The 72,089-nt window shown below is 37.8% G+C and overlaps 3 protein-coding genes across 4 annotated transcripts in view; 1 reads left to right on the forward strand and 2 right to left on the reverse strand.

The window, feature by feature from the left end:
• The window catches only part of fbp1b (fructose-1,6-bisphosphatase 1b), a 2,480-nt gene extending 733 nt beyond the window's left edge, over positions 1–1,747 (reverse strand). The window contains exons 1-5 of the mRNA XM_057322014.1: positions 1,578–1,747; positions 890–1,052; positions 656–748; positions 419–559; positions 201–338 (exon numbers count right to left, since the gene is read on the reverse strand). Coding sequence (XP_057177997.1) covers positions 201–338; positions 419–559; positions 656–748; positions 890–1,052; positions 1,578–1,747 — 705 coding nt within the window. The remainder of the gene's footprint in view (positions 1–200; positions 339–418; positions 560–655; positions 749–889; positions 1,053–1,577) is intronic.
• A 9,632-nt stretch (positions 1,748–11,379) lies between these two features.
• Positions 11,380–44,077, forward strand: ttc33 (tetratricopeptide repeat domain 33). Of its 2 annotated transcripts, XM_057354752.1 has the most exons (5): positions 11,380–11,472; positions 12,139–12,354; positions 23,325–23,406; positions 38,144–38,275; positions 41,744–44,072. In XM_057354752.1, exons 2-5 carry the CDS (start codon positions 12,140–12,142, stop codon positions 42,110–42,112), a joined length of 798 nt encoding a protein of 265 aa, XP_057210735.1. In that variant the 5' UTR covers positions 11,380–11,472; position 12,139; the 3' UTR covers positions 42,113–44,072. The 2 variants fall into 2 exon arrangements, with proteins under 2 accessions (XP_057210735.1, XP_057210744.1); XM_057354761.1 differs by lacking the exon at positions 38,144–38,275 and having other exon boundaries at positions 41,744–44,077.
• Positions 44,078–44,281: 204 nt separating this feature from the next.
• Positions 44,282–48,703, reverse strand: ptger4b (prostaglandin E receptor 4 (subtype EP4) b). The gene is made up of 2 exons (XM_057354743.1): positions 47,628–48,703; positions 44,282–46,373 (listed from the first exon to the last, which is right to left on the reverse strand). The coding sequence occupies exons 1-2, from the start codon at positions 48,414–48,416 to the stop codon at positions 45,777–45,779; spliced, it is 1,386 nt and encodes a 461-aa protein (XP_057210726.1). The 5' UTR covers positions 48,417–48,703; the 3' UTR covers positions 44,282–45,776.
• Positions 48,704–72,089: the final 23,386 nt, after the last annotated feature.

Here is a 72,089-nt window from a genome sequence, read left to right on the forward strand (position 1 = left end):
TTTTAGCACAGATTAAACTACTTCCTTCTAAAATGCAGAGATAACTACAAGTATTTTATTGCTGAGGTTATATACTTTCATATCTGTTATTGTATTTATTCAAGCATTAAAGCAAACACGTTTAATCCTATAGGCCCAAGCACACAATACTGTAGCTTATGTCTGTACTTCAGTGATATATGTTTATCTTAGTCTTTTACCTCTGGAAATTTCTTCTTTTGGAGATATTCCGTGACATCTGGATAAAAATACTGTGCATAGCCTTCATTCAGACTGTAGATCTTTCCCTTCTTTTTAATCTTCACATCTCTATCCACAAGCATAAACTCACCGATAGCCTAATAAGAGGAAGAGAAGAATACATTTTTTTTTGAGATACTAAAATGATTATAGGATATGAATGACTAGTATGACTTACAGGATCAAGCATAAAGCAGTTGACTCCTTGACCAGTGGAAAGAACCAGCATGGTAGCACTGCCATAAAGAGCATACCCTGCTGCCACTATGTTTCTGCCACTCTGCAGAGCATCCTTCTCTGACGGCTCATCATCAGTTTCCTGGAGATTACATATAAACAAACCTACACATTAGTCTTTTGATGAATGTAAAGAGATGAGATTTGCATGTACAGCAATGAATCCTAAAGACTGTACCTTTTTGTAGATTGCAAATATCGTTCCAATTGAAGCTAAGCAGTCAATGTTTGAGGAACCATCCAGAGGGTCAAAGCAAACCACATATTTGCCCTGGGAGAAAACAATTTACAGTAATGTATTGGTTTACAGTAAATACTGTATAACAGATCAAATGTGACAAGACAAAACAGATTTCAAAGACGCTGTTAAACGCTCTTTCTAGTGGAAAAACACACACACATACACGCTTACCCTTTTCTCTGGTTCTACAATAATGGCTTTTTCATCTTCCTCAGACACCAAAACACAGGAAGTGAAAGAGGACTTGATCATGTTTATAACCAGATCATTGGACAGGATGTCCAATTTTTTCACCTGGTCACCTGTTACATTTGTGCTTCCCGCAATTCCATATCTGAAGAAATTAAAGAGAGATTTTTAGGAGTGATTGTGACTGAAATGAAAGAGCTAAATCAATTCAAACTCGAGGTGATCGCCAGTTTGCTTTTATAACCATTCCTTTTACAACCTGACCTCTTAGGAAAGAGCCCAGCTAAGATATTGTACACTTTTCGCTGATTGAGAGAAAACTTTGCCCCCTATTTCAACAACAGACAAGGGTCTTGTTGCATCAATCTGCAAAGCTTGTTTGCATAGGAGTTGCAATGAGCAGCTAATAAATAAATACTGTCTCAAACAAAAGTTCAAGGCAATTTATTATTTCCAGTCAGATACAACATAGTGACTATGGTGTTTGCACATTAGATTTTTTCACAGCTTGATTTGATATAAATTATTATAGCACACAGTGTATACAATCTTTAAAAACAATAATCTAAAAAGATATACATAAAATAATAAGACACATCCTTCATAACCCTGTATGATGTCACACTTTCTTTAAAATTTGATTTGTCAATACACATATCCAGATACTTACAGATTGGCAATACCAGCTTTTCTGACAGCAGAGGAAATGGCTTTGATCGCTGTGCACATGGAGTTGAGGAGGGTTGTAAGTTCCCCTGTACCTTTGGCTTTTCTGCCCTCTTCCAAAACAAACCTGGTGAGGGTCACCACATTTGTATCAAATGCTCCCCTATCCGACATGATGACTGACTGTTGGAGCTTGCAACCTTCTCTGAGTTCCTGCAGTTTCGTGCCCGAGACAATGTGTTTGAATGTAGTGTAGATATTTGACTGGGTTCAAAGGGGGGAGTGAGATCAGTTTGGCCAATTGCAAGGTAGGGGTTGAAGGGAGGAGTGGATTTTTGCACATCTGGTGAATGGAGATCAGAGGCTGGACAAAGTCCGTAGAGTTTATCATAGTATTGCCCCTAAGAGTGAAAGAATAGTCAGTCATAACAGAGCTGATTGTATCACTTTATTTGTGATCGACTGTTAGACTTGTTGGAGTCTGATTTGATGTCTTGAACATATTACATCATTACGTTATTTATGTTGCATTATGCATACACAACAGAACAAAAATATGTTGTACTAGCATGCAACAGTGTATCTTGGTCTCACATTTTTTGCCATGCAAAAATATACAGAACACAGAATATTTGCAACATGCATTCGTCAATAAACGGTCAACACACATACAGTAGTTGTTATGGCTGACTAATGATTGATTGAAGGCAGTTCACAACAGTCAGCAGAAACTCTTTCTGTGCACGGTCTGTCCGTGATCAATGTGCGATCCAAAGGTCAAGGTTCGGGTTTACTTCAAGAGAATCAAAGGGGTATGACGTGCTTAATTCTGCTCAGGTACATTGAGTGGGTCAGTAGGGTTCTTACGCAAGTTTAAACCAAATCATGCAAGAGTGAATGTCTTTATAATTATTATTTTGTATTTTTATGTAATGTGTTTTTATGGTTAGAAATGGTAATGTAAAAAAAATGTTTATAATTATAATACAAATTATACAATACAACAACATGCAAAGCACCAATAAAAGCAATGAATATTGTGGTTAATAAATAATAATAAAGTAACTTGAAATAATGAATTATGCTGGATAAAAATCATGCAATTATCGGGGTCTAAGCAGGTTTGCTAAAATGGGGTACAGGGCCTGACCTGGACAATTTTAAAGAACAGATCCTGTGGATAATGTGGATTTAGCTGCTAACATACGAATAAAACTTTTTGTGAGATATTATGTCAAAACTTGTTTGGAGTGTTTGCCTCAATGTAAAACTACAGCCAATATCCCTTGAACTGAATCACAGATCACTTAATCTGGTTCACCCATATGACAAATGAAGCTTGTCTCAGGTTTACTGTTTCAATGACACTAAGCAACAATAGTGATGGGTGCTTTCAAAACACTAGTTATGTCCCAAATCGGGCACTTATGCACTATTCTAAGCCATTTCGTAGTATAAATAGTGTCAGTAGTGCGTTCACATCGAAAATTCTCAAAAAAGAAGTGCACTTTAAGTACCCGGATGAAGCACTTTTTCAACCGAAAATATCAAGTGTGGAACTGTGAACACTTCACGCACTCAACGGTGGCATTTTCACTAACGTGGCGGTAGGGAGGCGGGGCTATCAGACGCTGCTCGAGCAAAACTCTGATGTCTAAAGTATGCTGGGCAAGATAGATGAAAAACATTAAATGTACAATGTACAAGTTGATTTTTATTCACATGCATTGTGCCGTGTGATTGATGTCATTTGCGCTCCTCTGGGAGACCGATATACTTCGGGTTAGTATAAAACCATTTAGTATTCCATTTGGGACGATACTGCCCTTCTTAAATCCATACACATTACAACCATACATGGCTGAGCGCATAGTTTAAGTGCATAGTGTATAGTATGTCATTTGGGACACAGCTACTGCTTTATGAAGCTTCAAAACCTTAATGAATCTTTTGTTTCGAGTCAGTATGGGATGAATTTCATCTCAAAATGATTAACAAATGCATGCACAGTCATCCGTGAACGTGATACAAGTTACACTTGTATTTTACTATTCACAAACAAATGCCTTATGATCTGAATCTGTGAAATTTAGATTTTTATAAAAATGAGGAGATTTGTACAAATAGAGACAGATTTGTGAATACAATGTTTCATTTTGTGTTCATGTATAATCATTTTGCACATACCAATGAGAAGTTGTGCATTTGTGTATCCTGCAACGCGTGTCCATTCATCCTGTTCTGTACATTTGCATTTTTAGACGTTCTTTTCGCAGTTTTCATCATTACACAACCATGTACAAAAAACTATCAATGAATAAACCGACGTCTATGACCCTCAAACAAATGTCGTTAATTTGTCTGCAAAATTCAGAATTAAATGAATCTGCACGGATTTGTACAAGCATAGATATATTTGTGAACCCAGATGTTATCTTTCGTATTAATATATCATAATTTGTGCATGTCAATAACAATATGCGCATTTGTGGATCCTGCGACGCACGTTCATTCATCCTGTTCGGTTCATTTGGATTTTGAGACTTTGTTTTTGCGGTTGTGCATTGGACAATCCACACACAAACAACTTCAGATCCTCGCACAACCGTGCATAAACTACAGCCTACCACTAGATGGCAGTCTCACGGAGCGATGCAGAGGTTGGCGGCAGAGGTTGCGCTAGACTTTTTCATTGTCCGTCATTTTGACGGACAGGCTCGTAAAAAATCCATCATAATCTACTTTTACCCGTCACTATTGGTGCAAGGTGATGTTACGTGCTAATTAGCATGTTTGTGACATCATCACTATGAACATGCGTTTACTCTCTGAACTTACTGAACTGAATACCCAATAAAGTTGAAGTCGTTTACATATTTAATATTTCTGTTGTCAGACATAAAATAATAATTACAGAAAAATGTTTATAATATGTCCAGTCAGTAACAACGACAGGTGCTTGTGAATGCTGTGTTATTATAACTATGTAGATTTATAAAACAGATATGAATCAATTAGAAATCTATGGTCAGTTATAATCTTAAAATTCCCAATTAATTACCTGACATGAAATCACAAACAAGACTGAGTAGGCAAATATATATATAATTTTGCTTTTAGACACATAATATCTAAGATAAGTGGAGTGAAGTTTTTGAGGTGTATGATTTGATCAGCAACTCAGTTATCATAACACCACCTCATCACTGTTGAAAGACATGCACTCCCAACACCCTGATGTATTTTGGGCATACATCTGATGGAGGTGATGTTCATAGACAACGTTTGAAGTGCTTCACACTGACTCTTCTGGACATCTTATCTCAATAGCTCCGCCCACAAAACTAGCCCAATGGCCAATCAAACTAGCCCAACAAATAGCCCAAAGACCACAACTCAAAATATGCAGCTCATAAAATACATATTTTACAGTTACTGTTATGCATTAGACCAGGGCTATTCAATTAGTTTGTCACGGGGGCCAGTTCATGAAAAGCATCCCAAAAGAGGGGCGGAGAGGTATGGCTTGCAATATGAGGGATGACATAACAACAATAAAAAATCTGTTTTATTTTTTCCCAAATTCCGTTATTTCTGTTTTTATTTTTCTGGATTCTGTGTTTTATGTTCTTTATGCAATAGTTATATATTTGCTCACATGACACTATATAAACTATATAAAAAACCTGCAGTGTATACGTTGAACCATACAGGTAAAAAAAAACTTTTGTTTTTAAGTCTAGATAAATGTAAGTATATCTTTTAAAATAAGTGCTATTTTTTTATAATTTTACTAGCACACGTAAATAATATACTCAATGGTTGAATTATAAACAAAAATCAAGAGGGATGGTGTGTTAAAATGTGTGTGTGTTATAACTTGTTCAAGTTAACCGGACTTTTATTTTGAAGGGAAGCCGCAAAGGATGTTTGACAGTCGCTTTTCTCACATGAAACAGTTCATGTGCACGCGTTAGCTCCACGAGCACACGCAAAACAATTGCAGATGACATATTTAATCACTATCTGAATATTTTTTAAGTTATGCATGCACAATTTGAATTTTGTTAGCTATTCAGTGCTACTTTTTGGTTAAGAAATAATACATTTGCCAGATTCTGTGCCATTCCGCGTTATACAGCAAAATCGGTTTCATGCCTGGATTCAATCATAGGGCCCTAAATATGGGAGCCCGTATGTTGTATTTTTACATTTTTGCCCTATAAGACACCCAATGTTTTTTTCCTACATTTAAACATGCTGATGTTGTATTTTAAACTGCACAACAACAACATCGGTGCATTGTAAGACGCCCAAGCAGGCTTTTTTACATTGAAACATTGCCTCTGTACTTTTGAAATGGTGGTATTCGTGCTAGCAAAATGTCAGAAATGAAGCTAATAAAAAGTTCTCATCCGTTATCGTCCTGTTCACCACGTCTCACAGGAGATACTGCTATTTTGCAAGTCGCGGCGTCGCGCCAGTCGTCTAAGTTCACGTGACTCCTACTCTGTGCTGCTGCAGCTCATCGTGCTGAATGGAACAGACGCGTGTCACTTCATAACTGTAGTGTGTCAGTTGTAGACCGGTGTTGTGCCTATTTTCGACCCCCCGGCTGGAGACTACCCCCCTTCGCGTGCACGCGGAGACTAACGTCGTGTCTCCTGTAGATGGCAGTTAAAAACCTTCACTCGGACGAAAACTTGCGCAATTTCCTGTAGATGGCAGTAAATCATAAATGCGATTCCTGGTTCTCGAACCAAATCGTAAATGAGACTAGCAATGTTCGTGGCTTCTGTTTAGGTGACGCGTGTTAGGCTTTACTATGGCAAGCCGAATTAGCTTTTGCTCAACAACAATAGCTTTAAACAAGAATAGCTTTAGTATTTTGTAATTGAAAAATACTAAAGGGTTTATTTTTACCCACACGCCTGGATTCTACCCCCCTGTTTCTTCTGTGTGAATACACAAAGAGTCGCTCACATGGATCTGATGAACCTACACAAGCAATGCTGTATGTAAAATGTGACACATTATTCTAGAAACATGGGCAGCTTTAGTATTTTGGGGGGGGTATTATTTGAGCAGGTTCATTTTAACCCACATGCCTGGATTCTACCCCCCTGTTTCTTCTGTGTGAATACACAAAGAGTCGCTCACATGGATCTGATGAACCTACACAAGTAATGCTGTAATGTAAAATGTGACACATTATTCTAGAAACATGGCAGCTTTAGTATTTTGGGGGGGGTATTATTTGAGCAGGTTCATTTTACCCACACGCCTGGATTCTACCCCCCTGTTTCTTCTGTGTGAATACACAAAGAGTCGCTCACATGGATCTGATGAACCTACACAAGTAATGCTGTATGTAAAATGTGACACATTATTCTAGAAACATGGACAGCTTTAGTATTTTGGGGGGGGTATTATTTGAGCAGGTTCATTTTTACCCACACGCCTGGATTCTACCCCCCTGTTTCTTCTGTGTAATACACAAAGATATATCATACCACATATACTACACACACACACATCACATCACATATATATATATATATATATATATATATATATATACAGGTGCTGGTCATATAATTAGAATATCATCAAAAAGTTGATTTATTTCACTAATTCCATTCAAAAAGTGAAACTTGTATATTATATTCATTCATTACACACAGACTGATATATTTCAAATGTTTATTTCTTTTAATTTGATGATTATAACTGACAACTAATGAAAATCCCAAATTCAGTATCTCAGAAAATTAGAATATTACTTAAGACCAATACAAAGAAAGGATTTTTAGAAATCTTGGCCAACTGAAAAGTATGAGCATGTACAGCACTCAATACTTAGTTGGGGCTCCTTTTGCCTGAATTACTGCAGCAATGCGGCGTGGCATGGAGTCGATCAGTCTGTGGCACTGCTCAGGTGTTATGAGAGCCCAGGTTGCTCTGATAGTGGCCTTCAGCTCTTCTGCATTGTTGGGTCTGGCATATCGCATCTTCCTCTTCACAATACCCCATAGATTTTCTATGGGGTTAAGGTCAGGCGAGTTTGCTGGCCAATTAAGAACAGGGATACCATGGTCCTTAAACCAGGTACTGGTAGCTTTGGCACTGTGTGCAGGTGCCAAGTCCTGTTGGAAAATGAAATCTGCATCTCCATAAAGTTGGTCAGCAGCAGGAAGCATGAAGTGCTCTAAAACTTCCTGGTATACGGCTGCGTTGACCTTGGACCTCAGAAAACACAGTGGACCAACACCAGCAGATGACATGGCACCCCAAACCATCACTGACTGTGGAAACTTTACACTGGACCTCAAGCAACGTGGATTCTGTGCCTCTCCTCTCTTCCTCCAGACTCTGGGACCCTGATTTCCAAAGGAAATGCAAAATTTACTTTCATCAGAGAACATAACTTTGGACCACTCAGCAGCAGTCCAGTCCTTTTTGTCTTTAGCCCAGGCGAGACGCTTCTGACGCTGTCTGTTGTTCAAGAGTGGCTTGACACAAGGAATGCGACAGCTGAAACCCATGTCTTGCATACGTCTGTGCGTAGTGGTTCTTGAAGCACTGACTCCAGCTGCAGTCCACTCTTTGTGAATCTCCCCCACATTTTTGAATGGGTTTTGTTTCACAATCCTCTCCAGGGTGCGGTTATCCCTATTGCTTGTACACTTTTTTCTACCACATCTTTTCCTTCCCTTCGCCTCTCTATTAATGTGCTTGGACACAGAGCTCTGTGAACAGCCAGCCTCTTTTGCAATGACCTTTTGTGTCTTGCCCTCCTTGTGCAAGGTGTCAATGGTCGTCTTTTGGACAACTGTCAAGTCAGCAGTCTTCCCCATGATTGTGTAGCCTACAGAACTAGACTGAGAGACCATTTAAAGGCCTTTGCAGGTGTTTTGAGTTAATTAGCTGATTAGAGTGTGGCACCAGGTGTCTTCAATATTGAACCTTTTCACAATATTCTAATTTTCTGAGATACTGAATTTGGGGTTTTCATTAGTTGTCAGTTATAATCATCAAAATAAAAGAAATAAACATTTGAAATATATCAGTCTGTGTGTAATGAATGAATATAATATACAAGTTTCACTTTTTGAATGGAATTAGTGAAATAAATCAACTTTTTGATGATATTCTAATTATATGACCAGCACCTGTATATATATATATATATATATATATATATATATATGTGTGTGGTGTATACTACATACTATATGTAATATATATATACACAATTTATATGTCAAAGCATGTTAACATTTATGTAAGTCGTTTATATTTAATATTTATAGATTAAGCAAAATCGGCATTCTCTCTGTGAATAAGTCAGCGGCGACAGTGGCAAGGAACCAAAACTCCACTTAAGATGTATATATGTCTGTATAAGATGGAGAAAAAATCTTGGGAGAGGCCAGACTCAACGGGAGAGCCAATTTTCCTCTGGCATATTAAAATAGCACTGCTGCAATTACAGAGAGAATATTACAGGAAACTGTAAGATTATACGGATAATAGCTGATAGTAACTGAAAGTAAAATGTGGGAAAGAAAAAAACTGTCCAATTTAGTCTGGTTCTGGATGACTGTAGGTTGTGGCTGTAGTTATACAGCAGGTGATTGCCCATCATCACGAGCATCTCAGTGAACTGGGAAGAGCATCAAAGGCTCGATACCGGTGTCCTTGGAACTCGAGGAATGGCACATAAAAAACAAAACACTGATATTACCGTAGAGGCCCTCACAGAAAGTATAAGAATGTTACACAGTATGATGGAGGTGGGTGTGCTTGGGTCTGACAAGCTAACTAAAGCTGTCCATGTTTCTAGAATAGTAAGTCAAATTTTACATACAGCATTACTTGTGTAGGTTCATCAGATCCATGTGAGCGACTCTTTGTGTATTCACACAGAAGAAACAGGGGGGTAGAATCCAGGCGTGTGGGTAAAAATGAACCTGCTCAAATAATACCCCCCCAAAATACTAAAGCTGTCCATGTTTCTAGAATAATAAGTCACATTTTACATACAGCATTACTTGTGTAGGTTCATCAGATCCATGTGAGCGACTCTTTGTGTATTCACACAGAAGAAACAGGGGGGTAGAATTCAGGCATGTCGGTAAAAATGAACCTGCTCAAATAATTACCCCCCCAAAATACTAAAGCTGTGCATGTTTCTAGAATAATGTGTCACATTTTACATACGTAAGAAACGGGGGGGGTAGAATCCAGGCGTGTGGGTAAAAATAAACCCTTTAGTATTTTTCAATTACAAAATACTAAAGCTATTCTTGTTTAAAGCTATTGTTGTTGAGCAAAAGCTAATTCGGCTTGCCATAGTAAAGCCTAACACGCGTCACCTAAACAGAAGCCACGAACTTTGCTAGTCTCATTTACGATTTGGTTCGAGAACCAGGAATCGCATTTATGATTTCTTACTGCCATCTACAGGAAATTGCGCAAGTTTTCGTCCGAGTGAAGGTTTTTAACTGCCATCTACAGGAGACACGACGTTAGTCTCCGCGTGCACGCGAAGGGGGGTAGTCTCCAGCCGGGGGGTCGAAAATAGGCACAACACCGGCATTAGACACTTCAATCAATGAAAATACTTGTATAGCAGTAAACATTGACATACATAGTGTATATTTACATAAAGAAAATGATATTACCTCGAGATTTAAAGCTAATGAACAAATTCCTGTGGTTGTGCTTTTTTAAAGAACTATTTAAATTGAACTATTTAGAGATTTATTGTCCGATTCAGTTTTATTATTGTTAGAAGAATAAACATTTGGTAGAGTAAATTAGTTCAATACACGCATTTAGGTCAACTACAATGTATGAATGTGTAAAATTTCAACATGTGGAATAAAATAACAACACGCAGAATCATTTTAAAATTAGCCCAATTCCCGAGGAGTTGGCAACCCTGGTCCTGTACTTCCGATTTAGAGGGCGTCCTTACCTCACTGGTTATTTATAATGCCATCGATTAACAATACAAATTCAAGAAGAATTAAAAGACAATGTAATACAATTGCCTGAATGGTATATAGTTAAAACAATTATGGAAAGGAAATATACAACGGAATTAAAGATGTTTACAGATGAATCCAGAGAATGGGAATACAGGAGCTGCAGTTATATTCCTCAATACGACATTAAAATAAAAAAGGACAACAGATCATCTTTCTGTGTATACAGTAGAACCATGGTTGCAATAATGATAGGATTAAAGTGGATAGAAGAAGGAAAACAATGTTTCAATTGCATCAGTATGTCAGCATTATCAAGTATTAAAACAGGGAAATCATATAAGCTTGATGTATTAAATGAAATATATCAAATTATAAAGATATTACATAATATAGGTTTGAAGGTATCCTTCATTTGGGTTCCTGCACATGTAGGGGTGAAGGATCATGAAGTAGTATATAAATCCAATAATTGGATCCACACTACAGTCAAAAAAAGTGTACAGTAGTATATATACCAAGAGGCGAAACTCAATATAACGTTCCGTTGCAACACCAGCTCTCTGCGTTTCCGCCATTTTGGGGTGAAAGCGACTCGGCTTTTTGCTGTCGCGAATGCAATATCAGCTGTTTTGTTAAAAAAATAAAAACATTAAAGCAGTAATTCAATCTGAATGATGAAAATACATGATGACAAAAGCCTTGGCTCGCTAGAAACCATGTCAGTTATCAAGCACTTTCACCCCAAAATGGCGGCCACGCTGCTTCCCAAAAAGCACCAGAGTTTCATGTTACAGTTCAGAAGGTGGCGGTAATGCACCTATAAGCTGGTTTGCCAACCGCCAGTAAAACTCAAGCAGAAGAAGAAGTAGAGGGCGTCCTGTACAAGAGACAAAACAAAACATTGTGAGTAGCGAACAGTGACGATACAAACGTAACATTTTGCATGTGTGCTGTGGTGAAATACTTTGTTTTTAATCAGATGCACCTTTTCCCGAATCATATGTTAAATGTATGTTTCCAGTCTTGCGCAAAACCGTAAACAAGTGGCTGTCCAAACGGACCCATGTGATTTCAAAACAGGATTGTAACGTTAGACTGTTGTAAATCTATCAGACTAACAGTCGAGGAACCAAAAACAGCTCAGACCTAATGACAAATCAAAGAACATTACCACAACTGAATAATATATTGCACTTAGCCAGTATAGATGAAAAAAAAAAACCGAAAATGTGAATGTTGTGATATTAAACTGAACATTCACCTTTGTAAGATACTTTGTGGTCATAGGTTTACGTATGCCTTGCAGAATCTGGAAAATGTTGATCATTTAAGAAAATTAGGAATTTTATTTTTACTTCAGTAATGCCCCAAATAAGCTATTTTACATATCAAGAGTTTATCATGTAGTCCACAAAACAGAATGTAACTGAATGCGAGAAAATGACCCTGTTCAAAAGTTTACATTCCTAATACTGTTTTTTTTCTGTTTAACCAGTTAAATTACTTGTTTATGTTTTGTGGAGTAGTTGTTAGATATAGATTTGAGTCTCTTGTTTGTCCTTTTGTCAGGATGGCAACATTCGGCTGGAAACGTAAGGTGGGAGAGAGAGTTTCCAAGGTGACGGTGCAGCAGTTTGAGCAGGCTGATGATGATAATAAGGTGGAGAAGGAGGGAGTTGATTGGCTGCATGTTATCAAGCGGCGGCGAGAGGTGCTGTTGGAGGATTGCTCTGCTAAAAGCAAGAGACTAAAAGATGAGGGCACGTTACTTGCCGAGCAAGGAAGGTAAAGGGTTGTGTGCTTGTTAAATCTTTAAGACGACCTCACCCAAAAATGAAAATTCTGTCATCATTTACTCACCCTTAGTTTGTTCCAAACCTGTATAAATTTCATCGTTTTTCTGAACACACAGGAAGACATTTGGAATAATGTCAGATCTCACCCACCATTTACTGCCATAGTAGGAGTTAATGGGGGGTGAGATTTGACAATCTTTAAGATATCTTTCTGTGTTCAGAGGAACAAAGAAATGTATGCCGGTTTGGAACAATCTGAGGGTGAGTAAATGATGACCGAATTTTCATTTTTGGGTGAAGTATCCCTATAAGAAATAAATATATTCCAACATTTGTGACAGTGTGAAAGAGAGCAAAACATTTGGATTGTTTATTGGTCATTTTAGTGTTGCGAATAGCAAGAAACAAGTTGAGAAAATCATAAATTATAGATTATTTTCTAAAAGCATTATTTGGCAGTTTAGAGAAAGGCCTGTTGTAGATCAATTGGTTTCCGTGACGATAATCTGGCCTCAAAAAAAGGCTTGAATTGTTCATGTTCTTTCAGATTATTTTCACATCTGTTGAGGAAAATTGAAGTGAAATAATTTACTATATTCACACTGCTTTTTGCACACATTGCTTTGTGTGCTGGTCCAAAATACAAGTAATTTTGTACACACACACACACACACACACACACACACACACACACACACACACACACACACACACACACACACACAGGCTTTGGTTGACTATCCCCGTGGGGACAGTCCATAGGCGTAATGTTTTTATACTGTACAAACTGTATATTCTATCCCCTATCCCTAACCCCCTATCCCTAAACCTAAAGATCATAGAACACTTTGCATTTTTAGATTTGTAAAAAATATTGTTCTGTACAATTTATTAGCTTTTTTGCCCCTGGGGACCTCAATTTTGGTCCTCACGGTGACACGAGTCCCCATGTGTTGGTGTGTATTCAGGTTTAGGTCCCCACCGGGATATACAAACATGAACACACACACACACACACACACACACACACACACACGCAGGCTTTGGTTGACTATCCCCGTGGGGACAGTCCATAGGCGTAATGTTTTTATACTGTACAAACTGTATATTCTATCCCCTAACCCTATCCCTAAACCTAAAGATCATAGAACACTTTTTGCATTTTTAGATTTGTAAAAAATATTGTTCTGTACAATTTATTAGCTTTTTTGCCCCTGGGGACCTCAATTTTGGTCCCCACGGTGACACGAGTCCCCATGTGTTGGTGTGTATTCAGGTTTAGGTCCCCACCGGGATATACAAACATGAACACACACACACACTAGTGGTATATTGATATCCTGGTTTTGGCAGGCCGTGGTTAAAGCCTGCTATGTTATTCAGACATGCTTGTTTTGAAATGTCAAGTTGTATAATAAGATGTCATACATATAGGGCTGTGGAAAAGGCTTAATTGAGACTTTTTTTCTCTCTTCTTACCACTTTTACAGTAAATCTGATGTTGTTACGGATTTGTCAGTAAAATTTTGATTCAAATGCCAGATTGAATCATTCCAGTAAAACGTCCATTCTCTTACGGTCATTCATCTGTTAACTGTTATTTAAACAGGTCAGTGCTGTGGTCAGTATCATGACAAAAAAAATACTGTCAATGACAAAAACAGTTTTCAAGAGGAATCAGCCAAGATAGGAGGTTCATCTATGATAACATTATTATTTTCATCCAGCAGATGGGGCTGTGGGTTAGCTATATACTCAAGGCCATACTGTATTTATGCTTTGTGTACTGGAGATGTTGCATGTTTCTACATGTTTGGAGTAATAATGCACATCCACATATTTACATTGTTCATATACTCTTTACCGACCCTGAACCTAACCCATGTTAAATACATGTAGTTATCAGTATTTTGTTGTGTTTGTAAGTGCACATACTGCTTTCATTAAGCTTAGCTTCAGTTTACTGGAAGATGCTTTAGAGACAAACAGCAGCTATTACTATCCTTTACCTACAAAGCCTTAACAAGTCCATGAGGGATCAAGGAAGTGTGTCACTATTCACTTTCCCAACTGTTCGTTCCTTTATGCCCTCTCAACATTTCCCTGTCCTTTCTTTCTCCTGTCTTCTATCTTTTTCTTTCATTCCCTTAAGACCTCTGGTCTGAAAGGCTTTTTAATGGCACGATTAAGCTGCGCTTTGGATCAAATTGTACGATAGCGAGCAGCAGGCCACTTCTATTTTTAAAGAGAATACTGCAGCATTGTATTTTAATATTTGCCGCACCTGTTTTGCAGGGGAAATAAGATCATTGCTTTTTTGCTTTTAAAGGAAAGATAGACAATGTGAAGGTCAGACAATGTTTGCTAATAATGTGAAGTCTCAGAGGTTTTGAATAGCAGCCGGTCATTTGTATTACGTTGAATTTATTTAGTGCTGGTAAAGTAAATGAGCCACTGACTTGAGTGTTTATGTATAATTGAACCCTGCGGTACTCACCTGCTTACTGGGCAAGTACACATTAAGTAGACTTTAATTGTCTCAAAAATAAAACTTTTGTCTATTCACCCACGCATATGTTGTTCAAAGCCTTTCTATGACTCTTCAGTTGAAAACAAAAGAAGATATTTTGAGAAAATGTCTCAGTGGTGTCTATAAAAGTCAATGGGGGCCAATGTTGTTTGGTTACCAACATTCTTCAAAATATCTTCTTTTGTGTTCTGCAGAAGAAAGAAAGTCACACAGGGTTGGAATGACATGAGGGTGAGTAAATGATGTAAGAATTTTCATTTTGTGTGAAGTATTCCTTTAAGTACTGTACTTAAGACATACTGTAAAATAAAGTACAACCAGAAAACTGAATTCAGACCAGAAAAGCTAAATGCTTGTAATAATATCATGATCTCCAAAACAGGACTTAGCATTTATTAAGGAAAATGTTTATATTCCCCTAGTTGATTTTTTTCCTAACAATGACTTTGACTTTCATTAAGAAAGCTCTATACAGCAACTAGAGGCCTAAATGTAAGTTCAGTCTGGTTCAGAGAAGCCGATCATTTTAGCACTCAAATGGGACTTTCAGTGTGAGATGTGTTTTAGCAGGTCTGTGATAGTTCAACAGACCGCCATGAATCGAGGCTGAAACATAGGTAATGCATTCCAGCTTATGCTTTAATTACTATATTATCTTAGCCGTATGTAATTATGTCATTGTTTAATTTGAACTTTCTGTTCCTGGAGGTTGGCTGTGGTTTCCGTATATTAACCAGCATAGCAGGTGTGTCTGTGTAAATATTAGCCTCATGCCTGTCTCTTTGAAATGAGAGTGTGTTAAAGATTGCTAATAGCAAGAGACAGATGGAGGAAAAAAGCATTCTTGGTATTTCCCAAAGTCGACTCAACTTTCTCATCATTTTACCAAAAACCACTCTGCTTAACGGGAACAATAAGTCTGCTTGTTTTTTCCCCAGTGTCTAAAGAAAGGCTATAAATGTCATAGCCAGCTTTGCTTTCAGTCGATATATTGAATAGCGTCAATTTACTGGAAGATGCTTCAGAGACAGGGATTAAAGACAAGCCGCAGTTAATACTACCCTTAACCTGTAAAGCCTTGACAAGTCCGTGAGAGGTCACGGATGTGTGTCACCGTTCACTTTTACAACTTTTCAGTTCCTTTGGGTCTTCTCAATAACTTTCTCTCTCTCTTGCTTTCCCCCATGTCTTTCACTTCCCATAATAGCTCCGGTCTGAAATGCTTTTTATTGGCGTGATTAAGCAGCACTTTGGCTACAACTGTGTAACAGCGAGCAGCAGGCCAGCATTGTATTTAATATTCTCTGCACCTGTTTTGCAGGGGAAATCAAGAGGCCAGACAATAATGTTTGCTAATAATGTGAAGTCTCAGAGACTTTGAATAGCAGCTGGTCATCGGTAGCATATTGAATTTATTTAGTGCTGGTTAAGCCAAGTAAATGACATACCGACTTGAGTGTTTGTGTATTTACTCTTGTGGTTCTCACCTGCAAACATTTTGTCCCTTTTTTGGATATGGATTAAGCCAGGACTGCCTGTTATTGATGGTTTTTGGTTCATGCGGTCATTTGGAACTCTTGTACGTGTTTCTGTAGGACCCTTGTTGACTAAACACACCAAGTAATAGTGCAATGAGTTTGATTTTTAGAACCACATGTACTGATAATGTACTGTACTGTATTCTAAAGTCACTTGAGATGAAGTTTTCTGCCCAGTGCATAAAAAGCATAAAATAAATTAGATTGGGAATATTGTAGAATTCTTTTTTTGTACCACTATGATTCATTTTTATTTTATTGCAATTACATTTTTTGACTCAATGTATAATGTGAATTAATAAATTAAGGTGGTTTGTGGATTGATTTTATTCTTTAGCTTCTCTTTCAGTGGCCTATTTAACAAATGAGAGCAAATGTAGCACTCTATTACCAGCCAGGGCTAAAATAGGAGGCCGGTCGGAGTTCTCTAGACTCCAGACCTCAGTGCAGACATACAGTACATGATCATTCTTTGAGAATATGAGGTTAGTTTAGTTCCCAAAAGATCAGTTAATGTACATTTTTATTGTAGAAATGTAATGTATGTGATATGTCACCCCAGTGTCAACCTCATTGCTCATCCTCAATTGTCTCTCCTGTTACAAAACCCTCTAAATGGTTTTCTTTCTCAAAATCACTTTCAACCTTAACACCCTCGATACAAATGTAGCTATTATAGCTGTGGTCGATAATGATACTCGCTTTAACAACGGTCCTAGCTCGTGCTTTACAGTTTACACCAATAAGTGAAAACGCAGCAGCCATTGAAGAGGCGTGTTGCTCCTGGCAACCCTCGTAATCAAGTTTTTGGGAGGATAAGTGGATTTGGGATGAGAAAATTACATAGAGCTGGAGGAGAGTTGGTTCAGGTCAGCACAATGCACTCACTGTGTGACTGCGTTTCAAACTTAGTTTGCTCCTAGAAGGTTAAATGAGCATAAATGTATTTATTTATATACATGCCATGTGACCCTGGATCACAAAACCAGTCTTAAGTAGCACGGGAACATTTTTAGTAAAAGACAAAAATACATTGTGTGGGTCAAAATTATCGATTTTTCTTTTATGCCCAAAATCATTAGGATATTAAGTAAAGATCATGTTGCATGAAGATATTTTGTAAATTTCCTACCTTAAATATATAAAAACTTTATTTTTGTGAGTGGATGGTCTGCCACAGTGCCCCTGATTAACAACTTCAAAGGCAATTTTCTCAATATTTTGATTTTTTGCGGTCTCAGATTCCTGAGTTTTAAACGGTTGTATCTCAGCCAGATATTGTCCTATTTTAACAACTCATATATCTATAGAAAGTTTATTTATTCAGCTTTCAGATTATGTAAAATCTCCATTTTGAAAAATTGACCCATAAGGTTTTGTTGTCCAGGGTCACATATGTGTAATATGTACTACATATGATGGGCCAATAATATGCATGTAATACATCTAGAAACATATTTTGCTAATGCTTAAAGGTCCAGTCAGTGAAATCTAGCGGCAAGGTTGTGAATTGCAACCAACCGCTCACTCCACCCCTCCCGTTATAAACACTACGACTGCTGACAGAACATGGCGAATTATATGCAAGGGGACCCGCGATATGTGTAAAATAGCTCATTCTAAGGTTATAAAAACATAACGCGTATTGTGTAAGCTCTTTATACACCTCTGAAGACATAGTTATGTATATTATATTGCATTTCTGTCAATACATCCTCCAAAAATTTACACACTGGACCTTTAAAACCTTTTTATCACTGACTCCATGCTGGAGAGACTGTAACCCAATATAAAACATCTTATTTAAGCTTCATGGGAGATTTGAAAACTTGCATTTCTCAGTGATTTGCTGACTGTGCCATTTAACCCTAAAACCAATTTGTTACTCTAGTACTGACATTCAAAAGTCACAAGTGCTTTATACAGTTTGGTGAGGTAACAGTATTTTATCTTATGAAAATCCATATTAGATGGGTAAAGTGTACAGTCATTTTATTCTTTACTGATTACAAATAGGTATATGTTTAGGATTTAGGGTCTTTAATAATATATAATATTTGACTCATTGATGTTAATTCATCATTTCTAATAACAACAACAGACATGTTGAGTCAGAATGTCTCCTGTCACTATAATGATGACATTTAGTTGAGATTTATCATTAGCCAGGGGGCATTTTACATCATCTACTCCACAAGTCAAACATGGGTTACTTCAGATAGTCAACCAATTTTATTTGCACACTGAATGAAGGTTCAAGTTTAGTATAATAATTTATTTTACTTATAAAACACCAGAATAACTTAAACATTTCATTTCACAGTACTTACTTTGCACTTTTTGTCCCATGGACATATGAAGAAAAAATGTGGGTGGGTGAGTTAATCCAATAATGAAAATGTAAAATGTATTTACCCCCATGTCATTCTAAACCTGTATATGACTCTTTCTTCCGGAAAACACAAAAGAAGATATTTTGAGAAATGTTTTGTGTCCATAGAATGAAAGTCAATGCGGTCCAATAATGTCTGGTTCTTCAAAATATCTTCTTTTGTGTTCTGCTGAAGAAAGAAAGTTATACAAGTTTGAAATGACAAGAGGGTGAGTAAATGATGACAGAATTTTCATTCTTGGGTGAACTGTCCCTTTAAGTGAACTACTTGCATAATGCAACATTAGTGCCTTTTCAAAACGATTTGTAAATGCTGAACATAGAAGTTCACAGTTACTTGTAGTGTCAAATACATCAAGCATGACGATAATGGTGCGAAACTTTTGTTTGCTTCACGAGACCACTACTTCAACATGACTATAAACCCAGTGTCCAAGCATCCTCAGGAGGGGAGTAATGGTGTCCCAGTGCTTAAATGGGTTATTGTTTTAATGCCGTAAAGACACACCAATCCAGCACTTTCTACTGTCATGTAATAGTTTTGCTATTTAAATCCACTTTAAACTAGCTGATTTTCTGCTATAGTCAAATTTCTTATAAAAAATATTGAGGTTGTGGTGAGCTTTTAAATTTGCACATATCAGATACTGGTCTAAACATTTTAATCTGAACCACATGCAAACATCCTCTTGTGGTAATATGATTCATTTTGTTATTATATGTAATGGAAGTAACTGCTTTGCCTATATTTGCATATTAAAGGTGCAGTGAACTGGCCGTTTTTATTGTTTTATACTATTGTCTGATGTCTACTTATGACGTTTGCGTGGTTTTTACTTTCGAAAACATCAAAATCAATAAGTAATAGGCTATTTTCTACCCTGGTTTTGAGGCCGGCTGGAGAAACGCTCGGCCGCATAGAAGACTTTGAAGTAAACGCCCACTGCTATGATTGGATAGCAGCTTGCGTAGTTGACTTAGTTGGAGCCTTCTGTGAATTTGGTTAGACACGTAACGTTACGTAACGTGATTTTACTCAAATTTACGGACTTGTTTCCTGGATGTGATGGCAAGGCTTTGCGTATAGTTTGTATAGCCTATAGTTGTATGGTGTTTAGTGATATATGACCGTACATGTCAGCATTTAAGACCTGCGACCGGACAGAAGATCACCGCGATCGCGGGTCTCAAATGTTATAGTTCTCATGATAAATAAATAAACGTTACTCCCGGCCAAAACGACAGTGTTGGCAGATATGGATATGACCCGGCACCAGAAATAATATCAAAACACTTCAAAACAGCCTCCATTATTCGCAAACGGTGGATAAAACCTTGAAAAATGATATATGAGCCCGCCAAATCACAGAGATGCAGATTACAATTATTACAAATGACTAGAGGTCCCCAGGTAATACTATCAGGGCATATCAAGTGATCTCTAACAAAGCAATAGTGACGCATAGTACAAATATGTTTTAAGCCTGGCTCAGATTACAGGAGTTTTAATATCCTGACCGATTATAAAATCTGGTTGCAGCACACACATAAGGAGAATCTTGATAGATTCTCTTATTTAAAATCTTAACCATGCTGAAACAAAATATTTGACATTTCTGTCACATCACACACTACAAGTTAATTTTAAGATGAAGATGATGATTTTTCATACCAGAGGACACGCGTATCACATATGTAAATTTTTCTCAAAGCACATTTCACAACATTTAAGAAGTAATGTCCATAAATATTTTAAGCAATTGTAGCTTATTAATTAAAATGTGAAACTTTTTATAAAAAAATATATATATATTCTTGCAATTTTCAGCTGCAGTATGAATGAATACAGCTGTTTCGTTACTGAATTGTCATCAGCAAAATCTCTACCCAGTTACAAATATTGTTATTCTATAAAAACAAATTCTCAAAGTCTTTGTTCTCAATCCCATCAGCCAAAGATTGTTTAAAGTGTTATTTATAGCTTGTATATAATGAGAAATCTAATTTAAGGGTTTCATTTAGTGTACAGGAATGAGGACGTACATCATGTTCTGTTAAGGACACTGTGTATCTTTTTTAGACGAGCTGTGTGGACGTGTTGTTTAGAGTGTGAATTCTTTCATGTCAGCTGTCACTCAAAACACTTGTGGATTTTTGCAAAACCACACCCAACCACCTCCACATACAGTGCAGCACTTGTTTTGTTTTTGTCGTGTTTTGCTCACAGCGGTTCAGAAAAGAAATACGGTGAGATGTCACCTTTTTCTTTTACACTAATAAATCTGTAAGTGTTAAATGGTTCACATTTCATAGCTATAATGAAAAAGTGTTGCATTCTATCTATCATCACTAGCTCTCTCTCTCTCTCGCACGCACACATGTGCAGAAAGAGGCCAACATACCACATAAAGATTACACCCAGATTAAAATGAGATTTTAGAAGATGACAGGGAGATTTAATGACACCCACCTTTACTTACCTACGCCCACATCTTCATGTACTGTAACACAGTGTACTTTTACCTTTCCTCTGATGCTTTTATCGTTACGTGTTTCATAGGCACGTACCTAGAACACTTCTTGTGTAAATTCTTCTCGATAAATTCTTTTTTATTTCCCCCGAGGGTGATTTAATGAATTCCATCAATTACTTAAAAAAGATCTGCGCTGACAACCATGTTTTATTACTCTTTTATTTACACAATAAACAGAGTCGGAAGACTAAGGAAGCTTGGCCGTATTTATGGACGTCTGCGGGTTATATTTGCACGGCTGATGTGTAACACTATAGTAAACCTTCCCATTGTGTAAATTTGGGAGCCGATTCCGTGAAGAGGTGGATACTGCCTTCTCTACTAAACTGCATCTGAAATGTAACACTCAATCTCAACATAATAACAATTGACCAAAACACTGGTCTTGTTACATAGCTTTCCATAGACGACAGCATTTTCTAATGCTTTAATGTTAAACAGTCTGAACTCTGAGTTACCAATTAACCTGCGAAAGATCTTTAATCTTTTTATACACTGTAAATGATTTACGTTTTTTGATAGGAACATTAAACATTTTGGGAAATAATGTGATGACGCATAACATAGAAGTTTGCTTCCAAATGGTTCCTGTTTTGATAATTTACTACATTTTAGTATCAAGTAACATTAACTCACTTCATTTTAGTGTTATCAGAAAACCTGCTTAGATTACATTTTTTCCCAGAACTTTCTTTTGCATCCCAGCAAATGTCGTTTTCTGTGTGTGTAAACATCGATCATATGTACCTAAAGGTCAGGTTATCTGTAAATCAGTCTGGATCATTTTTCATTCAAATCGCAGACGGCTGTTGTGTGACCCGAGACTTTGTTCTCTTTTGAGTAAAGAAGGTTTTAATGAACTTTTGATGAGCTATTAACGTTTATTTATGCTCTTTTGTCAGTCTGCAGTTTTTCCGGAGGGCAAGAAAACAAGAGTGGGCTTTCTATGACATATGCTGAAGTACAAACAAACGTTTCGTTGAGAATCACCATGTGTGTGCATAAGTACATTAGTGCAAGTAAAGGTCTCTCTTTTTTCCAGTCAGGTTTGGCATTTTGAACTAAAAAGCGCTCATGCTTGTTTAATAGAAGGTGTGTTGGGCTTAGTGTTAGAGGCAAGCCTAACAAATGGTTTGTCCGGTCATTGGCGGAAGTGTAGGATCTTGTCCTAATTTTCGCTATATCATTAAGCACTGAATGACTAAGAGATGTGTAACACTGCTCGAAATATCAGATGATAATATATAGGGCTGTAACGATACCACTCAGCTCACGATTCGGTACATATCTCGATGCTGGGTTCACGATACGATACACATCTCGATATTTTGAACAAAATTCAAAAATGAAACTGAAATTCAAATAACATTTATTTTCAAAATATTAACAATTTCAGTAACTTATTTTGTTGCACATACAAATTAATAAAGAATTTTAACATTTTAAGGCTTAACTGAAATTAGAATTAAGATCAGTGTCAATTTTGACAGCAAACTTTGATTTAGTTTTAGTCATAGTCTTTTGACTAAAATGCAATTTAGTTTTAGTCATCCCAATTGATCATAGTTTTAGTCTATTTTAGTCTACGGAATCTACATTATATTTGTCTTCTAAAGTCTATCTGGATTAACTCATTTAATTGGTGTAATTAAATGTTCCATACAAAGATTTAACTGTTTTGACATAAATTTACTTCACCTTGGAATTAAATTAAACCAGGTCATTACCTTTATTTTTCAGAAAAGTTGAGTAACTACTGGATATGCATTGTTGTAACACAGAGAATATTAGACCATGAACGACATGTAGCAGTTCATTCAGTCAGATTTTCAGATCTTGTATGTGTACTTGAAGTAATCGCAATGTGTGTGTTCAAACATGTGCTATGTCTATTTGAGCTTTCAATTGAAAATCCATAGCTGAATCTCTCTCTTTCTCTCCCTCCTCTCTGTGTGTGTGTGTTAGGAACTGGGAAGCTTTGAAGAGGTGGGATGAGGCGCTTCAGCTCACACCAGATGACGCTGTGCTGTATGAGATGAAGTCACAGGTAAAATCAGTTCAATTCACATGGACTATAAAAAGTGTTAATCTTAAAGGGATAGTTCACCCAAAAATGAAAATTCTGTCATCATTTACTCACCCTCAGATTGTTCCAAACCTGTATAAATTCTTTGTTCTGCTCAACACAAAGGAAGATATTTAGAAGAATGTCAATAACCAAACAGATCTCATCACCCAATTACTGCCATAGTAGGGAAAATAAATACTATGAGAGTCAATGGGGGATGAGATCTGTTTGGTTTCTGACATTCTTCTAAATATCTTCCTTTGTGTTGAGCAGAACAAAGAAATTTATACAAGTTTGGAACGATCTGAGGGTGAGTAAATTATCACAGTATTTTCATTTTGGGCTGAACTATCCCTTTAATGTAACATTTAAATCTTGAGTTTGTAATAGTGGAATGTACCACAATTTAGAGACACACACACACACACACACACACACACACACACTCACACACCATCATGCAGAGACACATGTACAAACAGCTGTTACTCTGGCAGTGGCTTTCAGTTCTCTTCTTTTTTCTTCTAGTCGTTATTTTCATTTCCTCCTCCCGAAGTTCCACTCCCCAAACACACTCCCTGTCTGTGGACTCTATAACAGAACATTTTGACATTAGGGTTTTTTCCCAAGATATTCTCTCCTCACTTTGCTCTCAGGCTTGTGTACTCTCATGTACTGGTACTGTACAAACACAGTGTATCTTACGATGAGAACACTATGGACTTACTGTAAAGCTCTTTCTCTCTGGATGAAATTACTATTCCTTCAGCCCTCTGATGATGTTTGGGGTCACTTACTCATTCTTTATTTACTGTACATTTTTTCACATTGTAGAATAATAGCAAACTCATCAAAACTATTAAATAACGCAGATGGTGCTATGGGAATGATGTTGTGAAATCTAGAAATAAATAAAAAAGTAACCATCCTTTACCTAGAATCTACAAAAATCTAATATTGATGCTTTATCGTAGCTTTTTCTCACCCTTGAATGCTTTTTAAACCGTATTGAAGGAGTTTCCATCTGTCCTGGGATGTTATAGGCTATACAAGTAATTGATATTGAAAAAAATGAACTAATGTTGAAACATTAAGACATATGCTTTCAGATCAAAAGGTCATGGAGAAATAAGATCATGAAATATTTTTCATGATCTTATTTCTCCATGACCTTTTGATCTGAAAGCATATGTCTGAATGTTTCAACATTTTAAATGAAATAATGTAAATGAATGTAGCCATATAGCAGGTGCTTTCCTGTGGCTTGATGTAAAAAATTCCCTCCAGGGTTAAACGTCTTGCTCAAGGGTAAAGTGCTTATGATGGTAAAATTAAGTCATACCGGTTCATGATTCACTTTTTCTTGGAATTCAACCTAGATAAAAACAATGAAATGTAACGAACCAGCTGTTTAATTGCTATAATTAGATTGCAGTAGGTGCAAAAAAATTAAGTTAGTCATGGGACTTCTTTTATGGTGGTGGGACAAGTCAGTGTTGAAATTTGGATGATGTGTTGTTCATTGACTATTGCTGTTCTATTTATTAGCGTCATGTCATCAAAACTGTGAACTAACATAAAAATAAATTTATAAAATAAATTTAACTTTAATTAAATTTAAGCGAGTTTTCTTGTGCATCATCTTGCACTTAAATGTTTAAATTGGCAAGGCTTGAATGAATGTAGTTTAAACGGCAACATGTGCTGTTCAGGTCTCACCTGCACTCACAACACCCGGGTGATGAAAGCATAAATAGCATACGTCAATCCTATTGAAATTTGTCTACATTATTTGATTTGTTGTATTAAATGTGTATCCATCGACAAACATACATTAGCTGAACTTTGTCTGTTTTACGCATTATAATTTTTAAAAAACCATAATTATTATAAATGCGTCATCAGATTTAAGATGAGCCGCGGTCCAACGCTTGCCGAACCGTTGGTGGAGAACCATGTGGTTCAATTTTTTACTGAGAATCGTTACACCACTAGTATGTTTGGTAATCATTAGTTGATGATAGTGTGATGGACTTTGCTTCAGCTCTAAAAAAAATCTTTAATTTGCAGATCACGCTAATATGTTAGCAGGAGGATATTAAAATAGTAAAGAATGACCAGTTAAGATTGTGGGCAAGGTAAACATTGTAAGACCCTGCAGGAAAACAAGCAGGAGCAGCGACTTCATCCAGAGACTGTGTACCCACAGCAGAACAGTGTTTATACACACCTGCCTTTATACAAACCACATAGTTGTTACAGGGTACACATGTGTGGTGAGATTAATATGGTTTCTAATCAAAGAACAGATATCAAACCTCACACAGTATCGGGCCCAACAGCTGAGGGTGTTGATGTGTATGAAAAACATCTGTCCTAAGCTTTTATTGTCATGATCGCAAAATAGATCATATCATTATGATGAGAAATAATAGCAGTGGCCCAATGATGATTTCAGGTTATGACAAGCCAATAACATCTATTGGTTTCTGTCAGCAAATGATCGTATGATTTCAAATCTCATTCTCTCATCTTTCTTTTAATACCCTTTGATTGTACATCGTCTCAGGTCAGATTTAGCTCTGTCAAGAAAAGCTTTAGCGCTGTCAGGTCAGTTTTTGCTCTGTCAAGATTAGACATTAATAGACATGCGATTAACCGTGGTAATGGATTCGCGCGATGTTGCTATTGCGGGCACTTTCAAATACCGCGAAAATATATAGATCAGCATTTTGATTTTTAGAATGCGTATTTGTTTATTTTTCATCAACCGGATAAAAGTACACTGTGTGTATGCAGCGTAGGAATGCGCACTCTGATCTAAACAATCCCCTTCCCCATGTGGAGATGCCTACGCGTGTGTGTGTGTGCGCTGCTGAGCAAAAGACGCGTGTGCACTCTGATGTAAACAGTACCACACGGAGAGGAAGCACGGCGGAAGGGGGAACGCTGTCGACGATTTATCCCCCTTCTAAAAGGGTGAAGTCTGAGGTTTGGAAAAATTTGGGGCTAAAAGTAAGCCGAGTAATGAAATTTGACAGTGTGGTAGAATAATTATTTTAATTATACTTTGATGGAACGCAATAAAGTCATAGACTGTCACAAAGTGCGAGTGAATTTGCTGTTTATACATGTTTAGCTTGCTATAATAGTTAACACACTGGCTTGGCTTGTTATTCAAACAATAATAATAATAATAATATGAATTGTAGTACTAGCGTTGTACAGACATAAGTATATTTAAACACAGTTAACAAAAGTTGTTCTTTTGCAGTTTGCACTTTATTCTGTTTGAATAAACTCACTTTATACATCATTACTGTGCGTTGTTTTATTTATATTTAAATGTTTGAGGTTCTCTTTATTATTTAAAATAAAGTTGTTATCAAGAGGAAAACACTGAAGTTTGTTTATATTTTCAACCTGCATTTCTCATAGAATTGAATACTGCGATAATACCGTTTACCACGATGAAACCTTAATCAATTAATCGCAGCATGGAAATTTGATACCGGCACATGTCTAGTCAAGATAAGACTTCTACCTTGACATTACAGGGTCTTGACCCTGGCAGATACATCAATTTTATTTATTTATTTTTAAGCTTTTTTACCCTTCTGATTGAGATAAGTGTATGTTTTCATTGCTGCCAGCCACATTGTATTCACGGATATTATCAGAATAAACTTTATTTGATTATTTATTTATCGAAAGGGTTAGCTCAAGAAAATTTAATTGCATAACATTTTCGTTTTCATAACATAAATGTTTTAATCTCGTAAGACTTTCTTTTCCAAGAAATAAGTGGAGAAAATAAAAAAATATTTGATAATTTGTGCCTATCTTCAAGTGTTTGAGACTGAGATCATGAGAGCATATGAAGAGTTTTCATTTTAGTTTCTACTGAACTGTCCCTTTTGGTGCTTTTCATCTTTCAGAGTCATTATTATTTCTTTGCTAAAAATATATTTTTTATTTTATAAAAGTTTGACTTTGTAGGCTATTATAATAATAATTATAATAATGCATACATGTATGCCCATATACAGTATATGTACATACACAGACATTCAATGGTTCATCTGTTCAGCGAATCATCTACACGCACGCACACACACACACACACACACACACACACACACACGCGCACACACACACACACACACACTTGTTTGCTCACTCATAACTAATACAAGTTTCATTCAGCAGTAGTTATTAGATCCAGTGTCTTGAGCCGATCTGTTCTTTCGTAACTCTGTTTTTCACTGTTTTTCCATCTCTCTCTCTGTCTCTCATGGCTTGCTGTCTTCACCTGGCATCACTCTTTAGTTTTCTGTGCCAAGTCAAGTGTTTTGGCCTCGTTGTCTCTCTAATGTTGTCTGTTGCTGTTTTGTTTTCGATGACATGGGTGCGCTTAAAACGTCAGGTTGAACTCTCCGCACCCCTTACTTGATGGATTTCTTAATGAAATTTGCCATCAAAACAATAACAGTTTCATGTTTTCATATGGTGCTCTCGTTCAGACATCTAACAGAGCGGCACAGCTTGACTGTTTGGTATGTGGGTGCAAACTAGGATGTTGGGTAAACCCTTTGCCATGCCTGACCCTTTGGAGGTTTACTATAGGTCTTACACTATGTGTCTGCCAGGGTTTTCCGTTGACACCTTTTCTGTCTGTGTGATGATCGCAATTTCAAGATCCTTGTCCTTCTTGTAAACCATAATATCACAAGTGACCTTTACTAGGCTAATGACATGTTCATATCAGGTCACTTGTTATTGAGAATTGACCCTTCGCAAAACCCCGCCCCCCCATCGTTACTGTTCAGGGCTCTAGACTAACTTTTTGCACTGTTTGCACTGGTGCGCCTACCTTTTTTTCTTGGGTGCAATTTCCGACCGCATTACATTTATCACCGCAGTTTTACAAGTTCACTTTTTTTTAAATCGCTGTCCATATAGGCAATATTGACTTGTAAATGATTAACTAACAATCTGGTCAACATAAAGTTCTTTATTCACCTGCCTCTGGCTGCAGAAGGGCTATGACACCCCCTTTGGTGCCCAAATTAACAGCAGCACCATCAGCACCCAGAGCAATGATATTCTCCAGCCAGTTACTGCACTGGTCCCCAAGAGCAGCAAATGCTTTCTTTGAGGCAGCATAAATTCCTAATTAAACAAATAAAAACGATAATACCATTTACTTCCAAGATCAATAGTTTATAATGCAATCAATTTTTTTTTCATTTTCAATTATAAGAATATTACATATGGTTAATGCAGTAATGAGACGGTAGGCATATTATTGACATAGGCTACATGACATGACATGGCTGACCTTGGGCATGGGCATGCTCGACCTCAATGTGTCCAATCAATATATTCACAGGTCTTTCTCTCCACAAGATACGACCGTACACAATGACGCATTCCTTTGTGGCGATATCTGTGTCTCTGTCGATCAGGAATGCCATGTACGCACTTTTCCCAATTTGCACAGACGTCTTTTTTTCAATGTATCTGCGATGACTCCTATAAAATTGGGCGCACGCGCCATCATTGCTGTACGTCGGGGATACGTTCAAGACATTTTTCTTCATAAGAATTATTTCGGACTTGAACTTAGTGAAGGGAAGTTCTTCTTTTGCATTATTACAAGGCTCATTTGAATGCTTGATTCTGATTGGCCAGTCACGACATTCCAAGGCTTGCAACCGCTCAAAACTAATAACACCATGTAACCCGGATGCTGCAAATCATTTTGAGAGGGGCAGTTTAATATTACACAAAAATGAATTATAAATATGTCTTTTAATAACATATATGACATTATATTTACAAATGACTAAACCAATTTGTCTGTTCCAGACGTTTGAACGTCGTTTCTTACTTTAAAACCAAAACCAAACGGCTTTTCCTCGCGGAAGGTCTGCATTCGGTAAAAATGAGCTAATAAAATATTTCAAATTCACATTTTATGTCCAGTTTTTTTCTCATGTGGCAAGTAGCCGTGTAATAAGCGGGATAATGTACAAGCAGCCGGCTGTTATCGCGAAATAAGCCGCTTCAGTGTGACACAAGATCCTCCGCTTCACTTCGTGATCACACTGTCGGGGCTTATTTCTGCGATAACAACCGGCTGCCTGTACATTATCCCTTACATATTGTAGGCAACGTTAAACTTAATTATCATCTCGGCCTCGTCTGATGATCTGTTTGCTGCTGCCTGCCACTGAAAGGCAACGGGGAGAGGGGACACTTGGGCAGTGCATTTATCGCGACATGTACACTGCGTTCCAAATTATTATGCAAATTGGATTTAAGTGTCGTAAACATTTAATTTTATATTGTTCAATTAAACTTATGGATGGTATTGTGTCTCAGTGCTCTTTGGATCACTGAAATCAATCTCAGACACCTGTGATAAGTAGTTTGCCAGGTGAGCCCAATTAAAGGAAAACTACTTAAGAAGGACGTTCCACATTATTAAGCAGGCCACAGGTTTCAAGCAATATGGGAAAGAAAAAGGATCTGTCTGCTGCCGAAAAGCGTCAAATAGTGCAATGTCTTGGACAAGGTATGAAAACATTAGATATTTCACGAAAACTTAAGCGAGATCATCGTACTGTGAAGACATTTGTGGCTGATTCAGAGCACAGAAGGGTTCGTGCAGATAAAGGCAGAATGAGGAAGGTTTCTTCCAGACAAATTCATCGGATTAAGAGAGCAGCTGCAAAAATGCCATTGCAAAGCAGCAAACAGGTATTTGAAGCTGCTGGTGCCTCGGGAGTCCCGAAAACCTCAAGGTGTAGGATCCTCCAGATGCTTGCAGTTGTGCATAAACCTACTATTCGGCCACCCCTAACCAATGCTCACAAGCAGAAACGGTTGCAGTGGGCCCACACATACATGAAGACTAATTTTCAAACAGTCTTGTTTACTGATGAGTGCCGTGCAACCCTGGATGGTCCAGATGGATGGAGTAGTGGATGGTTGGTGGATGGCCACCATGTCCCAACAAGGCTGCGACGTCAGCAAGGAGGTGGCGGAGTCATGTTTTGGGCTGGAATCATGGGGAGACAGCTGGTGGGCCCCTTTAGGGTCCCTGAAGGTGTGAAAATGAACTCTGCAAGGTATGTAGAGTTTCTGACTGAGCACTTTCTTCCATGGTACAAAAAGAAGAACCATGCCTTCCGTAGCAAAATCATCTTCATGCATGACAATGCACCATCTCATGCTGCAAAGAATACCTCTGTGTCATTGGCTGCTATGGGCATAAAAGGAGAGAAACTCATGGTGTGGCCACCATCCTCCCCTGACCTCAACCCTATTGAGAACCTTTGGAGCATCCTCAAGCGAAAGATCTATGATGGTGGGAGGCAGTTAGCATCAAAACAGCAGCTCTGGGAGGCTATTCTGACATCCTGCAAAGAAATTCAATCAGAAACTATCCAAAAACTCACAAATTCAATGGATGCAAGAATTGTGAAGGTGATATCAAAGAAGGGGTCCTATGTTAACATGTAACTTGCCCTGTTAGGATGTTTTTGATTGAAATAGCTTTTGATTTCAGTAAATATGACCTCCTAATGCTGCAAATTCAACAAATGACCATTTCCAGTTTTTTACAACCTATGAAATGTTTTCAAACTCTGTTGTGCATAATAATTTGGAACAGTGCATTTTGAGTTTTTCATTTTTTAAATAAATACTGTTGTCAGTGGGAGGTTTGTTCAATAAAATTCCAAATGTACCCTAACTGTTGATTACTTGAAAATTATACTGACTGTCATTTGCATCGACAAATTAGGAAAACCAGAGAAAGATATCATTTGCATAATAATTTGGAACGCAGTGTAATGTGTTTTATAGATGCATTGTGCTTTTTCAGCGTTTCAATTCTAAATGTATTAGAACCAGTCACAAATGCACTATTGCCGGCCATTCCGACACTCGAGGTTGACGGCTCCGTGTCAGAGCATTGCTTATGATTTTCGGACGGATCAGGCCTTAATTTAACATTCTTAACGAAAAAGTTATCAATCGTTCTTTTCATCTTCTCTCATCATCCGCGGCTACATCCACTCTGTTTATCTGACGGACCTAGGCTACTCACCTCTCTGTCCGACTGCAGCACAGCATTTTCAAACGTACACACACGTACAGGAATATCTGGACCACGGCAAATCAGAGGGGGGTCTGCCCTTCACTATCTCTGATTGGTTTAAACCACGATATGGGCCTAATGTTTGTCTGTTGTTGAACCACAGGGAGACTTTCAGAGTCGCGGAGACTTTTTTTTCCCTCGAACGGCTGGTCGCAACGGTGCGACCTCAGATTTTTTTTAGTCGCACCATTGAGAAATTAGGTCGCATGTGTGACCAAATTGGTCGCACTCTAGAGCCCTGCTGTTGCTATGTTAGACAAGCTTTCGGTATCAGCCATGCGCTCCCAGTGTAAATGTGTGCACTCCCTGGGGAAATGGTGAAGAATTTCTGGAAAAAGTACATGCTGATTTCAGACAAAAAGGTCTGCAATATGCATTCAAGAGATTCATTCAGGATTTGAGATAACTGTAACAATAATTATACCTATATTATACTATATAAAGTTAATTCTAAACTGTCACACAAATGGATGTATAGCGAAGCTAAATGTGGTGTATTAAGTGTTTATATTTACTCTGAAATTTGTAGTAATGACAATTTTGGAGAGAGTAACTTCGGGCAGAGTTTTAGAATCGCAGTCCATCAGTGTCTTAATCTTTATTTGTGTTAAATACAACAAACACGGTACAGCTGTTGCTTTACAACTTCATTGCTGAAAACGTCTTTCCTTTTAAAATGTCACTGCAAATGCTGCTCTCTGAAGGCTCAAGATGCACTCATCACATCACAGGGACGCAAGCATATCTTGCTAGCTTGCTCATACATGAAATATGTAAGTAATATATCAATATTATATCAGCCTTAAAACACCGCTTCCTGAACGCTTCCGTCTGTAATTCGTACATTAATGATTCCAACAATATCGTGTCTCGTATCTGTATTGGTATAGTTGTGATGCCACTATTCTCCTTCATTTAGAATGATTTTTAAAAGTTATAACTTGGTTATCGTTTATCGTTATATTGTGAACGTCCATTAAAGCTTGGTATATATATCTCTGTTTACTATTACAATCATTAAAAAGCTATTTTTTCATATTAATCACCGAAGCTCTACTACGCCAGCTTGTCGGGCCCGGTTTGTTTTGTCAGACAAAATGGCGGTCAGTCACGGGGGCGCATAATATTGGCGTTATGATTGGTCAGATTGCCTGTCAATCAAACTGCTTGCGAAGGGTCAATTGAGCGGGCCATGTGGAATTTCCCTCATAAGCAATATGACAGGCTGGTTTCCTCCATTCTTCCCCTTATTGATCCACAGGCAATGTTTGACATCAAAGTAAAAAACGTAGGCTACAGTTTATTCCTCCTATTTGTTTTCTCATCTCTTATTCCTCCTCCCGCCGACTGGGGATTTAGTAGCTTGCTCTTTTCCCTGCATCCGCCCATTACACTACACCTGTTTGACCAGGATGCTCCACATGTGGATACAAAATTTTTAGCCGATCTGCAAGTTTAAACCAATAGCTTCTGGAAACTAGGATCGCAGCGCATTTTGGCCCTTCAGTTCTTGTTGCCATGGCAACAGCCTGTGTTGGACACTCTAGTATTTACTTTTATTATTGGACTGGCCTGATTTCAAAGGCATTATGCTTAGTAACAGTATAATGAAAGCACTTATGATGAGGTCGCCATGTAGCTTAGCAGTGTTTGTTTACTCATCCACTTTAAAATTGTTTGCCTCTTAGAGTATGTTGTGCATGTATTTATTGAGGGTCTGGTGAGAGTTTTCTACATCACAATGTATTTAGGTTTAAAACCAATTACTAAATCATATTTGCTTGATAATTGAGATATAACTTACACCATGATTGCACTGTTATAATAAGCATATGATATCGTATAAATACCCTCTGTTATTTGAGAACTTAGTACCTGACGTACAAATGGAAAATTCACACAGCAGTCTATGACAAACCTCTGAAGAGGTCATGGAAAAGTCATTAGTCAAAGAGTAGGGGAACCCTAGCTGAATGATTAAAGACTATAAACCCATTTCCATTTTGTAGTGGTAGCGGACAAAGAAACACTGGTGAAATTAGGGCTGTCACGATTAATCGTGCCATTCTTATGCTCAGTTTCTCAATGAGTTACTGTTAAATGCCACCACATCCGAAAGCCCGAGGGCACTCTCGCACAGAAACTCCAAATAAGCACCGCAGTCCCACAGAAGTAGTACAATTTACACACACGTAAGCTGTGCCTGAATTCGCCCTCTATCTCCTATATAGTGCACTATATCGGGTGTCCGCTGTAAGGCACCATCCATTGGTTCAATGACGGTATCCAGAGGCGTGGCGAAGGCTTCACACTTGTTCTTGGTCATTGCCAGAGGTAAGAGACCAGTAACATTTAGGTGGCTGCCCCCTGCAACTCACTGCTAAACATACATTTTTTTTTGTCAGCCTAGACCATGAACACTTAATTGGAGTAATAATTATTACTAACCAGAGGTCATGACCACTCCACAGAGATAAATAGACCTTAACTTCTCTAATGGTAGCTTTATATAATCATGCCATAGTTTCCTATGTACACTTAGATAGAATCACAATAATCAAAGGTTGAGGCTTACCCTATTTAGATTGGTCAGACAACACTTTTGCTGTTCTAAACGGAAATTCACGTTATCAGCCTCCACGGTCTATGTACACTTAAACTAATGCCAAGTTGTTAGCCGGATCTCTAAAATTCTCAGCTGGTTTGTTTCTTCTCCACCTAGACAGGATCCTTGTCCATTACTAACCTGAACAGGGATTTGCGGTAACAAGGATATAACGGAATCTACTTATATTTATTATATACGATTTGATTTATAAATTCAGAATACTGCAGAACAATTTAAAACATAACAATTTATTAGCCAGGTAAAGAAAGCACAATTCAAAATTCAATTCAAGATTCGATGCAATAGTCAAAACTCAAAAGTCAATCAATGTAATTCAATAACAAGTAATAGAAAATCATAAGAAATTGAGTAAAGAGAAATTCAATGTTGCATACCTGGGAACACAGCAATTTGTGTGGGAGATCTGACTACAGATTGCCTGATATTTTTGCCAACCTTCCTTAAGTACCCAGACAGAACAAAGCATTATGGGAATATTCTTTAGATTTAGGAAATTGGCTACATTTGGTACATCTGCATACAGTTGGTGATTGGTGAAAGTTACCAAATGTGTGAGATATGTTCCAGCATTGAGTGAAGTTTGCTAAGTTCTTACAAAACTTTATTATTACCTTCTGTTATTATGAGAATGAGACCATTGTACCAGTTGCACTGAGACCTTTCGGATGGTACCAAACATGTGTATGTTTTGTGTGTATGTAATGTGTTCTTTTCTTGTGTTAGATTCCTAGGTGAGCTTTTGGGTGTCCTGCGTTGAGTGAGAGGGGAAGAAAGGAACAGTTGGGGGTGCAGGGTGAGGTGTTTATCTGTGATTCACTGGTATGGGTCGTTTGAGATGTAGATGCTATCTCAGTAGGAAGTTTGCTGTAATGGAGGAAGTCCGTTGTTTCTCAAAGGAAGGTGTCCTTTTGGTTCAGGTCTCCCACTGTCCTGAGAGATGTTCTCTATCCTTTCCCGAGAAGATGATCTTTGATCAGGAGTGAGTACGTTGTTTTTCAGGAAGGGGTGCCCTTTTGGCCTGGGCTCCCCACTGTGCTTAGAAACGTTCTTTGTTTCTCAGGAGGAGAATAACGTCCCTGGTCAGGACATCTTGCCTCCGACCTTACACCGCCATTTTGTAGTGTTGTCCGAATTCTGAGTGAACTACTCATTCCCTACATTCGGTCCCCACAATGCATTCTTATTTTGAGTGTACATCCGATGATCACTATTTCCCATGATACAGTGCGAATCAACCATCTGATTAGAATCAGCTGAGTGACCGTTAATGCCACAAATGAACGTTTATACTTTATACTACGTTTATACTTTGTTCTTGTTGACAGTTATTTTCTACTTTTTGAGAATGAACAGATTAAATGAATGTTATAGACAGTGGTGCTTTATTTTAAAAATATTTAATAATTTTAGGAACACTCCACTTTTTTTGGAAATAGGCTCATTCTCCAACTCCCCCGAGGGTTAATAAGTTGAGTTTTACCGTTTTGGAATCTATTCAGCCGATCTCCGGGTCTGGCGATAGCACTTTTAGAATAGCTTAGCATAGATCATTGAATCCAATTAGACCAGTAGCATCGCGTTCAAAAATGACCAAAGAGTTTTGATATTTTTCCTATTTAAAACTGGACTCTTCTGTATTTATATCGTGTGTTAAGACTGGCGGAAAATGAAAAATTGCGATTTTCTAGGCCGATATTAGGAACTATACTCCCATTCCGGTGTAATAATCAAGGAAGTTTGCTGCTGTAAAATGGCCGTGTAAAAGCAGGCATGACCATTTGCTTGCACAAGGAGCGGGATATCACTGCACCGGCTGCGGCCATGTTACGGCAGCAAACTTCCTTGACACAGAAGAGTCAAGTAGCATCGCGTTCAAAAATGACCAAAGAGTTTCAATATTTTTCCTATTTAGAACTTGACTCTTCTGTGTCAAGGAAGTTTGCTGCCGTTTAGCTATGCTAAAAGTGCTATCGCCAGACCCGGAGATCTGCTGAATAGATTCCAAAACGGTAAAACTCAACTTATTAACTCTGGGGAGTTGGAGAATGAGCCTTTTTTCCAAAAAAAGTGGAGTGTTCCTTTAAACGTAATAAATGTAATAAAATAAATGTGGCAAACAGTTTTGTTCTCTTTATTAAAAACTAATACAGAAACGTGACATATAAGGTAAAAATGAACTTTACCATTTTATTAAACAATCCATAAAGCCACACACACTCAAAAAAATGATTGTTGGAGGTTGTTTGTTTAACTTAATCAATATAGTTGTATCTAACATATTTGTATGTGTTTCTTGTTCAAACACAATTGAAATGTGTAATACTGACATAAATAGGCGACTCTTTGAAATAACTTATTCCATTTGTGTTGGGACAACATGAATCATTTTCATTGACTAACTGAAACTACACAGTGGACTGAGTTCCCAGCATGCATTGCCCTTATGACTGGATTTAGATAGTAAATTATCAAATTAAATGTTATTGTATGTGTGTTTTTGTGCAGGATGAAAGATAAGGAGACTTGTTAGTGTTTACTGTTCTGTAATGTTAAACTTAGAAGATTTTCTGTTGTCTGTGATTTTTGAGGGGTTACCATAGTGGTGAAGAGTAACGGTTTTACTGAGGTTGGGAAAAGAAAAAGGAAAAGAAATCCTCAATGATGAAATATATAGGGAAAAATAGTCTTTTATTCACCTCAACACAATATGCAAAAAAATGCAACTTGTACTTTATGAAACACGTTAAACTTCTATTTTAATTAATTATATTATGCAATAATAAACAATATGTTATGTAAACACTGCAAAATGTTTTGTCACAAACGCAAACACATTACTGTTTTGTCAGTAATTGCACAAAATGTATGCTTTGTTTTCTTAACTGGCGTAGCTTTTAGTAAAGAGCTGTGGTTGTTTTCTCTATATTCTTTTGCATAGTCCTCGTGTTAGCAGAGGTGGCGATCATTTCACACTGTCAATCCTCCTTCCTCCACTGACTGAACCCCCATAGCCTTCAGAGAAACAGTTAAAACTACATAAACGCGTCATGTTTTTTGCTTACATTGCACATATCTAAGAGACAGATAATCTGTTTTTGAAGAGGTTTGCCTGTGAATGTATTTAAAATAATGTAATGTGAACTTGCAATTGCTAAACTGTACTTGTCGTACAGTCAGCTCAGCTGCTGTTCAGCTGCACGCTCTCAAAGCGCTGCTGGCGCGTGAACTGCCGTAAACACCAGTGCTTATGCACGAGGCGCTGCAGACGCGAGAGAACGTTGAAACCTGTCTGTCTATCGCGTGTTTACATAGAAAAACGGTGGGAAAGTAGCACTGTGGGATGGAAAATCACTTTGTCTATGAATAGCCGGGCCGGTCACTGTAGCTCACAGCTCGCACATACTTTGTGCAGAATTAGCGTGTTCTGTACAGTAATGAAAACAGGTCGCACCACAACAAAATGTGCACTCACACAAATGCTCCCAAATATATTTTGAGGTCGCACAGGTTAAATTTAGGGAGCATATGCGACTAAAATTGTTGCAATTTCAGCCCAGCACTCCATCGTGCCTATTGCGTAAGGAAATTGTGTTTTCACACCCCTACTTTTCAGGTATTTTTATGATAATAAATTATATTTATAATGATGATTTTTGACGAGTGTTGCTTTTTCAAATGCACGTTATAAACGGCTCAATCTCGTAGTGATTTTAGATTGAGCAGTACTTCCTACTGATCAAAGAGCCGTAGTTCACGGAAGAGCTGTGCATAAAACACAGAATCGAAGCCTTTGCGATTCAGAATCGATTCTAGACAGGTATAATTAATGTGAATCGCGATGCATCGTCCCCAGCCCTAGGTGAAATGTTGCAAAATGTGAGTCTTAATCTGTAATCCTCATAATGTTTAACCCCTAGGTGTTGATCATCCTTCAAGAGGTGTTCCTGGCTGTGCAGTCTGCAGAGATGTCAACCAAACTCCGCCCCCTCTGGTGGGAGGCGTGGCAAACTTTGGGTCGCGCTCAGCTAAGTCTCGGCGAAGTAGAACTAGTAAGTGTTTCAACTATTTTTACATCTGAAAACTACTTGACCTAAAGTCTGTTTACGGAAGTCGTGCCACTCGGCGGCCATGTTTGCAACGTTATAGCAAGCCCATCTCCTTAAATGGTGAAAGGCAGATATTTCTAAGATCGCTGTCAAAAATGACAATCAAATAGCATATTTCCGATCAATAATTAAACCTGATATGGACTGTACCAAATATTTGGTTTGCTAATCTTAAATTGTGCATTTTCGAAGTTGCTTTGGCTACTACTGCGCATGCGCACAGGCTGGCAAGCACCTCACAAGAGCCCCGCCCTAGAGAACCTTTTAACGATTGGATTTTTTTACTGAAAGCCATATTGAGCCATATTGAATATGGGAGTTACATTGCTCCCCATATATTGTAAATATATTATCTTTGGTTGACCAGATAAACTGACTTTGAATATACCAAATGTCTACTTTAAAAATGTGATCTGTAGCCAAATGAATAGACAAAATAGACAAATGCAGTCTTTCAAAATTGCACACAAACAATAGCATGTCTTCATGGCTTCATTTTACTATTATAAACATTCAAAATGGAAAATGTATCTGAATCCTGTGTAAATGACTCTCCAAAAGCTAACTGAAGTCAGGAGTCATCTGGAGTTAGCTGACGTTATGGTCTCTTATATTTTCCAATCTTTCTCTCACTATCTCTCCTTTTCCCCAAAAGTTTATTTATATAAAGTTTATTTTATTTTAAGATTTTTCCTTCACTTTCATCTGCCTTGTAGTGTGTTTAGTGTTAATGTAGTCATCGCTGTTGGCTCTTATGCGCGAGGTTTACATGAGTGCTCTCGCCAGTTATCCATCATTTAGATAAACTGGCACCGTGACAAAATGTGTACTTCAGGACATCCACACCCAGAAGCATGGAAGATTAGTTCGAGGAACAATGCCACATCTTACCTGCCCCGACCTGTGTGTGAATATGTGCGTTAGACAGATATTTGATGAAAAAACTTGCACATCCTGCAGTCATCTGGCTAGTACCTACTTGTAGGTGTGTATCTATGTGTACACACACACCAAACTGAGGTCTTGGCTAAAGATTGATTGAATGCTTTTCTATTTCGGGCTAAGCATGTTATGTCAAGTCGCTTCAGCAGATAGAAAAATAACCTGGGGGTGGAGGAGGATTTGAGTCACATGTTAGGGCTAAAGTTTATGTTTGTTCATTTTTAATTGTGAAGGAATTCGTTTTTGCGGGATCACGGAGGATTCTTGAATCCAGATGTTTGAGACCACATTGATATGGTGAAGTGGGATTAAATCAATGTGTACCATGACTTCAGGACAACTGGTAAAATCATTTACTGTCTGTCGAATCGATTAGGAGTCGGGAGGAGAAAAGATCTCCCAAAGTCATCAGATGGCCTTAAATTCTCATTAAAGAATTTCTTCTTGACAAGAACTACATTGTTTGGATCTGGCAACAGCTCTAATATTTATCCTCTCTTAGGCTGATATGTCATCTTGTGTTTTTGTTAAGAGTCAGCAATTCCTTTGTAAAATCAATAGGGTGATTATGAAAGTAAAATCAATCACTAAATCCTATTTATAAGCTCATTATTTGTCCAGAGAAGAAGAGAGAACAGATGTTATGCATTTTCTCATCCCTCCTACTCATGCTCTTTCCTCTCATCCCCTGGGTAACATGACCTGGGTGACTGATTCACAGCAGGAACTTAATTTAAGGGTTTCATATAGAAGTATGAACAGTTCTCTGAGACAAACTAAAGGTTTTGTTATGAGAGACGGTTAACCACCTGCAATGCTGCTTGCACACACAAACCCTTTAATATAAAATAATTATTTCTATATAAACGAAATCTGACCATCATGCATTCTAGGTTATGTGAGGAGTGCATCTGTGACTCATCTGTATGCATTTCTGAAATTTGCAGTGGTTAATGCATACTGTGTGTATTACAGCAATGTGTGGATATGGCTTGTGCTAATGCTAATGCTATGGTTTGCTGATCGGGGCTGTGTTAGATAGTTGAAGTCCGTTTCCACATAGTCTCTGAAGGTCTGGGAGCTTTGGCCCAACAGCCCCCAGATAAGCATTTAGTCAATCGTGATAAATTCTTGCAACTGATGTAAACATGACAGCTTACTTCATCGATCAGACGGCTTCGTGTTGTTTTCAGGCAGACCGTTAAAGAACGCGACACGCACTTCTCCCTGAAATCCTATAAAATTTGACCAATCAGATGATGATTTCGAACGTGCTGAAGTGTTTCCAGAAAAGTGTGCATCAGACGTTCAGCCACATAGCTTACTGTAGATGCTGGTGGAATAGTAAACCATGCAATCTTCTGATAGTACCTTGGTAATATACATCATGCTCCAGACTCTGATCTATTTCCACAGACAGTTTTCTTGTGTTGCTTTCAACATCCCATTTTAACTGTAACAAGGGCCATTCATATGCCTTAGCTATGTTGTATCTTCAAAGGCCTGAAAATTAGGCAAAATGGGAATGGCATTCATAAATCAGGAGAATAGAAGCAAGATGAAAGTCATGACCAGCTTTTTAAATCAGACGAAGTATATTTCACCCGTATCTTTTTCGATATCAGTGACAGTGTTGTCAAAAAATACAGTGGGTTATACTGTACATGCATCTAGTCTTATGCGTGTACATGCTTAAAGGTATGGTTCACCCCAAAAAATCTGTCATGTTTTTCCAAACCCTTGATATTTTTGTGGAACAGAATTCAGATTAAAGGCGGGGTAACAGATTTCCGAATGACGCTTTAGACAACTGAGTCGGGCCGAGTACCAAAACAACCTTGTAGCCAATCAGCAGTAAGGTGCACAGGACAGACATTAGCCGAGCGCTGACGAAAGCGAAAGATGGGGCTAGGGTTTTTTTTGTTTTGGTGATTCGAACATCAACAACGGCTAAGAGAAATCGGAGACCCCGCCTTTAATAGAGACCAGCAGTCTCGATCCCCATTTATCTACATTGCATGCATCTTTTTTGCAGATAATGATAGTGAATGGGGGCTGCAGCTGTCAGTCACTCACATTCTTCCTTACAAAGGCTTTTGTGATCCACAGAGAAAAGAAGTCAGCCATGACTTATTCCCAATACAGAATTAGCCTTGAGTATCTTATTGCTTTTATAAAACAGTTCCCACACAACATAAATTTTAAAGCCAAAAAATATGTATCAGTGCAGCTTTTATGAAGTAAAAAATAAATCCATGAACGACTGTGAACAGCAACAGAATGCTTATGTTACTAAGTCGTTGCTAAGGATACTACACAGTGACGTCGTAAATAAAACACAGCTTTTGACCAATCAGAATCAAGGACTGGAACTAACCATTTTATAAAGGTTTATAACAGCACGAGAGTAAATGATCAGACAATGTACCTTTTTGGGTGAACTTTCCCTATTACTTTCATCTGTTCCAGGCCATACGATCCTTCCAAGTGGCATTGCACCTGCATCCATTTGAGCGCCCCCTATGGGAGGAGGACTTAGACTGGGCCCTAAAGCTCCGGCAGCAAAAACAAGTTCTCAGTGAAAGAGAAAAACAGCAAGAGGAAGCTCGAAAGCTTCTGGTGGAAGCACCTGAACTGAAGAGCGATTATGATTTTGAGAGCGATGAAGTGATTGACGCCTGCACAGCCATGGCTGAGAAACAGAAAAAATATGAGGACTTAAAGAAAACAGCAGTTATTGTGGAAACACATGGGGCGGTGAAAGAGGTGGTTGTGGAGGATGACAGCAGGCCAGCTTCATCCTCAGTGAGTGATTTAGTCAAGGCAAGAGCTCTCTAAAGAAGGAATAGAGGTTGTTTTTGTATTTTCTCTGTGTATATTGTTTAATGTGCTACATATTTACTATGTTGCTCTGACTCTGATTGGATTTCATGTGTACAATGTGAGTGAGATGGTATAGTGAATACCAGATGTTCTCTCAACAGCTGAAATGCTTCCTTTCAAATGGAGAATGAATTCCTTTATTTTACCGATGCATTTGTTCGTAAAGTGCAGTTTATATTCCCAAAATAATCTTTTTAATAATCTAATGAATAATCTTAATGCAGGTTGTTGGTTTGGAATGCCATTAACTCTAGTCAGCTTTATTGTAGTCCCCACCCAGGACTGGAACACCATTAAAGCGGTGTTAAACTTAGATGTTTGATGCATGAACACACAGAGAACATTACCTGCTGACAGGTGAACTTTCTGTTTTTAGTTAGTGCAGTTACCAAGCAATAACGTTTTTGTTGCTGTCTTGGGTTAAACTCTTTGGCTAAAGGGATAGTTTTCTCAAAAATAAAAATGCTGCTGTCATTTATTCACCCTCATTTTATTCAAAACCAATGTGACCAATGTGCCGCACGGTGAGATAATTCATTGACTGTCACAATAATGGTTTAGTTTAAGTTTTATTTGTATAATGTGTGTTTATAATTTTAGTTTTTTGTTTCAATTGCCCATCAGTTATGTGGGTTGAGACTCAAAAGCATATTCCGACTAATCACATCAAATTCATTTCTGTAATTGATTCTTTAGTTTATTTATTGAATAAAATCTTGGTTTAAATAATCTGCTTTCCCATGTTTGTGTTGTGTTCTATCACAAGATCTTGAATTTTTTTTATTTCAGATAACATGGTAACAAGCCCAAAATGTGTTTTTATGATTGGCAGTTGCTGCTATGTATGCAAACGTTCACCATCATTAATATTTGCGTTAATGCTGTCCAATTATGTGCATTTGCTGCCAACCAAGGAATTTATGTACATACAGTAATGGTTTTTATTTGGCACCTGTGGGACCTGACGGAAGCTGCACCATCCTTCTGTCTTCCGCTAATCATTGGCTAATTGTTTCTTTATTTAAATAAATGTGTATGCTAACGTCTGGCTGGCGGTGACGCATCGCAAATAAAACTGCAAATCGGTTCACATTTCCCAGTTCACATTTATTTAAATCTAGTACAGGGCAGGTGTCAGAATGTACGTCATAGCACGTACAAATAAATGATTCATGCTGAGAATAATGTAGTGAAGAGTTTAACTGATTTTCATCATAAATCTAATGGGATTATGGGATGTCTACAGTCTACGAATGTCTCCGGATTTGTCTCTGCACATTGGTCATTGTGTAAAGATCATATGCTCTGTTCTGGTTTGGCTCATGTAATGATTCCCTAGTGAATCACTGGATATATTTGCAGTAGTTGTTACCACATAATAAAAACAAACTGGAGAGTTGAAAGTTTATATAAATTCATTAGAACGCTGACATCATGCACTTGGCCTCATGTTGTGTCAATGAATGATGATGTTAGGTAGAATAATAGAGAGTGACCAAAATTCCTGCTCTGGCATTAACTGTACCATTAATTTTATTATTCTTCATTTATTATATATACATTTCAAGGGTACTTCAGCTACTGTGCATGTACACGCTATCGTTTGTTTGGATTGTCAATCTGAATTTCTCTTTTGCTTACACTGCAGATTCAGGAAAATGTTTTATGGGCGCTGGGTCAAAAAGGATGTGAACAAGTGTCCTAACATGACCCAAACTGACTGCTAATGCACACACACACGACCTGTTTTTGTCACATGCTTGTGAATCATAATGCATAAAATATAAATTACGATGGCAATTTTTGACAAATTGGACATGAGCACTGATGGCATAGAAACTCTAAATCTGACTATATATTTTCCCTTTATCCCAACAGTAGAAATAGCTGTACTATTCACTGTGTTATTACTGATCATCTGTATTTTCCACTCAACAGATCACTTACCTTCTGATTTCCAAAAAAGGGAATAATTACTTACTGGAGTAGTCCAACCCTCACCATGACCAAATGTTTTGCATTACTCTACAGGAGCATGGCAACGGGACTAAGATGTTTATGGTGCGTTTAATTATTTTAATGGTACTGTGCTCAGCTTCAAATTATGAATGAGAAAAAAGATGCTTTCATTTATCTGTTACACTTCAAATCAGTGACAGATTTTATTGTAGTATTGAATAACTGACCATTGCACATTTCATAGGGTTCATTCACATCAAGGGTAAAAAGCACAAGATTTGAAATTTATGTTACACACTGTTTTTGAAAAAAAAGGGAATCATAATTTTGGGTTATTTACATACATGCAACAGATGGTGGTGCTTTATAATTACAGTTTAAATCCACAACATGTGAACGAAAGAAATACTTGCCATAAAATTACTTTGACATTAATAGAACTATGTCAGATTTGACCTTCTCACAGAGAAGAAAGAGGTTAACAGACTGTCAAGAAATATACTGAAACAAATTAAACCATTACAATGAGACAGGTTCACATTTTAACATCACAAATATGTACAGATTAACTCCACCAGTTCACCTTGTTGACCACTAACTGACCAAAATCTTAAAAAGCAATTTTGACAGAAGTTGATTTTTCAGGTTACAAGGATTTAAAAGTGCAACACGTATGCCCTCATTAAAGACGTTCTACGTCCTAAAAGATCTATCATTTTACCTCCTCAGTATACATTCAACAAATAAAACAAAACAGAAATGTCTGTAGAAAATGATATGCCGTGTTACATTGTTATATGCTATTAAATCGCATGTTGTGTTTCTGGATTACAATAAAATGTGTTGTATTGTCAATACCCATGGACATTGTTTGGTTAATTCACAGAATATTGTACATATGGGAAATCCAAAGAATGTTCAGTTACGTCTAGCTACAGTTACGTTCATAAGTGCACGTTTAAAATAGTGGACAGTTGTTTATGCATCAATAGAAATGATAAGTGTATTCTTGCCACCTTAATATAAGCAAATGTAAATAACACCTAAAGCTGCAGGTCTCCCAGCATGAGAAAAGCTAACACAGCAATCTGGATTTTTTTAAACTTGTGACCCTAGCAAGATCTCACCAGAATGTCTGCAAAAGGGAACTTGAAGCAGCGTTGCACATATTTGCTCACAAGAGCAACCCACAGTGTCATCCATCAAAATCACATGTGGTCTGAAATTCGTGAACAGAAAAATACCCCCTCCCTGCATGGGTCATCTAAAATCTTTAAAAATCATCTTTCCTGCAGAGATTCATACAGTTATTTATACTTTTTTTTAATAAAAACTGCCAATGATAACAAAAACACTTCTTGTAGATTTGTCATCTCTAGACTGTGTAGTCAGCATATCCTGTTGCTCAATTCCATAATCTTTAACATTAAAAACTTCCCAACATTTCTTTTTGCCCCACTTTTTTTTGCATTTTAGTAGACATGTTTGTTTTAGAGTACTACGGTTCATCATGTTTGTCTGTAGTTTAGTGCTTTTGTTTATTTCTCTGCAATGTCCAGTTTTCAATTTCATCAATTCCTTGTAAATTGCTCTCCATAAAAATCAAGTTTGTCCGGTTACGGCCCTCTTCACATGCCTGTCTTGCATATTCTCAAATCGTTCATATGCATCTTTCTTGTAAATTCAGCTTCTCGTCTGTAAAGGTGACCTGCAGTGGTTGGTGTTTGGAATGCTGGGCTTCATCTGTCTTGGAGTGTGTGAGTAAGTTTGAGTCTGTGCTCTGTTCCCTCCCATCTGTCCGGCTCGAACTGTGTCCACTACTGAGATCTGACGCCATAGAGTTACACAGAAGCGTCTGCTCGGTGGGAGTCGAACAACTCCCAATCTGCACAGAATGACCGCAGCAGCTCATCCCCTGCCCCCCCTCCATGCAATACAGGTACGTCTGTGACGTGCAGATCATCTCCGGCAGCTCTGGCATCTCCAGCGACGGTAAATTACGAGAAGCTATCGAGGAGTTGCAGCCACCATTACTACAGTGGAAGTCTGCGTGGCTCCGCCCATGACTTCGCCCGCCGATACGGCAAAAGAGGCACTTGATCTTTTCCAGCAGCTTCAGCATGACCGTCTTCCTCAGGAGGATATAGATCCAGGGGTCAAGAATGGGGTTTACAGAAGCTATTCGGATAGCCATGAGGTTTTTCTCTACCGCTTTGTGTACTGTTTCATTGTACAACTGGTTTACAAACACTTGCACCTAAATTGAAAAGAAGATATGCGACGTCATCATCATATCTATTTATCATGCGTTTATTTTACACACGTTTACAAACTGCCGCACGAAAACCAACCGTACACAGTGGACTTCAACAGAGAAAGATAAAAGTAATAATCTCTCATCAAAACATTACAAATGTATTAATATAGTTCTTTACAAAATATCTGGCCTGTTTTTAACTTTTTTTAAAGGGATGCTCCACCCAAAAATGAAAATTCTATCATGAATTGCCCCCCCCCAAGTTGTTCCAAACCTGGAAAAATTAAAATGGTAGGAAAAAATAGGAAAAGTTAAAATGGTAGCCAAAGGTGCCCCAGAACGGTTTGCTTTCCTAAATTCTTCAAAATAACTCATTTTGTGTTAAACAGAACAAAAATTAAAGATACTAATCATTTTCATTTTTGGGCAGAGTATCCCTTTAAGAATAGTATCAAGATCCAAGTGCTGTTTGCATATGCTTTTCAATGTTTATGAATGGTATATAAAAAACATGTTTTGTTTCAAAATTCCCTTTCAAAACGTTCAGGCAAAAATAGAACAAGTCATAAGTTCTACGTCAAGTAACGAATAAACAAATCCGATTTTGTGTTTATAAATAACTATATTACTCCGCAATTGTTTGATCTGACAAGTTTGAATTTTGATTTCCTTTCCTTAATATATTTGTGTTGAATTTCAACAAAATACATTTAAGAACAAAATACTGCTCTTCATCATTGTATTTCTCTAGTATAAAATAATTACAGTAGTAAATCTGAGCATAAGCACTGTACCAATCTACTTGGGTTTGTGTTGTTGTATTATTTCCACATTTTGTTTAGGCTAAGGTCAAATTGACCTCAAACAGAAGCAACACGTTTTGGATCACAGCCACATTGTTGAAAAAAGATTGCCAGGATACAACAGAGTCAAAGCTTCAGTAATAGCTGTCGTTTTGTTTTACTAGCTCACATGAACATATGTAAATCGTTTAATTGAAAGTAGTTACATCTTTAAAAATTAAAACTTTTTAAATAACTGCTGTCATTTTTAAACAAATTATTGGGCTTAATGAAACCCCAAGCATAAACACCACGAAGTCAAACGCAACAAAACACGAGGATTAACATAATTCATGCTGACACAGGCTCTTTCTCGTACACCCTGCGCCACACAGCACATTGTGCAACTGCTCTGAATCCAAATACGCTGCAATTCCCTAACATATACAAAGAGCAACCAAAACACACTTACCACTAATGGAATGGAGCAAATGAGTATGACTATAGACGTGGCTATGAGAACAATGACCATCTGGATCTCTGCTCCAGCAAGACGAGCGAAACTCCTCCTGCGCCTGATCTCCGCGATGCGCCCTTGGTCAGTGCCGAGCGATGTCCTGCGCACGAAGCGCTTGTGCATCATGATCAGAGCCGCGCACACCAGCACGTTACAGATCACGGTGGCCAGAATAAGAAGCGAGCTAAAGCCAGCATACATGTAAGAGAAAGTACCATCCGTGCTGGCGTTGCTCCGCAAGTCGATGAAACACCACGTTCCTGGATCCTGCTTCACCACGTTCCCCAATCCCATACTGGGAAGAGCGCAGAAAAGCGCATTGGACACATAGATCCCCATGAGTGTCAAGCCCGCCACCCGCTGATCCACGTAACGACTGTAGAAATACGCGTGGTTGATGGCGAGGTATCTCTCAATAGACATAGCACAAATAATACTAAGTCCTGCCAAGGAGAAAAGGAGTAAAATAAATCCGGAATATTGGCACAGATCTTCCCCACCGGGCCACTGACCCTTCACATAGGTGGCAATGGTGACGGGGCTCGCCAGCAGCGTGCCCAATAGGTCAGTTACAGCAAGTCCACACACCAGGGTGTAAAATGTCGTCTCCTTTTGCTCTTTCCGCGACTTCTGAAGCACTACAATGGCTATCACGTTGCCTACCACTCCGAATATAAACATTATAATCGGAATAGTAGGGTCCCGAGGTCCCCCGCCATGATTCGTACTATTCGTTCCGTTCATCCTCGCTTAATTTTTACCTACATGAAGGCTGATAATACTATCAGGAAGGTTTCTTTACGCGCGCCTCGGGCGCATCGTGACTTCTCCAAATGCGCGCGGTCACTTTGCGATGTCAAATATTCCACAAAATCATACCGACCACGAAAGACGTGCGCTTTTACGCATCTCCAGAATGTTTAAGATACATTTGCACTCGCCAGAGACTTTCACAAGTCTTCAAATTCAGCTCTCTGTTTCTGTGAGATGTGCGCTACGCCGTTGCCGTCACTCTCACTAAACTGACACACAAGTTTATCCTTGAGAGCTTTCTGTCAACTCCGCCCCCGAGCTGTACTACGTAGTTTGACACCCTACTGTCAGTGCAAGCTGACATATTTATCCTTGCACATGAATATCTGCAAATATTTATCTACACAGCCTACTGTACACTCGTTGCCCACTTTTGATAGGTATCTAGTAAAAATCTAAAGTAAACCTAAAACTTACTTGGCAGTGATAGAGTGAATGCCAGATTTTAGAGAATTGTAATTAAAAAAACCTACATAACACTGATTTGATTTATTTTAAAGTCACCATAAAATTCAAAATTATGATTCTTTTTTATATATGGAATTGCAGCGATTGCAATGATTTATAGGTCACTATTTTTTTCAAAGAAGGTCATACATTTTTCAGAAGCTGTTTCAATCAGATGTTACTATGCAAAAGAAAACAGAAGTGCAACCTCTATTTCATGTCAACTTTAACATTAATATAATCATATAATTACATTTTTTAAACTACTTTAACTTTCGTTCTGTGGCAGTATGTGATGGAGTGGGGCACCTTTCAGGGAAAAATATAAAACAACACGTTCTTTTAAAAATATTTTTTTAGCCTAGGCTGGCTTCACCGAGTTCTGTCCCTAAATCTAATGTAATGTTATTTATGTATAACATTTAGATGTGCATGTAGGATTTGTGGGAGCTGACAAAACAACTGCTATCTATTTTATCAGTCATGGAAACCTCTTTCTTCATTGGCAATGAAATGTATGCACTTGTTGTGCAAAAAGTGTAATATCACATGAAATCAGATCGTGCATGGGGAGCTGGCAGGGGTGATTCTAGGTTTTCAATATTAGGGGGGCTCAGCTTCCAATGAGGATATATTTAAATATATATATATATATATATATATATATAGCCACACTCTAAGCACCATGAACTGTATACATTACTAAAATAAATAATTAAGAAAGATTATGCAGAAAAGCATAAAGACAAGTTATTGTAATTCAAATGAATATCACATTAATCGGTCAATCTGCAACATTTATAATTCCAAGTGACAACAACAGCAACAAATCCATATAATAAATGTCACAATCAACTGCTGAATCATTATTTAGTAGGAATAACTTGATATGTTTCCCTGCCATTCATTCTGATTAGCACGAGCGCTGTCACTCCTGTGCATGACTGTGTTCATCTATAACATCCACAATATGTTTTAAATTAATAATAAAAATACTGAAGCGTCTGAAAAACGACAAAGAGCTTCTTAGGTACCCTTTTGTTTTTGTTACTACAGTAACGTAACTCTATCTGCCCGTCAACGTCTTTCCGGGGCTTTCAACTCTCTATAACTTAGGTGCAGAAAAATCAAACAGCACATCATCATGAATGACACATTTCTGTGCGCTACAATATCATCATGATCGTTTCTAAACTATGCCGTCATTGGTGTGAAGTGCTTTCATTTTGCTGGAGGTAACGTAAACACCTCAGGGGTGAACACAGACAAAACTTTTTTACAGTGGATGGGAAAGGGTCTTGTATCGCTCCCGCATCATATTAAGCTGCATTTATAACAAAGAATGACAAAAATTCAGATGTCTTATGATTCTCTCTCTCTCTCTCTCTCTCTCTCTCTCTCTCTCTCTCTCTCTCTCTCTCTCTCTCTCTCTCTCTCTCTCTCTGTGTGTGTGTGTGTCTCTATCAAGGTACTGCCTAAAATTGTACATATTCAAGGCATAAGACCTGGGCAGTAGAATGTTTTATAAAGACGTACACAAAGACTCACTTAGTATTGCACAACTTTTCAAATGCCATTCAGCTCTGGGTTTGGATTTGTTTGTTTTGTTCTTGTGGCGTGTGTTGTGTCTTACTGACGTCTGATGTCTGCTATGTTACTCATACGTGCACCAAATGCATCAAACATCAACACTCATTGTAGGACAGAGAGAGCGGAGCGGTTTCTTTTGTGGTTAACGTTTCTGAGAACATATCCTTTTCTAGTATCTGTGATGGTTAAATGTGTACAAGGTTGCGTGTGACCAGAAGGTGTTACAAGGTTCACAGACAGACATATCTGTAAGTGTGAAACCAGCCATGTTTTCAGTTTGATGTTCAAGTTAGCTTCGCCTGTTAGTGTTGTGACTACAAAAACAGTTTTAAAGACTATTATTTGCATCCTATAAACAATTAACATTCCAGCTACTCCTTTTAAACTACTAACTTTGCAAGCATTTATTTTTTATGCTTCATTTTATACTCTGGTGGAGAGCAGTGGAAGGAGATGAGCAGATACCACTAAAATGTATGTGTTTAGTTTAGTTTAGTTACGTAAGCAGAATTGCACACATCGAGATCACACTCAAACCAAGCCATCCGCTATTGGTCAACAATGCAATTAAAATATTTTTTAAGGGTGACAAAATCATAGCACAACCAATGCCAAAGTTACTAATCTAAAGCGATTTACAGTTGAGGATTAAGAAGGCAATCACGAGAAATGTCATTAATACAAAGTTTCTTTCACAACGTTCAGATATAAGAATTTAATAAAAGAAATAGATTTAATCAAAATATTTTTTGTAAAGTTTGACTTATGAAAAATGTAATTTCAGTGGCATTGATATTTTATTTTTCCAAAATTATAATTAAATTATTAAAGGTCTACTGTGTAATTTTTTGGAGGATCTATTGATAAATCTGCATTGTTTCTCCTTTTGATGTTTTATTAAAAAAGCTACAAAATTACAATATTTCATTCAAGTAAAACAATTTGAAGTGGGGGGAATATCACATTGTAACATTTTTTTTCTCTAATACACCCTGGTCACAATTATTGGCACCCTTGTATTTAAAACTTTCTGCAACCTCCATTTGCATGAATCACGGAGTCTTTTCATTTATGTCTGACGAGGTTTGAGAATATATGGCATGTCATCCAAATCCATTTATTCATACAGACTCTCTTACGATCCTTCAAATGTTGGTGCTCTCTTATCTTCAGTTCATCCCACAGGAACTGGGATGGCTATGGCAGGATCTTGATTTTGTGTTCAGTGACACATTTTTTGTTGATTTTTATGTTTATTTTGAACCATTGTGCTGATGGACGATCTAACCACGACCCATTATAATATTTCTAGCAGAGCAAGTCAGGTTTAGATTTTTTTATTTGTTGGTATTTGATATAAAACATGACGCCATGTATCTGAACAAGATGTCCAGGACCTCTGGTATAAAAATAGGTTCACAACAATGAAGATCTGGTGACATATTTAACTGTGGACATGGGGCATTCTTTTATCCCTGTGTGCACCAAACCTATCTTGTGTTATTGCTGCCAAAAAGACTCCTTTTCATTCCATATGGCCATAGACCCCAGTCCTGGTTGAAGTTCCAGTATGGCAGATTAATATGGTGGAGTTTGTTTTTGCATGAGAACAGAAGATTTGTTTCTTGAAAAGTGTCCCAAACAACTTGTGGTGATGGAGGTGCAGTTTTCCTTAATTTTTATTAAATGCTTTCTGACCCCAAAATTCAACTGATTACTGCAATTTTCCATCTGTGCTCTTTGAAGAGTCTTTGGCCACTCAAATTCTTCTCCTCGCTGTGCTGAGACAATATCGACATCCTGTTTAAAGCTGATTTTCAACATCTCCAGTCCATTAAAACTTCTTGATCATTGCCCTGATGTTAGAAATTATATATTTTTTATTGTTTTAACTACTTCCTTAAAGCCATTTTGTATTTTGTGTAGCTCAACAGAACTATATGGCACACCAGAACTATATTCTTTGGTTTTATCCATTGTGATAAATGATTAAGGGGGTTTGGGCTTTGTGTTACTAATAGAAAGAAGTCATAACTGGACAACATCATGTTTCTCGTCACCTTGGTGTGCTAAGAAAATGTAAATATCAATGGTAATATACTTGGGAGATATTTTACTCATAGGAATTTCTAAGGGTGCCAATAATTGTGACCATGGTGTATTAGAGAAAAAAAAATTCATAATGTGATATTCCCCCTACTTCAAATTGTTTTACTTGAATGAAATGTTGGAATTTTGTAGATTTTTTTAATAAAAGATCAAAAGGAGAAACAATGCAGATCTATTTTTACAGCCTTTCTTTCCTCATATTTACCAAGGGTGCCAATATTGGTGGAGGGCACTGTACATAACATGCATACAGTACATGTCTTTAGAGGTGTATAAAGTCCTTAAATAATAAAGCATTATGTTTTTATTACCCTAGAATGAGCTATTTCTACCTACATACACCGCGGGTCCCCTTACATGGAATTCATCATGTTGTTTCTACAGTAGCCTACGTACAAACTGCCCTACAGAACACGTTTCGTTAATATGTTATCTCCTTCAGCAAAGAAGCAAAACCTGATGACATCTTAGTTCTGTGTCAGCCACCATAGTGCTTCGAAAGGGAGGGGGGTAAGCCGTTGGTTGCGATTTGCAACCTCACCACTAGATGCCACTAATTTTCGCACACTGGACCTTTAAACTGCACCTTGCTAATATCTCATAATGTCTGTGGAAATAGGGTGGGGTGTCAAAGGGTCCAATGCGGTAATTCTTACAGGATTCTATGTAGTGTATATTGGATTAAAGTTTCAGTCACAAGCTCAAGAAGATGGGGGAGGCATTTATGCTGTATGTAATTATTGTTTAAGCCATTCAATGACTCTCTATCACACATAACTTGATTAGCGTAAATTCCCATTCAGACCACTGATACAACAGATCCTGGTGAAACCTAAAACGTTTGCAGCTACAGCTCTTGTTGATTGTCTGTCTGTGTTTGGCAGGCAGTTCCGCTGACTAATTGGATATATTAGATTTTCAATGCTTCTATGACCAAAGTCAATAAGCAGTTATCAAATATATTTGAACTAAAATGAGCATTTGAATGTGGAAAAACTCAGGGATTTCCCAAGACTTTGCAAACATGAGTCAGTGTCTATAAAAATATATTAAAGATACATTTTTGAAAGCCTACTTTGTGGTGGTGGATTTTCTGTTTTTCATCCCAGCCATTTAATCATGTAGCTTTAATAAAAACATTATGTATTGTTAACGCAATACCATTGAATTGAGAAAAAAATACATGTTTTCCAATCTTTTCTTTGGTAATGTAAGCAGGGTTTAAAACAGGCCTCCCCAAAGATGTTAGTGGTCAACTTGGCCTACACTCTCTGACTTTTGTCTTCCCGTCATGTACATAATCGACATTTATCAGTTAATGATCTTGTCACATTAACAACCTTGAGAGGGATTTCCTTCTTTTGCAACTCAGTAATTGAAGACGTCTTTAATTTAGAAGGACAATTTAAGCATTATTCCAGTGTTTCTACTTCTTGCTCTTACTGGCCACTCAGCACTGCACATTTTATTATTTCCCTTAAAGTGTTTCATGATCTAAATTGGCGGTTTAGTAAGACATCTAAAATGTGTAGCGCCAGAGGCCTGCTGCAAGGATTGAGAAAGATTGTATCAGTTATACACATCAATAAATAAAATGACCTGTTAAAAGTTCATTGGTCAGTGGTCATACATTACCAGAACTCCACTTCCGAAGATGCTTAGAAAGAATGTCATTAGTTTTTAATAGCCTTAAAATAACTTACATAAGAGAACATACAAAGAGATCCGAATGTAGCCTGAGATGTTGCTTTTTAGAATTGGTCACATGTGGAATGGCCTTTGACAGTGATAATATAAATCTCTTCCTTTTAGCAACAGATTATGTTTTTGTATCGTTCTGATATTTATAGATAGCCCACATATTTGAACTTTGTCTTTGGTTCATTACACGATAAATCATCTATCAGTTCTCCAAATTTACTTACAAGAGGAATGACCAACTGTAAACCTACCTAGGCTACTGGTTGTAGTAAACCATTTTGTCCAACGCTTAATATAGCAATAAAAAGCTAATGTTATATTATAATGTTATAACGTTATATTACATGCAATTATAAATACAAAAATAACTAAAATATGCAAAATAAATAGTTACTCTGATTTTACTTCTTAGCTTGTGAAACACATGATCTGCTTGAGGAGTTTGTGGAGAAATTCTGAGAAGAAATAAACTGAATTTTCTAACGTTAAGGCAGCTGAAGAGGAAGGAAGCATGTTGAGGAAATTACTGAGTGGTGTCTTCTGTGCAAAGTTCGTTTAGGGAAGTCGTGCCACTTGGCGGCCATCTTTGCAATGTGCCTCTGGGCAGTTAGGGCAGTTATTATGTAATTCAAACAAGACGTGAATGGGAATACTGATATTTCTACAATCACCAGCTAAAATCCCAATTAAACGACATATTTAAAAACAACATTTAAAAATGACGTAAACTGTACCATAACGTTTGTTTCCTATGATCAAATTGCGCTTACATTATTATTCATGTTGCTTTAGATACTACGCATTCGCAAAGCTTCGCTAGGGCGGCCATATTGAGCGTTGTGTTCCTACCCATTAATTTCAATGGCAGTGGCCCATCTTGTTAATATTAACAATATCTTTGTTCTGTGTCCGTTTAAACACTGTAATATTCTAGTCTGTGTTGACAGAAAACACTGTAAATACTTAATCATGTTTGAGTGACTTTAGAGATGATTAGTAGGCCTAATAACGTATGAGTACTGTTGTTTTGACTGTCTGAGTCATCAATTTATGTGTATTAATGTGAGTCATCAATGTGTGTCTGTTTTCCCAGCAGATAATTTCTGGAACGAAGTTTCGGAACGACAATTTTGTCTTTCACTAACTTTTTCCGTCAGGCCAATTTCCCAGTTGCATTCGCATTCGCACCGGCATTACGACCTCTGAGGTGACGGAATTTGCGGCATTTAAGAACATCAAAAATAGAAAGACGCCACTATCGGATTTGTATTTTTGTTGTCTGTGTAGGGTTTTGTGATAACGGACATGTAATAAAGACATAGGCCTATAAGGACTAATAAACGCAATCTCCTAAGACAATTTACAGTGATACAGATGGAGAAAACACCACAACGCACAGACATAGACAACAGGTAAATGTCCCTAACATTAACATTCTGTGTGTTTATCTCTTGTCATGTCTTGTCAAAACAAACAGCACTACGTATTGGCCACTTTGATTTAGATCACTTGCTCTGTGTTTTATTGCCGTTATTTCAAATAATACCAGGTAGGGGTGTGCGATATTTGACAAAAAAATGATATTTAGATATTTTCAGGGATTTCCCGATAACGATAAGCAGGTGATATTTTGCATCCTATAGAGCTTGTTAATCGACGTCACGCTGCATTGAATGTTGCGCCATCTTGGGAGGATGGCTGCTAGTGCGTTCAATGCAGTGTTTTGTTTTTCTAGTTTAATTAGGAAATATAACTATGGTAGGTCGGTCTTGCTGAGTTAGAAAACTGCAATAGCATTACGCAGAGTCGTTCAGGAAAAGCCCATGGTTCTTTCACTTTCGATTTCTCCAATATTGAACAAAACAAGTAACAGTACATATCAAAACAATAATAGCAGTGGAGTATTATCCTCCCAAGATGGCGGCGCCACAGCAACATGCAACATAGGGCATGACGTCAGATTCACATTCTCTATAGTCTTATGTTGTACTAGCTCCATCTAACATCTTACCAGGATATTCATTGTTGATATTATTAATAGAGAATCCTGTCATCATTCATTCATTCTCATGTCAACCTTTGTGACTATTACTTGTGCAGAACTTAAAAGATATTTTGAAGAACGATGTTAACCAAACAACACTGAACCCCACTTCCATTGTATAGACACAAAACCATTGATACATTTCTCACACAGAAGAGTCATATACAGGTTCTCAACAACACAAGAGTGAATAAACGATGTTAGAATAAATTATATTTGAATAAACAGAAATTATGATAGTTTGATTAAACTATCCCTTTAAGGTGAACTGTGCAACATACAAGAAAGAAGCACACTTTTCTGGAATAGAAAAGTAGCCTACCAAATGCAAACTTAAGTGGGATGTTTATGTTTTAGATTAAGTTGGTTGTTTGCTCTTTTCTTTAACTGTTTTTAAACAAAGTCGAATGGCTCGCTTACGCATGCTCTCATTCGGATTTAAGCCTTATTGTTCCCACTTTAGAACTTTGCATTAAGGCTTTGAAATCAGGTCTATATGCATTTATTCTTCCGAACTAACAGTATTCGTCAGGAAAACACTAATTAACTCCTCGAGTCATTTCACCTGACGCTGTCCACTGGACCTGATGGGATTTTAAACAAAGTTATTTCAATTCCAACTGGCCATTTTAACGTGATTATGAGTGTCACTTCCCTGACATCTGGAATCAAGGCTTGATAACACCAATCTTTAAAAACTGAGATAAATTTGACCCTAACAACTATAGAGGCATTTTGTGTGAATAACCTGGGAAAGTTATACTGTAGTTTAATAAACGCTCGACTCTTAGGACGATTTCACACATAAGGGTTTGTTTCGGAACCTGGTGCGTTTTCTCTCTTGGTTCAGTTCGTTTGGGCATATGTGAACACAACTATCGCGCTAGGATCCGCCCCAAAACAATAGCTCCGAGACCGCCTGAACAAGGTGGTCTCGGCACGATTGCAAACGAACTCTGGAGCGGTTTGCTAGACGTGTGAAAGCCATCCGACCCAACGGACCAACGAACCAGACTGTATCACAATGTATGATGGGTAATTACGTAAAGTTGCGTGACGCAGAGGTGATTGTTTTGCTAATGGCTCCCAAAATGAACCGTGGGCTCACTTGGAGCAGGGAAGAAGTGAAATGTTTAATTAAAATTTGGTCAGACAAACACATTGCCGAACAGCTCTCCAGAACACACAACAACACCGAAATTTATAAAGTGTTTAGCGAGCGCTTAAAACAAATGGGCCTGAAGTAATATAACAGAAGTTACCAAACAAGCCACAATAATGCCGCGTAGCTGCTGTCTGTCCATCCTGACGGATGACATCTTTGCGGAATCCCGGAAAATAAACAGCTGCTCTCTGACCAATCGAAGGAGAGTTTACTCGCACGTGACTTGTATTAACAAAGTTTGGTCCGTTTGGAAATATTACCTTGTGAATGAGAACCAAACTAAAATAAATTGCAACATTGTAGCGATTTAACCCTCGGTTTCGGAACAAAGCAATCGATCCACAGATGTGAAAACGCCCTTAGACTTCATCACGACACAAAACGTCCTGAGCAGAAGTTAAATAGGATTCATACCAAATTACCGCACAACTGATCATATTTACACGCTGCATAGTCTAATTGAAAAACATGTTAACCAAGATAAAGGTAAAATATATGTATGCTTTATAGACTTTTAAAAATCTTTCAACTCAATTTGGCACCAAGGACTATTTTACAAAACTTATTGAAAGTGGCATATGTGGTAAAACCTATGATCTTATTAAATCAATGTACGCTGAAAGTAAATGCGGCATAAAAATCAGCACAAAACGTACTATGCCATCAAATGTCAATGTCCTATAGAAATCCCAATTAGAATTTGGCTGAAAATATTAGAATCAGTAATTGAACCGATTGCCCTCTATGGCAGTGAGGTGTGGGGTCCGCTGACAACTCCAAATCAAGATTTTACTAAATGGGAAAAACATCCAATTGAGAGCTTGCATGCAGAACTCTGTAAAAATATCTAAGTGCACCGACACAACACAAACAATGGCAACACAACATGCAGGGCAGAATTAGGCAAATATCCATTAATCCTAAAGATAGAAAAAGGGCAATCAAATTCTGGAAACATCTTAAACACAGTGACCCTCACTCATATCTATACTTTATACTTTACTTTATACTCTATACTTTATTTCTGTTTTGATATATTTATACCACTTTAAGTTGAAGTACATACATCACACTTTAATTTATTTTATTATATTTAATTTGATTACTATAATTCTCTTTCTTTTTGTTTGTATACATACTTGCACTATTTGTACGCAGCCCCGCTGCAAATTCTTTGGCAATACGAATGTACATTTTGTCATGCCAATAAAGCACACTTAAATTGAAATTGAAAGAGAGAGAGATGTCTGTTTTGACACCCTTTGGAGTCTAGAACTGAAGTCTGTAAGACTTGTTTCTCTGTTCAGTGCTGTAAAAGTGGAGTCGCAATAGTCTAAGTAATAGAATTGGCTTTAAAAACATACTTGAATGTGTGTGTGTGATGGTTTCCCTCTGGACCCTCTTCCGAAGAAAAACCACAACCCAACATTTTGTTGTGTTAATTACCGGAATCCCTTCCTTACAGTGACAGTTGTGTTTCCTCATGTTTGTCATCTCGTGTTCTCTTTGTTTTTGTGTATTTAAAGGTGTCAAAGGGGTGTTTTATAATGTAAGTCCAACAATGCAGCACATCATTTGTGAAAACATTTCACATTCTCTCTTTGTCCCTTTGGATTTAACAGCCCTTTCGTTTTGATGCTATGCCTCAATAAAATGTTCTTTTCACATGTGCTACACACAGCCAGAAACAACACGAGGTTCGACAGCATTTCCAACATTTTACTCTTAGGGTTAAGTCTTCTGGTATTAGGAATAATAGAACCCTCTCTTTTTTAAGGGTCACCTTTTGACATATTATACATTCACTTGTTGGTGTGATCATGTATGGAAATTCATTAAAGGGATAGTTCATCCAAAAATGAAAATTCTTTCAGCATTTACATTTTTTCTGAAGTAATGCCTATGTATGAGGCGTGACCATTGCAACATTCAGTAACCGTCCATATTAAAGAAAAGCAGGTTCAGCCAAGATAAATAACCTCTAGGGTGCATTCCAACTAAATACTCGCTTAGATAAGACATCTGATTACTGGAATGACTAAACTGGTTTGGGAAAAATTTAATTGTGTCAAAGGATGCAGACCCACAGTAAATGTGTGCGTTTGTCTGAATTGTGTTTAAAATTAAAGCCTGCCATTTACAAGAGAAAATGATGTTATTATATTATAATATGACACTAAAATATGTGGTATACGAAGAATAAGTACATTTGTGTGGGTATTAATAGTCTCATAAACTATCTGATTAGATGCGGCTTAGCATTAGGTTCATCTAACAGATAATGCATCCCAGAAATACAACATGTTTATAAACACAGAGAAATTCTTGTTCGGCTCATTGGTGTCCTTCAATAATTGTGTGCTGTGTGACTTTATGCAGGTGCATCTCTTTGAGTTTGTGTTCTTTAAAAGTTAAGCATTATTGTGACAGCTTTAGTTGTTGTTGGCAGGTTTGGTTTGCTTTTGAGGAAAGACCTGACAGAGGCCCTCTGTGTACTTCCTATGAAAGATTAGGGAGGTAGGTGTTTACAGGGCAAGCCTCAATCTGCACACAATTTCTCGTCATTAAATCCTCAGAATGAATCCATGAATGATTTCACCTCATCATCTCTCTCTTCATCGCAATGGGAGAAAGAGAGAGTGAGAGAGAAAGAGAGAGAGAGAGAGAGAAAGAGAGAGAGAGAGAGAGAGAGAGAGAGAGAGAGAGAGTTCAATATATTTGCCTTGATGCTTGTCAGATTCATCTAAAATGGTGCATCTCATTGAATCTCTTGCAGATGGTTAGAAAGGTACATAATGTGACCTGATTAAATAAAAAATAAAACATTTGCATGTAATTGTTTATCTGTCTATCAGATTCAGATTAGAGGACTGGCTAAGACATATTGTGCTGAGACATTTTCTATTGAAAACAAGTACGGTGTGGTCAAAAGTGCATTTTGATAAAGATAGCTTTGAGTACAGTTATATTTGTTTATGCATGTCTGTGTATTCATGCATGTAAAACATGCCTGTAAGTTCGTTTTAGTATATATTTTTTTCTTCCACCTCTTTCTGGTGCAGCTAGTTGCATACTTGCTTCTCACGCTCTCAGGAGAGAAGGGGAAATCTTCAGGGAGCCGTTTTGAAATTTCAGTCTTTGATGAAACTGTGGTATTCAGCTCACACTTGGCCTAAATGACCAGCATTTTAGGCTGTACTAGTGTCACAAACCGTAAACTATAAGGTGTATAATGTGGTAACATAATTATAAAAAAACGAATAAAAGCAAAACAAAAAGGCTAAATAAATTCAGAGGAACCTCTTTTTTACCTTCCAACCTTCCCGTTTCAGAAAGGAGGTTTAGTAAAACCTTTGAGTATATTAAACCCTGAAATGAGGGAAACTCTGGGTTTCTGAATCTGAGGTATGTCAAACCAGAGAAAGCGGGTAAGTCAAGCCCGTTTCTAAAAGATAGGTAACTTATACTCAGTGTCAGTAACCATAGTAACTTACTCTGTGAACCTTACCTGGTCGGGAGCAGGTTTTCTTTGGTAAACCCAGAGTTTCTTTCCATCACCTCCCCCTTTTTAAACTGCAAGTGGTGTTCCTCATTCATTTAATACAGTCATTAAAGGCACACATTTTGATCACACGGAGACCATCTCAGTGACTAAAATGTCATATGTGCTTTTATAGAGGATCCTGTATGTGAATATACATTTATTTTCAGTAGGGGAATTTAGGACCCGAGTGGAATTTTGTCATTTCCATGTGCATTTCTATTAAAACTGTACCATTTTTCTTTACAGTGAATTAGATATATCAAAACATATCTCATCCATCCTTACATCAATAACATCAGCCATCGTGGCCGTGTATTACATCAGATCATATTCGTTCCCTTACATTTTCTTACAAATGGTAGTTTTCTATAGAGGATGAGAAATTACTTGTGTATAAATAAAGTGCATGAATAAAGAAATTAATAAATGCAGACATAAATGTAGAAATGAACAGATAAAAGTAATAAACAATCAATTTAGACATGCTGCCACTACTACCCAAAGAGCAGGGTTCGAACGGGTGATCAGTCTGATTTTGATACAAAAGTCTGACACCCTAACAAGTGTCCTATACATCATGACATGTCACTCTTTTTACTAGAGCATTGATGGGGAGTGAGAACATAAGATTATTTTTATTATTTCTGTTTTTTTGCATTCATTCGTTTACTGATTAATTTATAGACACATTTAGCTATTTATTCATTTAAACTTAAGTCATTTTCAGTACATTAGTAAATTCACTGTATGCAGAGCGGTGAGGAAAGTTTTCAAACTTCAAATAACACTATGGCTGCAGTTTTGTCATAAAAAAATGACAGCTAATTATTTTACAATTCATCGTTAATAGTGCAAATCTATTAGAGAGAGACATCTATAAGCCCACATAGAATATAGCATATGTGTGGATAGCTAAAAAAACTTCAATAGGATGAAATGTACATTATAGGTATAGGTTGACCTAAACCAAAACCATGCATCTTGTATCACACTCTTATCCAGGTTTGTTTCATTGTTACTGCAGGCAAAGAGTCTGTTTATATATAACAATAAGGTACAAATTTTGGGCATACAGAGTGTCAGGGATGATACCGGAGTCAGATGCAGGTTAACAGATTTAGTCACAGACAGATATGATATGTATTAGCATCCACAAGATGACAGGAGGCAACCAGGGCTTGGGACAAATGGCTCGAGTGCTCGGCCGTAATGACCATGGGGAGGGTGACAAGGCTGGGAATCTCCTCGAGGGAGAAGTGAAAGTCCAAACGTCACGATTGACGGTTTCGAAGTGGAGTCTCCTCGAAGGAGAAGTGTTAGTCCAAACGTCACGATTGACGGTTCCGAAGTGACCTCCCCTTGGGAAAAGTGGCAGTTCAAACGTCACAATTGACGATTCTGAGGAAACTGTCGGCGGTCCCATGCCAGTGGTAGAAAACGACGATAGGTTCCGGCTAAAGATGTCCGACTGCCGTCTGTGACTGAGGAGGTTGGGGGGGGTGGCAGCAGTCGACCGTAGGGCAGTCCAGCCATTATCCGTTTGTCAGAACCTGAACCCTCGACAGAAGAAGTCAGCGCAGCAACCCAGGAGACTCGAGCCTCCGGCGAAGAGAAGCCAGGCAGAAGATGGTCTCCCAGCCGGGAGAGATCTCACTTCGGTGATCCAAGAGTGGCGTAGGGCGAGGTCTAGCAGCCGTGGTCGCTGGGGTAAACAGAGTAGAAAATGCAGACACCCGGTAGTGGTAACAGCACTGGAGCCAGACAGGACAAATGGTGAGTACTAGGTAACAAGACAAGATGACAGCAGCGGTTACAAGGCAAGATAACTAGATATCACGACAAGGGTGGAAACTAGATTTCCAGACAGGATACTACGGATACTACGGATACTACGGATACTACGGATACTACGGATACTACGGATACTAGAGTTGGTCTAAGACCAGCTATGCTATGCAGCAAACGCTAACGATCCGACACAAGACAAAAAAAACAGGAGGAATAAGAAGGGGAAGTAATCAGCGTGGGAACGAGGAGCAGCTGGAGAGAGAACGAGCCCAGGTGATGTGAGGAAAGCAAAAGTGGCTAATTAATTAGATAACAAGAGGGGCAGGGTCAAACAGTGGACTTCTGAGCACATGGTGAACTGTCAAGCAATGCCTAGTGCTTAACACAACAAAAACAGAGGACAAAACATAAAACAGAAGTGCTAGACCCGGGACCCGACACAAAAAAATTCATTAAATTGTGAAGACATTTTACCATGCATAAAATAAGAATCTGTTTCTAGTGAATTGTTTCGAAATACATGAGAAGGTGAAAAAAGATGTGGGAAAAAATGCTAAATGTATTCAACTGGAAAAATGAGCAAAAACCACTTCCTACCAATCCATTACCCGCAATACATCCGGTAACTTTTTAAGCCATTACAATAAGTTTCAATACAGACTGGACTTAAAATACAGACATGTCTTACACTAAGAAGTGTGAGATTTTATTAATGCAGTGGAAGGTGTGGTATAAACATAAATAAGCAGAAGTTGGTGCTGCTTATAGAGTGGAACAGTGTGCAAAAGCGCTAACACAAAACCGACATCACTCAGAACTCTCTCTGTTACTCTACTGTTGGCGTATGGGTGTATGTGAGTACATTTGTGTTTGAAAATGAATTGATGAAAGTTTGTTGCATGAATGAGTTGTAGAAGAAACAATTCCTGCTCTACTTATAGAACTGAAATCAGACCTAAGACTGAAGTTTTCCTGGAAGTAGTTTCTCATATGCTTCTGTGATTGTCTGTAGTGTTCCTCACTACCTTTTGCTATACAGTTTGTTTTCCCTATGACAGTTGTCTCCTAAGACTGAAATATACCAGACGCAAGTACTTGAATGCAGACACATCTTGCTATGCAAGCTGTATTTCTCGGATTGTTCAGTTTTGAAATGTGGCGGAGAAAGTTCGAGGCCTATACGCTAGTTTTTGCATCTGCCTTTGCGTTCTTGTCTAAACTATGTTTTAGGCTTAAAAACAGCTTGTGCATGTGTGATAAAGACAAAAAAAGATGGGGTAGGCGCTAGGGTTGTCACGGTACCATAAACATGTCTTACGATACTATACCAGCTGAAGTATCTCGATACCAAGTAGTATCACGATGCTGTGCCATATAATTCAAATCTATACAAAAAACACAGATTTAGATTAAACATTAGTAAACTGTATTATACTTTGCACTAGAATATGTTGTTGTATTAAAATATGGAGGACTAAACCTGCAAAAATTATAAATAAATGAATGTATAAATAAATAAATATATAAACGAATAAATGTAATAATATGAAAATAAATACAGGAATGAATGGTTTGATAAAACAAAATAATTCGTTTTAGCTATTATTGATCTTAGCTTTAACTTTTCTTTTCATTTTTTAAATTGATTTATTATTTTTTGTGTCCATTTTTAATTATTTTTAATTATTATTATTTTTTATTTTTAGATTATTTTATTTATCATTTCCTTTTATTTTTACATTTATTTATTTATACGTTTATTTATTTTTATATTTATTTATTATCGCATGTATTTATTTCCACTTTTATTTATTTATTCTTGTATTTATTCTTACTTTTCTGTGTCTTGTATGATAATTAGATGGGTTGGTCTTGCCTACTATTGGTTCAGCGTAGATTGAAGCGTTTGATCGATTACTCTTGACTTGTTTTGGACTAACGTCACGTCACTCACTGATCGTTTGCTTCGTGTATAACGTTAAGTAACTATGGCGGGCGCACAATTAGCTAGAGAGTTACAGCATTTAGCCAATGAAGTCGATAACCATGCATCAAATGACTGTGTGTCATTCAGATTAGATGCACTTATTGATGATTTATTACAGATTGACGGCGAGATAAATGACAAAGTTCTCCCTCGGTTGTTAGCCTCTTTGCAGCACATTCAAAGTCTGTGCGAGTCAGAGGGTGCTATGTATGGTGGCGTTACAGTTCAACTGGTGAAAATCATAAAGCACAAAATGTAATAAGGTTTAACTACACAGATGAGCTTGTAAACCGAAGTCGCAAGCTAACGCTTTGTCAAAGTGATAGTTATAAGCAGCCTTTCGGTTAGAAAAAGCGTAAAGATTTAATGTAACATGATGTAACATAATGTAAATGAATTGAGACATAGTGAACTTAAGTCACAAGTTAACACGGTAGTAATGAGCATCGTTCTTTCACTACAGGGGCCATCAAATGGAAACCATTCCTTCTAAAAAGACGTGGTTACTAAACGGTACTCGTAAACTACATTCCATAAGAGATAAATAACACAGAGGTCACAAGTTAAAACGGGCATATTCCCTTGATTCATCCAGCTGCATATTGTTGTGTGACATCTTGATATTATTGCAAAGATCCGCAGCAGCTAGCATTGCGAAATAGCTTAGTGTGATTGTTACCGTAGTGACACGCTGCCTCCTTTATTGTATGGGTACGAATCCCGTGTCAAATCGCTTTATTTATTTTTTCACCTCGCTTCAGCCGTTACGGGCGATCATACCAATAATTTGCAATCTTAACAAGAATGTCAAAATCATGTAACAAGAAAGTCTGTGTTTATTAGACATCTTAATATCAAGTCGTCTTGTGCTTTCAGAATCGACGAATCTGCTGAGGTCGTTCATGCACCTCTTTGGCAGAGGACCTGTAACCGGAACTTGGTCACCACCTTAGCACCCCCTGACTCGCACAGATTTTGAAGAACTTTGTCATTTATCTCTCCGTCAATCTGTAATAAATCCTCAATAAATGCATCTAATCTGAATGACACATAGTCATTTGATGCATGGTTATCGACTTCATTGGCTAAATGCTGTAACTCTCTAGCTAATTGTGCGCGGCCATAAACGTTATACACGAAGCAAACGATCAGTGAGTGACGTGACGTTAGTCCAAAACAAGTCAAGAGTAATCGATCAAACGCTTCAATCTACGCTGAACCAATAGTAGGCAAGACCAACCCATCTAATTATCATACAAGACACAGAAAAGTAAGAATAAATACAAGAATAAATAAATAAAAGTGGAAATAAATACATGCGATAATAAATAAATATAAAAATAAATAAACGTATAAATAAATAAATGTAAAAATAAAAGGAAATGATAAATAAAATAATCTAAAAATAAAAAATAATAATAATTAAAAATAATTAAAAATGGACACAAAAAATAATAAATCAATTTAAAAAATGAAAAGAAAAGTTAAAGCTAAGATCAATAATAGCTAAAACGAATTATTTTGTTTTATCAAACCATTCATTCCTGTATTTATTTTCATATTATTACATTTATTCGTTTATATATTTATTTATTTATACATTCATTTATTTATAATTTTTGCAGGTTTAGTCCTCCATAATTAAGTAGTAATTGGATAAATTGTAGCAAATGCATTTACATTTAGTCATTTGTAAATAAATACTATAAATACTGTAGTATACTTAAATATTTACTATGATAAGACTCAAAAGCACTAGTATCTATGAGTTTTAGTAGTTTACTGTAGTAAATACTAAAGTACACTAGATCATTTTTCACGTAGGAACTAATTCAAATGTTGGACAAATTTCATTGATACAGCAGTCTTTATAAAGGGAAATATTAGGCTTACTTTAAATGCAGAACTAAGACGGCCAGTAGGTGGCGTCAATTTTCCACTGAGTTAGTGAATCATTTAACCAACTCTTTCAAATCGCCAATTTGAATCAATAACTCATCCGAGACATTCAAAACACATTCATTTTGGAGATAAACACTGCAAAAAGGCAGATGTAAGTGTTCAAATAAATATTAATGCGCATATGCAACATTAACTATACGGTACTACGATACTACCGTTTCAAAAATAGAGAGGCATCGCGGGTATTTCGAAGCTTTAGCATCGCGATGCTACTGTAGCACCGGTACACCGTGCAACCCTAGTAGGCGCCTGGCTGGGGGAGTGACTCTTGACCGTGTCACTTGTACCAGTAAGAGACCAGTTCTCCTCTCTTTCCAAAAGTGTGCCTTGCTCTCAAGCGCTTTCTGCAGCCATGTTGCTTTTTTTTTGTTGCCGTTGCCATGCTGAATCGTAATATCGGAGCTCCATTGATCATGGCTTTTCATAGTTGTGGTGCACGTCACGTGCTTAACACTTCCATACAATATAGTAGGCAAAAATGATTATGAGTCATGAATAGTATGTCCGAAACCTCAGTATGCAAAAAAGAGTAGGCGAGAAATACCCGGATGGTCTACTACTTCTGCTGAGATTCGTGAGTGTGGATCGGATGGACACTTATATATCCCATGATTCCACAGGAGCTGAGCAACGGTCAAATTTCAAAAGTAAATCAAATAAATATAGCGGAAAACGTTAAGGCGGACGTCCGTTTTTTAGTGTAAGTGCCAATAAATTAATTTCGCGTGACTAAATTATGTTTTTATCAACGCTCACGTATAGGTTGTTGTTAATACGTCATAGGTCAAAGAGCATATGGGTCACATGACCATAAAACATGGCGGACGCAGTATGTTCGAATTGTATTCATACTACTCATACTATGTAGAACGTACTGTTTTAACGGCCGATAGGTAGGTTCTTATTCAAATTCAGTACGTACTGTCAAAGTATGCGATTTCGGATGCAGCCAGAGCCGTCAACCCAGAGTTGATTGAACTAACTCAAATCAGCTAATAAACAAAAAACTACATTTTCTGAGGAGAACATAAAAAGTAGACTAAAATACACTGACCAAAATTATAAACGCAACACTTTTGTTTGTGTTGCCCATCCCGAGGTTGGGAGAGATTCTGCCAGGCCCAGATGAACATCATATGCCCATCCCCAACTAGAGATTACGCCAGCTACATCTGAAAATCCCGTGCCATCCTCCTGCGAGAGCCTGCGGACTGACTGACCATCCCATCTCCATCCAAGGCAATTCCATCACCACCCAAGAGATAAGCGACCAGCTGACCAGCCCAGCTCAGACAATTCCATCCCAACCAAGAGCAAAGACGGACTACTTGTCACATTAATGCTAAATTTACAATACTTGGTATTTAATGCTAAACTTACATCACATGACAGCAGTTTGAAGTTATAGCTGCACTCAGTGACTTTGATTGGAGGTTGCTGGGTGGGTGTTTGTGGGGAGTGGGGGGGCTTGTTGGTTGTGGTTTGGGGCGTTTCATTTGTTGGGACTGTGTGGGTCTGGTCTGGTTGGTCTTGTTTTGTGGTCGATGTCGGACAACAGAGGAATAAAGTTAATTATGCCTTTACTATTTTCCCCTGGTTGGTCCTCTGTTGTCTGTTGTCGATCGCGGAATGGGACCGGGTTGGACCTGCACGGTTTCGGCTGGTGGGGCTTCCTGGGTCGCGGCTGGTGGGCTCTCCCTGTTCTTCGTTGATGTTTGCTCGGTGGCTTTTGGTTGGGGTCACTGAGTGCAGCTATGACAGGTCAGAGGAGATCTGGCCCTCCCGGCTGAGCCTGGTTTCTCCCAAGGTTTTTTTTTCTCCATTTATTCATCATTGGAGTTTGGGTTCTTCGCCACAGCAGTGCAGTATTGGCTTGCTCACCGGGAGACTGCATTTATTTATTTATTCATTTATTTATTAGATATTATTTATTATAATGATCTTGCTTGGTCTATAAACACCATGCACTGTGCTGTGTTTTACCTTTCTGTGTTTTTCTTATTTGCTCCTGTAAAGCTGCTTTGGAACAATGCACATTGTGAAAAGCGCTATATAAATAAAATTGAATTGAATTGAATAAAAGGCCACTCTAAAATGTGCAGTTTTATCACACAGCACAATGCCACAGATGTCGCAGGTTTTGAGGGAGCGTGCAATTGGCATGCTGACTGCAGGAATGTCCACCAGAGCTGTTGCCCGTGAATTTAATGTTCATTTCTCTACCATAAGCCGTCTCCAAAGGCGTTTCAGAGAATTTGGCAGTACATCCAACCGGCTTCACAACCGCAGACCACGTGTAACCACACCAGCCCAGGACCTCCACATCCAGCATCTTCACCTCCAAGATTGTCTGAGACCAGCCACCCAGACAGCTGCTGCAGCAGCGATCGGTTTGCATAACCAAAGAATTTCTGCACAAACTGTCAGAAACCGTCTCAGGGAAGCTCATCTGCATGCTCGTCGTCCTCATCGGGGTCTCGACCTGACTGCAGTTCGTCGTCGTAACCGACTTGAGTGGGCAAATACTCACATTCGATGGCGTCTGGCACTTTGGAGAGGTGTTCTCTTCACGGATGAATCCCGGTTTTCATTGTACAGGGCAGATGGCAGACAGCGTGTATGGCGTCGTGTGGGTGAGCGATTTGCTGATGTCAACATTGTCGAGTGGCCGATGGCGGTGGGGTTATGGTATGAGCAGGCGTATGTTATGGACATTGAACACAGGTGCATTTTATTGATGGCATTTTGAATGCACAGAGATACCGTGACTAGATTCTGAGGCCCCTTGTTGTGCCATTCATCCACCACCATCACCCCATGTTGCAAGGATCTGTACACAATTCCTGGAAGCTGAAAACATCCCAGTTCTTGCATGGCCAGCATACTCACCGGACATGTCACCCATTGTGCATGTTTGGGATGCTCTGGATCGGCGTATACGACAGCGTGTTCCAGTTTCTGCCAATATCCAGCAACTTTGCACAGCCATTGAAGAGGAGTGGACCAACATTCCACAGGCCACAATCAACAACCTGATCAACTCTATGCGAAGGAGATGTGTTGCACTGCGTGAGGCAAATGGTGTCCATACCAGATACTGACTGGTTTTCGAACCCCCCAATACAGTAAAACTGCACATTTTAGAGTGGGCTTTTATTTTACCTACCCTAATCATGTTCGTTTGACGTTGTGTCGTTGTTTTGTATTTAGTTAATTTTTTCCCCCTCGTGGAAAGTGTTTTGTTTTCAAGTTTTTATATTAATTGACTTCCTGTTTTGTTATAGTTTTCCCCATTGTGGGTGTTTTGTTTTGTGTTTAATAAATTATTATTTTTATTAACCCCTTCACCGCTGCCTGCACCAGGGTTCTTTCCGAGAAACCGTGACAGATTTGGACAGATTTGTGAACAATATTTGAGAGAAATAGGCCTTTCGTGTACATAGAAAAAGTCTTAGATCTTTGAGTTCAGCTCATGAAAAATGGGGGCAAAAATAAAAGTGTTGCGTTTATAATTTTGGTCAGTGTACATTCTTTCTTATGTTTAGTTTAAAAGAAGTATACTAATAGCCTACATGAATAAACGTCTGGTGCAGTGTAGTTTATGCCAATACTTTAACATCATCTTATATTAACAACAAAAGTTGTTGAGTTTGCCTGGAAGAAGGCATTTCAAAATCATTAGACAGATTTTGGGCATACAGAGTTTCTTCAGCAGGGCAAAAAAAATTCATTAAATTGTGAAGACATTTTACCATGCATAAAATAAGAATCTGTTTCTAGTGAATTGTTTCGAAATACATGAGAAGGTGAAAAAGGATGTGTGAAAAAATGCAAAATGTATTCAACTGGAAAAATGAGCAAAAACCACTTCCTACCAATCCATACATCCGGTAACTTTTTAAGCCATGTCAATAAGTTTCAATACAGACTGGACTTAAAATACAGACATGTCTTACACTAAGAAGTGTGAGATTTTATTAATGCAGTGGAAGGTGTGGTATAAACATAAATAAGCAGAAGTTGGTGCTGCTTATAGAGTGGAACAGTGTGCAAAAGCGCTAACACAAAACCGACATCACTCAGAACTCTCTCTGTTATTCTACTGTTGGCGTATGGGTGTATGTGAGTACATTTGTGTTTGAAAATGAATTGATGAAAGTTTGTTGCATGAATGAGTTGTAGAAGAAACAATTCCTGCTCTACTTATAGAACTGAAATCAGACCTAAGACTGAAGTTTTCCTGGAAGTAGTTTCTCATATGCTTCTGTGATTGTCTGTAGTGTTCCTCACTACCTTTTGCTATACAGTTTGTTTTTCCTATGACAGTTGTCTCCTAAGACTGAAATATACCAGACGCAAGTACTTGAATGCAGACACATCTTGCTATGCAAGCTGTATTTCTCGGATTGTTCAGTTTTGAAATGTGGCGGAGAAAGTTCGAGGCCTATTGCACCTGCCTTTGCGTTCTTGTCTAAAATATGTTTTAAGCTTGTGCGTGTGTGATAAAGACAAAAAAAGATGGGGTAGGCGCCTGGCTGGGGAAGTGACTCTTGACCGTGTCACTTGTACCAGTAAGAGACTGGCAGAGTTCTCCTCTCTTTCCAAAAGAAAAGGCGGTTACATTGTGCTTAATTTTCGGAGCTTGTTGAGATCCCAGGCTTTCATTGCTTTGCAGAGAACAGTCATAAAATAAATGATGGTTTAAATTATGCCTGTCATCTCTGACTTTCATGTTTGCTTTTAACACAAGCTTTGGCAGAACATGTCTTGACAGTTGCAAGTATTCTCCCTCGGGCAAACAAAAAACAACACAGTAATCACTAACTCAACCCCAGGAGAAAATGTTTGTTTTTACGTGTTTTGCGCCGGTGATTGTGTGTGTACGTGTGTGCGTGCGTGTGTGTATGTTTGTATTTTGTACTGCGTGTGTTAGGAGTCAGGAAAGCTTCTAAAAAGTTTGGAAAATACAAAGTGTGGTCATTTGACCATCTTAACTGTTAAAGATTTATAGGACAGACTTAAAGAACATCAATAGAAACAAGTAGTTAATTGTCCTCTATTGCTAGCTAAATTTAGCTGTAAAGGCATGATGAGTGACACACAGTTACTGATTAAAAAATAGCTGCCTGTCAAGTTGTCATGTTGATGCCTGCAGGTTTTTCAGAGCTAGTGGCAGCCAGAGGTTCAACATCGGTACACAAAGTTCTCACAATGAAGCTGCACTTCTAAGAAACCCGTGGCGCACGTTAGCATCTGATTTTTTTTGT

Source organism: Triplophysa rosa, linkage group LG2, assembly GCF_024868665.1.
Source record: "Triplophysa rosa linkage group LG2, Trosa_1v2, whole genome shotgun sequence".
Classification (NCBI taxonomy): Eukaryota; Metazoa; Chordata; class Actinopteri; order Cypriniformes; family Nemacheilidae; genus Triplophysa; species Triplophysa rosa.

Coding starts and splice junctions, on each gene's coding strand:
- ptger4b (XM_057354743.1), bottom strand. CDS start 48,416: ATGAACGGAACGAATAGTACGAATCATGGCGGGGGACCTCGGGACCCT. Junction 46,374..47,627: donor TTTGCTCCATTCCATTAGTG/GTAAGTGTGTTT, acceptor TTTTCAATTTAG/GTGCAAGTGTTTGTAAACCA.
- ttc33 (XM_057354752.1), top strand. CDS start 12,140: ATGGCAACATTCGGCTGGAAACGTAAGGTGGGAGAGAGAGTTTCCAAG. Junction 12,355..23,324: donor TTACTTGCCGAGCAAGGAAG/GTAAAGGGTTGT, acceptor TGTGTGTGTTAG/GAACTGGGAAGCTTTGAAGA. Junction 38,276..41,743: donor GTCTCGGCGAAGTAGAACTA/GTAAGTGTTTCA, acceptor CATCTGTTCCAG/GCCATACGATCCTTCCAAGT.